Here is a 72,089-nt window from a genome sequence, read left to right on the forward strand (position 1 = left end):
AATCCTTTCCCTCACCTCCCTGAAACTTCAGACTTGTGTCGAATTCAGTGTTGCTGTGTGGTTCTGATGTTTCAAGATTGCTTGTTACACTGCAGCAGCAGACTGATATACTCCAGTGTTAGCTCACTGATCTATAATTCAGCCAACATGGGTTTCTGTCTTGCATGCACAAACTAAATTCCACACTGTCCAGAGGGGCGTCTGGGTGCTTCCTACAGTATAATAACAAAGTTGTGATTTGAGTGGCCAAAATAATCCTGTTTGAGTGCAAAATAAGATATGTTTATCCAGTTGTGCATTCATTTAAGTTGCAGTATATTCAGGCTGGGTGGACGATTTAGTTTTCAATAGCAAGAGGGAGGACCTGAGTTTGAATCCACAGCAACTGAGTAAAAAGCAGGGCATGATGGCAAGCACCTGTCATCTTAGTGCAGGCAGCAAGAAGGGACAGAGACAGGAGAATATCAGAAGCTCTTGCACTTGCACATGCTCTCTCTCTCCTTCTCTCTCTCTCTCTCCTTCTCTCTCTCTCTCTCTCTCTCTCTCTCTCTCACACACACACACACACACACACACACATGCACGCATGAGTGCGTGCACACACACACCATATCCAACATTGTTAGGATTTAAACAGACAGAGATAGAAAACCATAATAACAATTCATCTGAAAACTGTAGCTGAGAATCTAGAACCTTTATGGAGAAATTCGTAAGAATCAAGAAAAACGTCTCAGAGCCAAAACTCAATGGAAAGGGCCGGGGAGATTGCTCAGTGGGTAGGAGCATTTGTGCTGCAAACATGAGGAACTTAGTTCAAATCCCCAGCACTCATACAAAAAGATGGGAATTTCTGCACATGCGTCTCACTCCTAAATTAGGCGGGGAGGGTGATGGCAGCAAACAAGTTTTCTGGCCAGGGAACTTTCAGTTCAGTGAGACTGAGAATGATAGAGGAGAAAATGCAATGTCTGCCCCTGTGCACATGCATGTACACACCCCTATACTCATATGTACATATACACATATAACACATCCGCATACATACATACATATAAACTTCAGTATATACAACACCCCTGAGAGAACTTTGCTAATTATTGTAGACATGTCAAATTATTCTCAGCTCCTCCATAGGGTAAGGCAAACGACAACACAAAGGGTACCAAGTCTGCAGAAACAGTTCTCCCTACAAGCTGTACAAATTCTTACCCTGGAGGTAGTTGAGCAATGGGTATGGGGTACTCATGGGAACAACTGAATTGTAGGCTGACCTTTGCATGTCAACCATATATTGGGCTGGCTGGGGAAGCAGGACCAAACCACTCCATAGTTTCCACCTTCTCTGGTAGTGCTTTGCAAAATGACAGTGTGCAGGCAAGAAGACTTCGTTTCTTGTCTTAAATTCAGCTGGCTCTGAATTTGAGGCTGGTAATGCCTTGTTTAATGCATATTCCAGCGTGGCAGCCAATCTGCTTTCATAAATAAGCCAAAATAATAGATTTCTAAAAATACCTCATGAGCTCAATTGCTTTCAGCCTGTTGGAGAAAGGCAGTGTTTCCTATAGAAAGTTGAGTGAGCTGAGTATTTTCAAAACCCTGTCCTCAGCTGCTCTCATCAGTGTGCTGGCAGCCATCTGTGTTGTTCTGCTGCTTCCTTCCTGTTTTGTCCAAGGAAGATGGAAATAAATGGTCAGGACACACCACAATCCACGAAGTTAGAAAGAAACGTAATAGAGACATAGATCTTTGGAAGAAGCTATGACACACAAGTGTTTCTCTTATTTATGCAGCCCATAGGTGTCTTTGCAGACATTATGTGCATGAAGGAATTTTTGTGCAGTCAGTGGAGAAGAGAGTCAGTATTTCTTTTCAACACCAGCAGTGAACACAATGAAACATTTCACAGGAAGGAACTAAGAGTATCTTGTAAAGCGACAGGCCTGGGCTGGGTGTGTGCAGTGAGGTTCAGGACAGACTGGGCTTCGTAGCCAGATTCTGTGTTAAAAACAGGAGAGATGGCTCAATGGTTAAGATACTTGCTGCTCTTGTATTGGACCTGGGTTTGATTCCCAACACTTACATGGCCATGGTTGCTCACAACTGTCTGTAATTCCAGTTCCAGGGTACTCAACAGCCTCTTATGGCCTCCTCTGGTACTACAGACACACAGTGCACATACATACATGCACAGGCAAAACACCAATATGCAGTATACAAACTCCATATATATCTGGCCTGTATTCCTGAAAACGTCTATGCCATTGATGGTGAAAAAAAAAAAACCATGAAAGTTAAATGCTACGTAAACCAAGATGTCATGAGCAGAAATTCTATAAAGAGTTTTGGGAAATGTTATTAGGGAATCTGATGAAAGCTGACTATGAAGTGTATATCAGACAGTATGTCAGTACGAAGTTTCTTCAACCTGATTACTGTGGCATTATTAGGCAATACAACTTGGATTATTTAGGGATAAAGGATATGATGTCAACGATATACTTTGTATGTGTGATGCAGATGTATGTGCAGGAGGACATGTATATGTGTGTGCACTCACACATGTGAGTGTAGGCACACAGAAGGCCAGAAGTTGTGGTCACATGTCTTCCTTTAGTGCTCTACACCTTAAAGTTTTGAGACAGAATCTCCTGGATTTGGCTGTGTTGGCATGCCTGCAAGTTCCCTGGGGCACATTCCAGTCCCCATTGTGTCCACCTGCCCCCTGAGCAGGAGCTGTACAACACTGAAAATGTGGGAAGGTTATGTATGAAACCTTTAAGAGTTGGGACTTCACTGGTGGGAGTGGGTCAATGGGGATAGATCTTCAGGCTTGTTAGCCCGACTCTGTCCTTTGTCTACTCTGTTTCTTGACTGTACAGTCTGACTAGCCAGCCTCCTGTTTCTGCCACCATGCCTTGTCCGGATGGATAGTATCTCCTCAATTTGTGATCCATAATGAACCTTTCTCAAGTTGCTTTTGTCACAGCAATGAGACATTAACTAGTGTGCCCATCATTTCACTACTCACCTCATCTTCTTTTTAATATTTTAACCTTGAGGAAAAATAATCTTATCAGAGTTTAAAAGAAAAAACATCACAGATCTCAGCCATTACCCAGAGGAGGAGAATGGGGGAAGCAAAAACAAACAAACAACTGTCTTCAAATCAGCTACAGGATGGCAAATAGCTACGTGGCCCGGAGGGAGAGAAGAGTAAGAAACTGGAAGTACCACAAAAGGCATATTTAGGTTCCAGCTGCCATTTGAAATAGAGACAGAGGAAAGAGAAAGCTATAACTCTTTGAGTCAGGTTGGTAGATCCAGCTGAACCTCACAGATGCTTCCTTTGTAGAGGCTGCTCTATGGGATGGTAATTTTTGGAAGGAAAAGTACAGTATCACATTAAGAGATAATTATTCCACCCATCTCTTTAGCACAACTTTTGGTCAGCATGCCTTTCTAAGGATGGCCCCTTAGCCAGGTCATGGACCTGTCCAACTGGATAAACTTTTTTGTACTTATATTTTTTAACATTTTTTATTTAAATAATATTTTTTCATTTTTATGTACCAGTTTCCCCTCTCTCCTCTCCTCCTGTACCTTCTCTTTTCCCATCTATCCCTCTCCCCATCCTCTCCTCTTCCATCTCCATTTAGAAAGAGGTAGGCCTCCTATGGGCTTACACAAAGCAAGGCACATCAAGTTGAGGCAGGACTAAGCTCCTCGCCTTACATCAAGGCAGGGCCTGGTAATCCTGCATGGGGAGCAGGTTACCAAAAGCTGGCTAAGCACCAGGGAGAGATCCTGCTCCTACTGTTAGAAGCCTTACAAAGAGACCAAGCTACACAACTGTCACATACATGGAGAGGCCCAGGTTGGTCCCATGCAGGCTCCCTGACTGTTGGTCCAGTGTCCATGAGCTCTTGTGAGCCCAGGTTTACTCTCTTTATGGGTTTCCCCATCATAACCCCCTGGCTCATACTATTTTTCTCCCTTTTTCCTGCAAGTCTCTCAGAGCTCAGTGCAGTGCTTGTCTGTGGATCTCTGCCTCTGCTTCCATCAGTTATTGGATAGAGCATCTCTGATGGCAATTAGAGAAGTCAACAATCTGCTTACAGCAGATGGCCAGTTCAGGCACTCTCTCTACTATTGTTAGGATTTTTAGTTTGGGATATCCTTGTGGGTTTCTGGGAGTTTCCCTGGCCCCAGCTTTCTCCATAACCCCAAAATGCCCCCTATCAAGACATCTCTTTTGTTACTCTCCCTCTCCATCCTGCCTCTAACCTGCCTTCCACACCCAACCCACCAAACCTACTCCCTCTAGTTCCCATCCCTCTACCACCCAAACCCCCAACCCTAGTTAATCTAGGAGATCTTTTCTACTTCCCCTTTCTAGGGAAATCCATGTATCCCTCTTTGGGCCCTCTTTGTTGTCTAAGGTTCTCTGGGGCTATGGATTGTAGGTTGGTTATTCTATACTTTAGTCCTAATAACCACCTATGAGTGAGTACATACCATGCTTGTCTTTCTGGGTCTGGGTTACTTCACTCAGGATAATTTTTTTTTCTAGTTCCATTCATTTGCCTGCAAATTCCATGAGGTCATTTTTTTATATAGCTGAGTAGTACTCTATTTTATAAATGTGCCACATTTTCCTTATCCATCTAGGTTATCCAAAAAACATCTAGGTTGTTTCCAGGTTCTGGCTATTATGAATAATGCTGCTATGAACATAGTTGAGCAAGTGTTCTTGTGATATGATTGCTCATCCTTTGGATATAAGCCCAAAATTGGTATAGCTGGCCCTTGAGGTAGATGGATTCCCATTTTTCTAAGGAATCACCATACCAATTTCCAAAGTGGCTATACAAATTTGCACTCCCACCAGCAGTGGAGGAGTGTTCACCTTAATTCATATCCTCTCCAATATAAGCTGTCATCAGTGTTTTTGATTTTGACAGGTGTAAGATAGTATTTCAGAGTCATTTTGAGTTGTATTTTCCTAATGACTAAGAATGTTGATCAATTCTTTAAGTGTCTTTCAGCCATTTGAGACACCTTTGTTGAGAATTCTCTGTTAGATCTGAAACCCATTTTTTTTTAATTAAGGGAGGAAACAACGGCATGCCTCTATGATAGACAGATGTCATTCTTTACTATGACATTTTCCCCCTCAAAAAATTTAACCCTAAAATCATTTAGGAAATGTGCTGAAATTGGAAAACTAGAAATCCAGTCCCAAAGGTTTTCACAAGGAGTGTCTAGGCTGGAGTACTAGGTCTCATTCTCACACGTAGCCTTTAGGTGAGGGTGCTTATTGAGGAGGAGGAGGAGATAAAAAAACCACAGTTTCCTTCTACCATTTTTGATCAGAGAACTAAGGGCATTTCTGGATACTCACTTCATTTTAACCATTAAATTATTGAAGGAAAAGTTATAAGAAACAAGTTTTTTCTTATAGTCATTTTAAAGTTGATTCAAAAGTATGATTCAAAAGTAGTCATTGCATTGTGAACTTCTGCTGTATGCTAGGTTTGAAATCAAATCTTGAATGTAATATATATATATTCCCCAAGTTTGGTGGATTGAATAAAAATAGCCACAATAGACTCATATATTTGAATGTTTGGTTCACAGTTAGTAGACTATTTGGGAAGGATTAGGAGGTATGGCCTTGTTGGAGAAGGTTTGTCACTGGGTGCCAGCTTGGAAGTGTTAAAAGCCCTTGCTACATTCAGCCTTGATGTACTTGATATACTGCTCCAGCGCCATGCCTACCTGTCTGCAACCATGAGTATCCCTATGATGATCATGGACTAACCCTCTTAAACTGAAAGCTAGCCCCCAATTAAATGTTTTATTTTATAAGATGCCTTGGTCATAGTGTCTCTGCATAGCAATTGAACAGCAACTAAGACACCAAAGAAAAACATAGAAAAAACAATGTGTGAGGCTTACTTGATAATGAAAATAAGCTAGACATTGGTTTATATAAAAGCATGGCAATAAAAACACAAACCAGTGAACCTGGGGAAGAGCTGGTGCTTTGAAGTGCTAATTGTACAACATGCTTAACCAATCATTAACACTGAGCACTTGGAATATACTACTGGCATTTGAATTCATCTGTGTATTTTGGAAAAAGTAAAACTGAAGCTTATGGCATTGTAGAATGGAAAGCCACTGTTTCAGAGTGTAGTACGTGGAGAAGCCTGGAAGACATACCACCTGATTCTAACTCATTCACCCTTTCTTCTTGCCAATATGCAAAATTTGCTTGAAAACATACATAACTTTGTGAATTTATATGAATCTATTTTCTATTAGTCTACTGTCTCACAAGTTATGGCAATCTTATTTTGGAACTTATATTACATTATTCGTGTACTTATGTTATATATTCCTGTGTGTGTGTGTGTTAATGCCCATACATGGACATGTTTACGGCATATTGAGGCCAGATGTCAGCATAGGTTGTCTCCCTTAATCCTTCTCCGTCTTGTTTTTGTGATATAGTCTCTCATTCAATGTAGAGCTCATCATTTTGGCTTAACCGGCTCCAGCAAGTCCCCCAAATTCTCCGCTCTCCACTCCCTTAGCAGACTACATATGTACATCACAATACCCAGATTTTACATGGGTTCTGGGGCTCTAACCTCAGAGCTTTATGTGTTTAGAACACGTAGTTTACCTCCTAAGTTGCCTCCCATGCCAGTATTATGCCTTTTAGACCATGTTTTATTTTCAGCTTTGGCACAGGATACCCTTAGGGCTGGAGAATGATCACGGTGCATTTTTGTGCATTATAGAAGGTACAGGAGTAACCTTGGTCCTTCTCCTTCCAGATGCATAGCATTGTGCCTCCCTAAGTTTTTATCCTGTTTGTAATGACCAAAACCACTTTCAGATTTTGAGTAATACACCCGAGAGTCTTAAACATTGTCATCATCTGCTGCTAGATGATCTTATACCAAACACTGTAGACTATTGATGGTCCTCAGTACTTCAGGAGGGAGCTGCAGGCTTGCAAACGGAAAGGTTAATTATTATTGATTATTATTATTTGAACCATAGGTTCAAAGTTTTTGTCTTTTCTTCTGATTTGTTATTCCTTGGCTTCATAATTCCCAATTTTCCTTCCATTCTTGAAAAGGGAGGACTCACTTTTCAGATTTGTATTTGACATAAGGTAGGCAGGTTGACAAATACATGGAATAATATAGTCAGAATTCAACCAGCTTCCCTTGGGGGCTGTTGGTCATTAAAAGAACATGTTTTAGGATGGGGAAATGGCTCAGCTGGTAAAGTGATTGTCATGCAAATATGAGGACCAGATTGAGTTCCATCCCCTTAAACCATGTAAAAACATCCTGGTTTGCCAGTGTGTACTTGTAATCCCAGTGCTGGGGATAGGCAGATATCTGAAACTCACTGGGCAGCTGGCCTAGCCTTCTTGCCATGTTTCAGGCCACTAAGAGAACCAAGGTGGATGGCATTAGAGAAACAATATCCAAGGTTAACCTGGGGCACCCCCCCTCCAGAGAGAGGGAGGAAAGGAGTGAGGGAGAGAGGGAGGGAAAGAGAGGGAGAGAAAGAGGGAGGGAGAAAGGGAGGGAGGGAGAAGGAGAGAGAAAGGGATAAAAGGAGAGGGAGAGAAAGAGGGAGAGGGAGGAAGGGAGGGAGGGAGGGAGGGAGGGAGGGAGGGAGAGAGAGAGAGAGAGAGAGAGAGAGAGAGAGAGAGAGAGAGAGAGAGAGAGAGATACTTTTGTGCTTTGGAGAAGGTGTATGGTATTGGTCTTTTCATCTTGTCTGTCTTTTGCTAAGAAATCTTGAATTTTAGTACTCTTTTGCCCTGAAAAATTTTGAGAACATCAATGCCTCCTTTGTGGGGTTGTTGTGAAAAATCAAATGATTTCTTATTTGTCTGATATCTAAGGTATGCTATAGAAGTATTTGTTCCATTAAAAATATTTTAAATAATTGATAGCAAACAAATGAAATGTAATATGAACAAATCCCAGGTCTGTTACTGAGTTGACAAAACAGTATATACAGGGGAATTAGTTTAATAAAAGAGTCTTGGAATCCTAACAGACCTATTCTGTGCTGGCAAGCCCATTATTGTTTCTTTTTTTTTTTTCTTGTACTACTAGATTTGTGAAATCAAGGGTCGTCTTAGTTAGGATTTCTATTGCTGCGGTGAGACACCATGACCTCAGCAACTCTTATAAAGGAAAACATTTAATTGAGACTAACTTGCAGTTTCAGAGGTTTAGTCTATTATCGTCATGGTGGGACATGGTGGAATGCAGGCAGATATGGTGGTGCTGGAGAAGGAACTGAGAGTTCCATCTGAATTCACAGGTCTCAAGAAGAGACAGTGAGTGGTCAGGCTTGAGCTTCTGAGGCCTCAAAACCCACCCCTTAGTGACACACTTCCTCCAATAAAGCGACACATATTCCAAGACCTCCTAATAGTGGCACTCCCTTTGGGCCTCTGGGGCCATTTTCATTCAAACTACCACATTGGGTTAAATTTTGAAGTTAGCACTACCCCGAGGAGGAATGTTAAGAAAAAGGACATTGTTAGAAGGAACTTGAGCATCATGTTGTTATGAGAAGAACTACTTTGAAGAATGTTTGTCAGGACTGGCCACGTTATAATCCTAGTAATCTAGACACTGATACAGCAGTGTTGTGAGATTATTCAGTCTAGCCTAGGTTATATATGAAGACCCCATGTTGAAAAATACCAAAGAGAAAGAAAAGAAAGAAAGTTGTAGGGTATGGGGAAACAGAAGAGAAAGGATAGATAAGAGAGAGGGGGAATACTTATGAGGGCTGGCCAATGTTGTCTACCGATGGAAGAGTTCACATTGGTATAGAGTTTGGACAAGGCACAAGATGGATTATTTTCACAAACATTACAAGAGTACATCTCTGCATTCAATATAGGGACACACAAACACACAGAGGGCAGTGTGTGTGTGTGTGTGTGTGTGTGTGTGTGTGTGTGTGTGTATTTTAAAGTCAGAGGTTGTTTTGAGCTTTCCATCTAAAAAAATATTCCCAGTAAGTACTGAGGCTTGCAAAGATCCCTACAGGTCTGAGATTTCTATAAGTAGTAACATGGTTAAGGCTTAAGAGACAGATGTTCGCATTCAAAGATCCATGAATGAATGTATTTTACAGAAGGATATGCAGTCTAGAAGCAAAGCACATCTCTCAAGACAATGTGCTCTGCTTTTCCAGGTGTTCTCATTGACCGGGGTGCTACTGACTTTTATAATCACTTGATACAATCTAGAGTTATTGCAGAAGAGGGAACCTCAATTGAGGAAATTCTCTAGCAAGATGGCTTATGGGTAAGTCTGGAGTGTGATTTTTATTGATAATTGATATAACAGGTCCCAGATTGCTGGGCTGGTGGTCCTGGAGGCAATAAGAAAGTAGGCTGAGCAAGTTCTGAAGAACAATCCAGTAAGAAGAACCCCTCCATGACCTCTGCATCAGCTCCTTCCTCCAGGTACCTGTTTTAAGTTCTTGTTCTGATTTCTTGGATGATGCGCTGTTTTGTGGAAGTGTAAGATGAACCCCCCCTCCAGGTTATCTTTGGTCATGTGTTATCATAGCACTAGAAACCCCAAGCAATAGGAAAAGTCTGAGAGTCTAGAGATTCCTGCTTTTACTGGGATTTTGGACAGGAAATCTTTCTTATCTCCCTTTAGGAAGATTTAGATGTCTCTAGTGACATATCACATCCTGAAGGGAATGTATAGTGGAACAAAGCTAGCTAATTTTATGAGCTAGGAAACAAGAAGAGGAAAAGACTGAACTCTCCAAGTCAAGTGACCTAACTCTTAAAAGTCCCAACACCTGTCAATATCACCAGCCAGGGAGCCAAGCTTTTAACATATGAACTTCGGTGGGGGAATTCAACATTCAAATTATACTATTTATGACATAGTAAAATGGTCTAAAAACAATAATGTGCTTATTAATGATATACCATACCATAGAAGTCCATACTTCCCCATCCACAGCATTCTTTCTTTTATTTTTTTATTGAGCTATACATTTTCTCCACTCCTTCCCTCCCTTCCCTCTCCTCTTCTACCCTTTCCCGTGACCCCCACACTCCCAATTTACTCAAGAGATCTTTTCTTTTTCTCCTTCCTATGTAGATCCATGTATGTCTCTCTTAGGGTCCTCTTTGTTGTTTAGGTTCTCTGGGGTTGTGGACTGTAGGTTGGTTTTTCTTTGCTTTATGTCTACATTCTTAATTTCTTCTACATTTACTACACGGTAATTATTCTGTATCTGAGGATGGTTTCCTTCATTCTGAGTGTAGCTATTCTGTATGCATTTTCCTCATTACAGTTGATAATATATCTTACTTAATATCCTTATTGTTTCTTAAATCTACTCATTTTTCCAAGATAGGTTTATTTTAGTACATTGGGCTCGTTTTTTAGTGCTATATAACAAATGGTCTCAAGTAGGGTTAGGGAGATGACTCAGATCTTGTTACTCAAGCATGAGGACTTAAGTTTGTTTACCTAGAGTTTATGTAAATGCCAAATAGGCATAGAATTCACTCTTTAATCATAGGATTTTAGTTGCAGAGGCAAGGGATTTCTGAAGTAATCTGGCCAGCTAGACTAGACAAATCTAAAAGCTTTGGATTAAACAAGAAACCCTGACTCAATATACAAGATGGAGAATGATAAAGAAGATATCTGGTCAACCTCTAGCCTCCACACATACATGCACACATGTGTATATGTTACCTGTACACACGTGTGTTCATGTACACCATACACATACACACACATACACACAAACCCTGCATATGTTTGTTACAATTTCCTACTGGCAGATACTCACCCACTTTTACTAAGATGTGGTTTTTAGATTCTGTAGTTTTAGGTCAGAGTCAGAAACATCTGTAATTATAGCAAGTAGTCAAAAACTGCCATCATTTGCGTAAACAGCCCTTGTTGCAATTAGCAAGAGGATGTTAATGGAAATGGGAACAAACTGTCAATGTTGATCCCAAAGCCTTTATATTGGGCAAAAAAAAAAAAAAGCCAATAATTGCACTGATGGCACCAGTCTAGTAGGAAAATAACAATCCTTCCATCAAAGCTCTGTTTTGACTGCCGAGTGGTACTCGTCCTGGTTGGTCCTTCTGTATGTTAAAGCAGTCGGACTGGACCCCCACTATTTCTTGCTTATCTTTACAGCTCATGCATCACTTTTATGAACTTTCAGTTCTTACCATGACCTCCAACCTTTCTATCTAGTGAGAAGGACCTCATTTATTTCTCAAACATCTTACACATGCCTGCCTTTTCTAGAGCAGTAAACATGTAAAAACACTGTATATATTTCTAAATAATATAAAATAAAAAAGCAAATAATCTAAAAGCTTTATGTTAAGTTGTTAAATATATCCACTTATTTGTGTGTGTGTTTAATAGGCATGTGTTTGTGGATGTGTATACATGAGGCCTTAAGTGTGCATGTGTCCAAACAGGAGTAGATATTAGATATACTCTTCAATTGCTCTCTATCTTCTTTTTGAGACAGTCATACTGCTCCCGGGGCTCATCTACTCAGCTAAAGGGGCTGGCTAGTGAGCTCCATGAATTCAACCTCCCCCAGGATTCTGCCCCCTCCCCCCTGTGCTGAGGTTGCAGATGCACACTGCTGCACCAGCATTTTCTGTGGTTACTCAAGCTTGTGCAACAGGCAACTTACCAATTAAGCCATCTTCCTAGCCTCTTAAATATATTTAATGGACCAGCTAGCACTTCATAATTTCCTCTTTTCACTTCTTTTTATTTTCATTTTCATTCCTCTTTCTTGCATACTGGGTAAGAATCTTTGTGTATTTCTGATGGAAAATTCTGTCGTAAAATATGTCAAATATGATAACAGAATTCTTGGGATGTAGTTCAGCAGTAGAGCACTTCGCATATAAGAGGACCTGGGTTTCGTCCTCTTTGTCAAAACAACACTAAATGGACTTAGCAGGCTGTATTTATATATACATCCGTGTATATGTTTGGATATATACATATACATGTATATGTATTAAATTACTAAATTTATTTAGAAACCAAACAGAAGTGTATTTATTCAAGAAACATTTTTGCATATCTTTTTTTCCAAATTCCACAAAGAAGGTTAGACATTTTCTATTAATTTTTTTTGTTATACATATGTTTGTATATGTGTAACCTCTTAGCTGCTGAAGCTCATTTTAGTTTCTCTGAATTCTGTATTATTAAACAAGAAGTCAACTTAGCTTTCTCTTTGTATGTGAGTCCTCTTCCTCTGCTGAACACCCGGGGATCTCCATACATCACTGTCTCAAGGTCAGCAGAACTATAAGGGCTTCCATCTTGAAGCTGGTAGGAGGGAAATCCCCTCTGTGCCTTTCCTGTTTGGAACATCTGTTTCTTGTTTCTGTAGCACTCGATGAGACACAGTCTAAGAAGATGTCAGGAGGCAGAAAAGATAACAACAATAAAAATGTCCTGAATGACATTGAGTTGTATTTATTGCTCTATGGTGCATGGCTGAAGGGAGCAAGAAAAGTCCAGTCCAAAGGGGGCATCATGGGACACAGTTGCTGTTTGACTGTGACAGTCCTCAGAGACCCAGCAAAGGAATCCAAGCTATGGGATGTTCCCTAATGGGTGAAGCACTTTATTTATGCAAACATGAGCCCCAGTCAATTGGCCCTTGGGACAATAGTCAGCTAAATATAAATGCCTGGACCCAAATTCATGCTTTGGACAGCAGAAGCAGAGCTGGTACAGCTTGCGATTTTAAAAAGGTCTCACTACTGATCTGGGGATCCAGCTCAGTTGGTAAAGTGCTTGCTATATAACCCAAGGACATGAGTTTCATTCCCAAAACCCATGTAAAACAACCAGGCATGAAGTGATATAGGGATATGCTTATTCTTTTAGTGCTGAGGAGTTGCAGACAGTTGGATTCTGGGGCTTACTGTCCAGTCAAACTGGACCGATGGGCTAGTTCAAGTAGGGGACCCTATCTCAAAAATCAAGCACCTGAGGCATGTCAACTAAGGTTGACTATTGTGATTCCATGTACACATATACATGTACACACACACACACACACAAACTGAGTATGAATTAACTGAACTATCACAAATCAAAATACCCACAGACAATAGGCATATTGTATTGAAATACCCGCAGACAACAAACACATTCTATTTAGTCAGTTTGGGACATTTAACCAAAGCAGGCACAAATTTATAAATGGTAGCCAAAGACAGGGGGCACACTTTAGGTGCACCAGAAAGCATAGTATTGCAGATGGAAAATAGTGTACAGAAATGGCGAACCATAGAACATCTCAATTTTCTGGTGTTGGTGAGATTTCGTTTTCAAAATTCACAAGCTCTTTGCTCTAGACCAGCAGTTGTGACCCCTTTGGAGAATAATGACCCTTTCACAGAAGCCACATATCATATATTCTGCATATAAAATATTTACATTCCAATTCATAGCAGTAGCAAATTTACAGTTATGAAGTAGCAATGAATCATTTTATGGTTGGGGGTCCCCACAACATGAGAAACTGTATTAAAGGGTCACAGCATTAGGAAGGTTGAGAACCACTGCTCTAGACTTCAATATGTACAGATTATGGTTAACCTTCCAATGTTTGTATAGCAGGGACATTGTCTTTATCATCTCAGTCCACCTTGTTGGTAGGGCACTCATACTTCACCAATTGGTTCTACAGCTACTTAATTCTATGGATGTGACTGCAGCCACAGTAGTGAAAAAAAAATGTAGCTTCTCTTAATAGCCTTTACCTCATCCTTCTTGTCCCTTGAGAAGGATGAGAGATGGGCCATAAATAAATAAACACCAATTTCCTCTTGGCCTTTGCTTATGCAGTATGGACACAGTGCTGATTTCATGCCAAATGGACATTTTAGCTAATGAACATAAGTTTTTATTCAAAAAGAACTTCTCTCTTGGGAATACTCGTGATAAAGGAAGTGGATCTGCCTTCATTCTTCATAAATCTACTTGCTAGAAGATGGTGTCACTGCTGGCTGCAGCTTGAGTCCATTTTGTCAAATAGGTTTCCACTTGCCTCTTGATTTTCAAGGCTTTTATGACAATTTAACTCTTCTTGTGATCAGGGTTAGATTAATTTTTGGAAGTAAAAGCAAATTCATTTCAGTTTCTGTGCAAGGTGTTTTATTTTTCTTTTGGATGTCTTTCTCGTTTCTTCTTAAATGGCATCTCTGTCTTCAGAGCTGGTTTGGTATATGGACAGGGTGTAGATTTTGGCAGTTTCTGGGCTGGCTATTTCTTTAAAGTTATGAGATATAGCTCCATCATAGAGCTATTTGGCATGACTGTCTCTGCTTCTCCTTCCCTTCACTTCCTAAGCCTTATCTAGTAGTGTAATAAGCAGATTGCAGTTTTACATTAGAGTTGGGCTCTAAAATAATATACTTTACACAAATTGTTTTCTAGAATTTCATAGACCTTAATACTTTTTTATATTGACAATGTTAAGCTTTATAAATAGCTAATTTATGTATAAGTCTTCAATACTTTGAATATTTAATGTGCATATTTACATATGGATGCCCAACTTTACCTTTCAGGTTATACGTAGGTATCAATACACGGGTGTGCTCCTGAGGGGCACTCTTTCTGTGAATAATCTCTGTTGATCTCAAAGTAATTTATGTTAGAAAATGTTTTTCATTAATTCCAAGATTAAGGAGTACAAGCTAGGATTGAGGATTAGCTTGCTCCACCCTCTGCTTCTGCAAACACTTCCTCAGGCAATCTAAGGCACTTGCTCACAATGTTGGGCTCTGCACTCTTATCACTGCAAATTCTGAGCATTATGGTATACAGTGTACAGGGATTCTTCAGCTAAGTGACTGCTCATTGTCAACAATACTGTTCATTTTCTTTACTATATTATTATTTGTTTAACATTAAAGATGTTATGCTTAATCATGTATATTCTTCAAATAAAATGATAATCTTCATTGAGACATCTTCAAATATGAGTATCTTGTGCTTGACTATATTCAATCTTAGCACCTTTCCTTTTCCCCCCTCTTGCTGATGCCCTTCCTCTTCCCAAATTGTCTCCTATTTCTAAATTGTCCCCTTTCCTAGTTTCATGTCACACACACACACACACACACACACACACACACACACACACACCTAGATATTCCATATATAAGAGAAATTCCAATATTTCTCTTCACAAGTCTTTCTTACTTTGCTTGACATGATGGTCTCTAGGTCTATCCCTTGTCACAAAATAACATAATTTTGTTCTTTAAAAATGTCTGCTTGCATTTGTGCATGAACATGCAGAGGCCAGAAGCTATGGAAGCCAGGTGCCTACTTTAGTTGCTCTTCACCTTTGTTTTTTTGAGAATTTTTAATAACGTGTATGGGTATTTTGTTTGTATGATTGTGTACCACATACAGTGTCCACAGGGGACAGAAAAGGATGTAGAACCCTCTGGAACTTTGTGTGTATGTGTGTATTTGGGAAGAAGAGGGGTACCAGTAAAACGGGGTCAGAAAAGGGTGCTGAGGGAAAAAATAGTCAAGCACATGATACTCATATTGGAAGATGTCACAATGAATTCCATCATTTTATAAGGTGAATATTAACCCTGATCCATCTCTTTATCCCCCCACCCCTATTTTTCTGAGATGGGGTGTCTTGCTGAATCAAAAACTTTATGGGCTATCCTGGGTGGTCAAAAAGCCATCCCCCCCGCTGAATCTCCCAGCCTTTACTTCCCAGCCTGGCTTTTTACATGGATGCTGGGGATCCAAAGCTCAGACCCTTATGTTTGCAGAGCAAGAATTCTGCCCACTGTCACCCATGAACCATTTCTTCAGACCAATTTTGCTTTTTAATTAATGGCTAAACAATGCTCTGTTGTGAACATTTACCACTCATTCTTCATCCATTTACTTGCTGATGAACAGCTAGACTGATTCTCAATCTTGGCTATTGAGAGAATATAGCAATTCACATGGATGTATGAAGATATGTATGTTTTAGCCAGGAGTTGTATAAATGGGTCCTCCGTGGTTCTATTTTAGGCTTTTGAAGACCGTCTGTACTGATATTCACTGTGCCCACAATAATTTATATCCTGTGAGCAGTGTATAAAGACTTCTTTCCCCCAGAATACTCAGCAGCAATTGTTTCTTTTCTTAGTGATGGCTATCCTGACTAGGAAGAAATGGGATCTCCACCTTTGATTGCCATTTCCCAGATGGATAGTAAATAATTCTCACATATTTTAAATGACAAAACAATATTTCTTTATTGCTTATTTTCTCTATCTTCTCCTCTTGAGTTTTGTTTTCAGAGAATTCTGATCCATTTCTTGGAATAAATGCACCCAGTGTTATTTATGTTCCTCCTTATTTACAGAGCAAATCAAGGAGTACAAAGGCTTTTAGAAGGAACTTTCCTCATCTCTCAGCTGACCTGTCTATGTCCATCCCTAAGCTGACACATAGTTCTCTTCAATAGCCATGGGTGGAAAGACTAGAGATGGACACCAAGATGATTCTAAGCATTCACCTAAACCCTTCTGTCCTTGTATGTAGTAATAAGGGCGGCGGGGCTGCGTCCCCAGCACCCCGGCTGCCTGGCTAGCTCATGCCCGAACTAACAACACATAAACTGTATTCATTTAATCACTGCTTGGCCCATTTCTATCTAGCCTCTTCTAGGCTAATTCTCACATATTAATTTAGCCCATTTCTAATCATCTGTGTAGCACCCCTAGGTGCGCTTACCGGGAAGATTCTAGCCTACGTCCATCCTGGGTCAGAGCTTCATTGCGTGCGTCTGCCTGGGAGCTGGGAGCATGGCATCTCTCTGAGGCGTCTGCTCCCGAGAGGAGAGCCGTGGAGTCTGAGCTCACTTCCTCTTCCTCCCAGCGTTCTGTTCTGTTTACTCCTCCCACCTATCTTCTAACCAATGAGGGCCAAGCAGTTTCTTTTTATTTAACCAATGACCTTCCTCCATCATTTCCCCTTTTTTGGTTTAAACAAACAAACAAACAAACAAACAAAAAAAGGCTTTAACTTTAACATAGCAAAATTACATATAACGAAACAGTTATCAAGTAAAAGTTACAATAATCTTTATCATAACTAAGGAAAACTATAACTATAACTAACTATTCTTAACTACATCAAAGACTCCAGAAAGATACAATACTACCTAAGCAAACAAGAAAAAAGCAACTTTTAAAACTCTAGAAATGACAGAGACATCTCGCTGCCTGGACAGTCACCCAAAGTTCCTCTGTACCGTTGGGGCATCCATCTTCAGCCTTCAGGCCCATGGTATCCAGCAGACATTTCCATAAAGCAGGAAAATTCAAAGTCAGTTCAGTCACTATCTGTTGTGTCCTGCAGAATGTCTCGCAGACTCTTTCATGAATCAGGAACCCCGAAAGATCATTTCATTTTAGGCAAGTTCAGTAGTCCTCTCTCTGTGGGTTCTCTGTGTCCAGTTTATGCAATAGTCCAGGCAAGAGCAGTTTCTTGCCCAAATGGCTATCAAACTCCATAAGGTTCCTCTTCGATACCCATCTTCCTCTTGAAGTACATTGGTGCTGCCAGGAGCAGAGTGTCTCATTGTCATGAAAAGTCCTAAGTTATTAAAACATTTAAAATGCCATATTCTATAATCTTTGAAAAATATGAAGAATGCCTATCTAAAATATATCTACGCACATCTAGAAAATATTTACTAACATTACTACAAACTTGACTATTACTTATGATTATCCATTAACAACCTATATTTCTTAATTATACAGTACATATTTAAATGAACTACACAATCACAATACCTTAATCAATATCAGAAATACATATACATATAACAAAATTGACCTTAAATCTCTATCAATAAAGCAAAATCTATACTAATGCAAATTATTCATATCTATATCATATCCCCCTTTAAATGTAAAAGAACATTTATAAACCATATTTGGGAATATGGGTGCAGTTTTTTCTCTCCAAACTGCTTCCTGCTGAATGGCGGCGTCGTTAATTAGGTCTTTCATGGTATAACCTGTGTACTAGTTTCATCTCAGTTGGCAGTTGAGCAAAGCAATTTTCTGAAAATGTTCACTGCAACCCTTCAGGAGGGCGTGGTCCATCATACCAAATTGGAATAGAAGAAATGAACAGGGTCTCATCCTCTGTGAAAACAAAATAAGAAACTCCTTTCTAAAGCATCATGTCCTTAGATCCAAATTTCAAAGTCAAGGCATCAAAATATCTATGTTGGATTAGTTCAGCAGCATTTATAAATATCTTTTAGCAGCTGTTGCTCTTTCCTCAGCATTCAAATAATTCAAAGAGAGCATAATAGCATACAGTATCAAAATTCTCTGTGTATTTTCCAGCTTTGTGCAGCTTTGTTTTAACCTCTATTTTGTTTATTTTTACTTTTAACTCTTTGCTTTTTGAGACAGGTTCTCTGTATCTTTGACCTAGAATAACTCTGTAGACCAGGCTGTCTCAGAGATTCACCTGTCTCTGCCTCCCAGGCATTGGGATTAAAGGTGTATGCTACTACACCTTGAACTCACAGAGATCTGTTTGTCCCTGCCTTCTAGGCACTGGGATTAAAGGCGTGTGCTACCACACCTTGAAGTCACAGAGGTCAATCTCCCTCTGCCTCCCAAGTGTTGGGATTAAAGGTGTGTACTACCACACCCAACAACTCTCTTTCATTTTTTACTTTTAAGAACTTTTAACTTTTAGCTTGCATATATTTTTAACACACTGTAAACCATTTAGAAATTTTCTTTGTCTTTGAATCTCTCTTTTTCTGACCACATGAGTCTTTAATTTACCAACCAATCTCAGTAGGACTAAAGCCGTGGCTTTGCCAGCTAGATCCAGTCCATTCCTTAGCTTTCCAGCCTCATGGCTGAGGTACTGGCTGTAGCCATGTTTACTGCCACAACTCTATGGCATTTCAAGGTTCCTGCCAGCAAGCGAGCTTCAGCAGCCTGTGCTTGCAAACCGCACGAACCGCCTGCGTAAAAGAGTCAGAGTTTGCCCTGGCAGGACAGCCCAGAAAGCCGGCATTTTTAAATGGCGCAGCTTTTTTCCTGCTACGGCTGAAAACCGAAAAGCATGTGTTCAGCTTTTCGTCAACACCGTTTAAGTGTTTTGTGGCAGGACCTCTTAATGTGCTGCAGGGTTTTGCAGCTAAAGCTGAGTCAGGAAGCCTCTCTTAGATGAGAGCTCTTGCTTGCCTCTAGCAAGCAGAGTAGACCCGAGAGAGTGCTGCTACCAAGAAACCATGCACAAAGCTGTCATTTTGTTCTAGAATTACTTCCCAAGCTGTCTCAGGTTTTTTGTGGAAGCAGTTGTCCATGTGGGCGCCATTTGTAGGGATAAGAGCAGCAGGGCTGCGTTCCCAGCACCCCAGCCGCCTGGCTAGCTTATGCCCCGAAATAATTACACGGATACTGTATTCTTTTAATCACTGCTTGGCCCATTTCTATCTAGCCTCTTCTAGGCTAATTCTCACATATTAATTTAGCCCATTTCTAATCATCTGTGTAGCGCCCCTAGGTGCGCTTACCGGGAAGATTCTAGCCTACATCCATCCTGGGTCAGAGCTTCATTGCGTGCGTCTGCCTGGGAGCTGGGAGCATGGCATCTCTCTGAGGCGTCTGCTCCCGAGAGGAGAGCCGTGGAGTCTGAGCTCACTTCCTCTTCCTCCCAGTGTTCTGTTCTGTTTACTCCTCCCACCTATCTTCTAACCAATGAGGGCCAAGCAGTTTCTTTTTATTTAACCAATGACCTTCCTCCATCACTTGTAATTGCAAGAAAAGATGTCTTTAAGTCCTGTATAAGGGTGGGCTTCAACATTCTGCCTTTTCAGCAGGTACTTTGCTATTAAGGCAGGCTAACCTGGGAGAGAATAAAATGAAAATTTATGGATGGAATAGGAAGGGAGACTTTTCTATGAAGTTACTTCGCTAGTTTATGGTATATATAATCTTTCCAAGTAGGACAGGACCTTAGACTCTTAATGAAGCTAGATATATTTAAATAACTTCAAACATAAACTGAAATAAAAGTTGGCCAAGAACTACTTATAGCACCTGATGATGTTCACAAGTTGGCCTCACCCACTCATCTGAAAAACTCTTATAGAACACACACACACACACACACACACACACACACACACACACACACACAGAGAGAGAGAGAGAGAGAGAGAGAGAGAGAGAGAGAGAGAGAGAGAGATCCCAGAAACATTGTCTCCAAGAGCATTTTTAGGAGGACAAGAAAGTAGATGTATTGAAATCTTGAATCCCTGATTCGTTTAGGTGTCTGAGATAGGCTAGTCTTAGTTGTCAAGTTGCCACATGCTGGAAAGAAAGAACTTTAGTTGAAGACTTATCTCCATCAGATTGACCTATGGATTGGTCTTTGTGCATTTTCTTGATTGCTAATTCATGCAGGAAGGCTCAGTTGACTGTCGGTAGTAGCATTCCCAGGCAGGTGGTCCTGAGTTGTATGAGAAATGAAGCTGAATGTGAGGAAGCTAGGAAGCAGCTTTCCTCCATTTTTCCTGCCTCGCTCCTGCTTGAGTACTTGCCCTGAATTCTCTCAATGATAAGCTGTAACCTGTAAGATGAAAACAATCAAGCAAACAAATCCTTTCTTCCCCGAGTCGGTTTGGTAATGCATTTTGTCATAGCAACAGCCAGAAAACTAGGACAGCTGCTTTGAGCAGAGATTGTGTCCACGTTTCTCAAAACAAGGTACCAGAAGACTAAGTCAGAAAGGATGTATGTGCATTGCACAGACACATGCATACACATGCATACCACACGCATGCATGCATGCACGCACACACACACACACACACACACTAAAAAGGAAAGGGAAAATTACACGTTTTGTTTGCTAAGTGGCTGGCCCCTACTTTACAGGACACTCAGGTTTAGGAACCTTTAGATTGGAATGTAATACTGGAGCTGGTCAGCAGGAGATGACTGCGGTCTCAAGCCTGTGGATGAATGAAGAGGAGAGGAGAGATAAAGGGAAAGAGACTGATACTGATTTTTTAAAAATTGTTGTGAAAACTGCTAAAATGCCCAGTAAACTGTTACCAAAAGGTAATACTAATCTTGTCTGGGTGTGTGTGGCTTCATCATCAATACATTCTCACTTAATATTTAAGTAGCTGAATATAAATTCAATTTAAACACATGGTCCTGTGAAAGATCAATGATTTTTATCAACAAAAGAGCTCTTGTGAACATCAGCTATAAAAAACGAATTAATATAATCATATTCCAAATTATTTGGTCTTGTGTTGGTCTACTGCTTTCTCAGTTTTTTAGCTCAGTACCACAGGTGATGTGCTGAAATGTTGGAGTTTAAAGAGAGTGGATCAAATGATGGATTATGTAAACAACAACAGACACATGGTGGTAGAATCTCATCTATGCCCCTTGAACAGCAAGTGGGAAAACCCACAACTCGACGTTGGCCAGACTTAAAACACCTTTGCCAAGGGATATTGCTTGATCTCTTCCTCTCTTTTGAAAGTAACTTCCTATTTTAGATAAGATTTTTAATGATGAGAGTTTTATGTTGTGGTGGCACTTCCATATATATTCCTCTTTACATTTTGCTTTTATTTATGTTTATGTGTCCGTGTGCTGTGTATGCCTAGTGCCTCCAGAGTCTGGAAGATGGCATCAGGTTTCATGGAAATGGTGTTACAAACCATTGTGAGTTGCCATGTCAGGTCTTCTGCAAGGCACTACTTGCTTTTTGCTGCTGATCTATCTTTCCAGCCCCAGATATATTTATTTTTAATTATGTGTGTGTGTGAGCATGTGTGCATGCTTACATGTATGCATGTGAGTACATGTGAATAGAGTGCTCATTGGAGGCCAGAAGAAGGCACAGGATCCTTTGGAACTAGAGTTAGAAGTATTTTCAAGCCATGTTATATAGGTGCTAGGAACCAAATTTTAACTTCAGTCTGTGTTATTAGCTTAATGGAGACTGTGATTATTCCCTTTTCTATTATGACACCCTTTATTTGTATATAACAACATAGTCACATAAATGTCATCTCACCCAAGGATGATAAGGGGGAATGTATGAAAGGAATCTCATGTTGGGTAAGGGCCTTCAAAAGGTAGAATCAGTTTCTCATTGATTCCAAATGTCTGGAAATAAGTTCACTGCTTAAAAAATGGCCCTCGTTTTCTTCAGCCAAACATGTAGTAAATCTAGAGCAAATAACTTAAAGACACTAGACAAGGCAAACTTTATGTCCCTAAATAGGGCTGGTAACGTCAGGTCTCTGAATGAGCAGTGATATTTGGTGGAATGGATGAATAGTGCGTACAATACTGTGAAATAGTAGATAGAATTCCAACGGTACATTACTGAGATAAGTTTACATATGTGAAAAATGCAATGGGACCTGTCATATTGCATGGAAAAGGGCCCCAAATGGGAATACTTAGTTACACACACACACACACACACGCACACACACACACACACACACACACACACACACACACACACACATGCACACACTGTCAAAAAAGGACTAGTAAAATGAAATGAAAGCAATGTGTAAGGGTTTTGGGAAAATGGTACAGAAGATGAGAACATTTTTGTGTGCAAGCATGAGGACCTGAAATCAAATCCCCAGGATCTCTGCAAGAAGCTGAATATGGTCACATTCCATATTGTAATCTCAGTGTTAAAGGGACTAGGGATTGGGGTGAGGTGGAGACAAGAATATCAATGGGATGTGGTGGTTGCCATCCTAGTTCCAGTATCAGTGGAGAGAACTTGTGTCAAGGAAACAGACAAAAAATGAGCAGGACTCCAGATATTTTCCTTTAAACACACAATGCTTAAAAAGCAAATGTACAACTAGAAGCATATTTGTAAACATCTATACAGAAATATGAATATTGAGAGAAAAGAAAAAGTTTTTCTTCCAGGTGAAGAAAATGGAGAGACAAAGATTGGAGTCAGGAGTGGTCTGAACAGAAAAAAAAAATCACAAAACATTGCCTTAGAAAATTATGTAGAGATCTTCTTTTGGATACTACAATATAATAAAAGCAAGATTAGAAAATAAAGGAGAAGAAAGAAGGACTTATGGAGTTGTACAAGCTATCTATCAGCTAGTAACAAGAACTCCCATTTAAGAGCTTTATATCAGGTCTGTGTATATCAACAATCTAAAGATAACTTCTGATGTAGTTCGTGATAATGAACTTGTTATAAAAAACAAACAAACACAAACAGCTATTGTCATCTGCTGGCTTGACTGTGGAAAGCTATTCTTCTAAAGCTCCTGCACATGGGTGCTGGCAAAATCATGCTCTGGCAGGCTTATTGTGTTGAGCTGTTTGCTGGTTCTTGTCCAAAAGACCTTCCTCTGTTCCTTACCATTGGGCTTTCTTGAAAAGGAAGTTTGCAGCCGGAGAAGCAGAGTCTTCAGGGTGAGCAAGTGAGATAGATGTTAGAGATAAATCGAGATGAGAGGGATAGGCAGAGAGCGGGGACAATATAAATTTATTTTGTAAAGGATTTACTGAAATATAGTTAAACCACATACTATTCTATTTACTAGTTTTTAGTGTGTGTGTACAGAGTCATACACCCACCACTACAGTCATTTTAAAACACCTTTGTCATCCTCAAAGAAGCACAGTATTTTTTAGCTGTCACCCAAGCCCCCGTTCCTGCTAATCCTCTATTCCATCCCTGGCAAACACTAGTCCATGTTTCACGCCTGGAGATGCACACAGACCTACAACGTGCTCGTAGAAGTGGCAGCTGACCACTCTCACAAATTTTTATTGCACAAAAGTGAACTGTTGGATGAGTGTGGTGGTGCATACCTGTAATTCTAATACTTGGGAGGCAGAAGAAGGAGACTCATGGGTTTGAAGATGGCTTGGGGTATAAAGAAAGATTCCAGTCTCAATGAAAAACAAAACAAAAAAAGCAGTTATTTTTCTTTTTTTTTTTATATTTACTTCAGGTTTTTATTGTAAGAGAAAGCTACCATACTAGATACGATGCCAGCAATAAGCAGTCCATGCTATAAGCAACCCATTCTATAGGAAGAATCTCATGTAGTATTCTGAATTATGTTCCAAGTATTTTTTTTCAGACTGTAATAAGCAAGGTTTAATCAGCATAATACAAACATGTTTGGAACTCATCTTCATCCCCGTTACAACAAGGTAGAGAGGAGTTGTATCTCCTCTGTGGAGTAATCTTTTAAAGGCATAACTACAAAGAGAATCTTTGAAGATGCTTTGGCACGGGTCCAAGGACTTTTGCTCCCTCCCATCTGTTAAGTCAGATTTTCCTTGTTTTTAGAGCAAGGCCACTGTTCCTGAGTTAGTCCATCTTTATCAGCCTGTACCAGGTGGCTGGCTGGGCTGAGCTAAGTGACCTTGTGCTCGCAATCTCCCTGGTGGGAGAGGGGAAGGCCACTATCTTCCTGGGAAAATATTCTGCTAGGAAATTTCTTCTTGCCCCTTTGAGAATAAGGGGTGAGGGTCCCACAAAGGGTACATGTGTGAAGGTGCATGTTAGTGTGGACGCAGGTATATGTGTACGTGTGCTATGTGTGCATGTGGAGTCCCCAAGTTGACACTGGGAGTCTTCCTTGGTTGTTCTCCACCATGTCAGAGTTTCTTAGTTGAACACATAATTCACTGATATGACGTCTCTCTAACAAGCTTCCTCTTTGATCTCCTGTCTCTGCCCTTTAAACACTGGAATTATGAGTGAATCGTCATGCTCACCTAACATTTATGTGGGTTCTGGGGAACCAAATTCCTGTTTTCACACTTGTAAAGCAAGTCTTCTCTCTACTGAGCCGTTTCCCCATACCTTCCTATTTATTTTCAACTTTAATGCCTTTCGTTATTGTTTTACAGCTGTTAGTGAATATTTTTTTTTATTGTGAAAAGAAGAAAAAAAAACATAAACAAAAAACAAGTTTCCACCTCCTCCCAGCCTCCCATTTCCCTTCCCCTCCTCCCACCCTTCTCCCCCTCCTCCCACCCTTCTCCCCCTCCTCCCACCCTTCTCCCCCTCCCCCCACTCCTCTCCCCCTCCCTCTCCAGTCCACAGAGCAGTCCAGGTTCCCTGCCCTGTGGTAAGTCCTAGGTCCTCCCCCCTCCGTCCATATCTAGGAAGGTGAACATCCAAACTGGCTAGGCTCCCACAAAGCCAGCACATTAAGTAGGATCAAAACCCCCTGCCATTGTCCTTGGTGTCTCATCAGCCCTCATTGTTCGCCATGTTCAGAGAGTCCGGTTTTATCCCATGCTTTTTCGGTCACAGTCCAGCTGGCCTTGGTGAGCTCCCCGTAGATCAGCTCCTCTGTCTCAGTGGGTGGATGCACGCCTCGTGGTCCCGAATTCTTTGCTCATGTTCTCCCTCCTTCTGCTCCTCCTTGGGACCTTGGGAGCTCAGTCCAGTGCTCCTGTGTGGGTCTCTGTCTCTATCTCTATCCATCACCAGATGAAGATTCTATGATGATATGCAAGATATTCGTCAGTATTGCTCTAGGATAGGGTCATTTCAGGTTCCCAATCCTCAGCTGCCCAAGGAACTAACTGGGAACCTCATCTTGGGCACTAGGGAGCCCCTCTAGGGTCAAGTCGCTTGCCCACCCTAAAGTGGCTCCCTTAACTAAGAAATGTGGTTCCGTGCTCCCCTATCCACCTTTCCTTTATCCCAATTCTCCCGTTTCCCAGGTCCCCCCTCCTTCCCTTCTACCTTTTCTCTCCCCATCTCCCCTTACCCCCATCCCACCCCCCCCCCAAGATCCCATTTTCACCCCGGAAATTTGGTCTACTTCCCTTAGCGAAGAGGACAACTATATGTTTTTCCTTCGGTTCACCTTCTTCCTTAGCTTCTTTAGGATCACCTATTGTAGACTCCGTGGTCCTTATTTATGGCTAGAAACCAATTATGAGTGAGTACATCCCATATTCATCTTTTTGGGTCTGGGACACCTCACTCAGGATAGTGTTTTCTATTTCCATCCATTTGCATGCAAAATTCGAGAAGTCATTGTTTTTTACCGCAGCGTAGTACTCTAGCGTGTATATATTCCATACTTTCTTCATCCATTCTTCCATTGAAGGGCATCTAGGTTGTTTCCAGGTTCTGGCTATTACAAATAATACTGCTATGAACATAGTTGAACAAATGCTTTTGTCATTTGATAGAGCATCTCTTGGGTATATTCCCAAGAGTGGTATTGCTGGGTCCAGGGGTAAGTTGATCCCGAATTTCCTGAGAAACCGAAACACTGACTTCCACAGTGGTTGCACAAGATTGCATTCCCACCAGCAATGGATGAGGGTACCCGTTCTTCCACAGCCTCTCCAGCAAAGGTTATCCTTGGTGTTTTTGAGTTTAGCCATTCTGACAGGTGTAAGATGATATCTCAAAGTTGTTTTGATTTGCATTTCCCTGATTGCTATGGAAGTTGAGCACGACCTTAAGTGTCTTTTGGCCATTTGAACTTCTTCTGTTGAGAATTCTCTGTTCAGTTCAGTGCCCCATTTTTTAATTGGGTTAATTAGCATTTTAAAGTCTAGTTTCTTGAGTTCTCTATATATTTTGGAGATCAGACCTTTGTCTGTTGCGGGGTTGGTGAAGATCTTCTCCCAGTCAGTAGGTTGCCTTTGTGTCTTAGTGACAGTGTCCTTTGCTTTACAGAAGCTTCTCAGTTTAAGTAGGTCCCATTTATTCAATGTTGCCCTTAATGTCTGTGCTTCTGGGGTTATACATAGGAAGCGATCTCCTGTGCCCATCTGTTGTAGGGTATTTCCCACTTTCTCTTCTATCAGGTTCAGTGTGTTCGGACTGATATTGAGGTCTTTAATCCATTTGGACTTGAGTTTTGTGCACGGTGAGAGATATGGGTCTATTTTCATTCTTCTACAGGTTGACATCCAGTTGTGCCAGCACCATTTGTTGAAGATGCTTTCTTTCTTCCATTGCATACTTTTAGCTCCTTTATCGAAAATGAGGTGTTCATAGGTTTGTGGGATAAAATCCGGGTCTTCTATACGATTCCATTGGTCGACTTCTCTGTTTTTATGCCAGTACCACACTGTTTTCATTACTGTAGCTCTGTAATAGAGTTTGAAGTCAGGGATGGTAATGCCTCCAGAAGATCCTTTATTGTATAGGATTGTTTTGGCTATCCTGGGTTTTTTGTTTTTCCATATAAAGTTGATTATTGTCTTCTCCAGATCTGTGAAGAATTTTGATGGGATCTTGATGGGGATTGCATTGAATCTATAAATTGCCTTTGGTAGAATTGCCATTTTTACTATGTTGATCCTTCCAATCCAAGAGCAAGGGAGGTCCATCCATTTTTTGGTATCCTCTTCAATTTCTTTCTTCAATGCCTTAAAGTTCTTGTCAAATAGATCTTTCACTTCCTTGGTTAGATTTACCCCAAGATATTTTATGCTGTTTGTGGCTATCGTGAATGGTGAAGCTTCTCTGATTTCCCTCTCTGCTTCCCTATCCTTTGTGTATAAGAGGGCGACTGATTTTTTGGAGTTGATCTTGTATCCTGCCACATTACTAAAGCTGTTTATCAGCTGTATAAGTTCTTTGGTGGAGTTTTGGGGGTCGCTTATGTACACTATCATATCATCTGCAAATAACGAAAGTTTAACTTCTTCCTTTCCAATTCGAATCCCCTTGATCCCATTATGTTGTCTTATTGCTATTGCTAGAACTTCAAGCACTATATTGAAGAGGTATGGTGAGAGTGGACAGCCTTGCCGTGTTCCTGAGTTAAGCGGGATGGCTTTGAGTTTCTCTCCGTTTAATTTGATGTTAGCTGTCGGCTTGCTGTATATAGCTTTTATTATATTTAGGTATGACCCTTGTATCCCTAATCTCTCCAAGACTTTTAACATAAATGGATGTTGAATTTTGTCAAATGCTTTTTCAGCATCTAATGAAATGATCATATGGTTTTTTTCTTTCAGTTTATTTATATGCTGGATTACATTGATAGATTTTCGTATGTTGAACCAGCCCTGCATCTGAGGAATGAAGCCTACTTGATCATAATGGATAATTTTTCGGATGTGTTCTTGGATTCGATTTGCCAGTATTTTGTTGAGGATTTTTGCGTCGATATTCATGAGTGAGATTGGCCTGTAGTTCTCTTTCCTGGTTGAGTCTTTGAGTGGTTTTGGTATCAGAGTAATTGTGGCTTCATAAAAGGAATTTGGTAATGACCCTTCTGATTCTATATTGTGGAATACATTAAGGAGTATAGGTATTAGGTCTTCTTGGAAGTTCTGGTAGAATTCTGCATTGAAACCATCTGGTCCTGGGCTTTTTTTGGTAGGGAGGTTTTTGATAACAGCTTCTAATTCTTCGCGACTTACAGGTCTGTTTAGATTGTTCAACTGGTCCTGGTTTAGTTTTGGTAAATGGTATTTATCTAAAAAAGTGTCCATTTCTTTTACATTTTCCAGTTTTGTGGCATATAGGCTTTTGTAGTAAGAACTAATGACTCTCTGAATTTCCTCTGTGTCTGTGGTTATGTCCCCCTTTTCATTTCTGATCTTATTAATTTGCGTGTTCTCTCTCTTTCGTTTGATTAGTTTGGATAGGGGTTTATCTATCTTGTTGATTTTCTCCAGGAACCAGCTTTTTGTTTCATTGATTCTTTGGATTGTTTTCTGTGTTTCTATTTTGTTGATTTCAGCCCTCATTTTGATTATTTCCAGTCTTCTACTCCTCCTAGGTGAGTCTGCTTCTTTTTTTTCTAGAGCTTTCAAGTGGGCTGTTAAGTCTCCAATATGTGCTTTCTCTGTTTTCTTTAGGTGGGCACTTAGTGCTATGAACTTTCCTCTCAGGACTGCTTTCATAGTGTCCCATAAGTTCGAGTATGTTGTTTCTTTATTTTCGTTGAATTCAAGGAAGACTTTAATTTCTTTCTTTATTTCTTCCTTAATCCAGGTATGGTTCAGTAGATGACTGTTCAGTTTCCATGAGTTTGTAGGCTTTCTGGGGGTAGCATTGTTGTTGAATTCTAACTTTAATCCATGGTGATCTGATAAGACACAGGTGGTTACTAATATTTTTTTGTAACTGTGTAAGTTCGCTTTGTTACCAAGTATGTGGTCAATTTTCGAGAAGGTTCCATGAGCTGCAGAGAAGAAGGTATATTCTTTCCTCTTTGGGTGGAATAATCTATAGATGTCTGTTAAGTCCATTTGCTTCATTACCTCCATTAATTCTCTAATTTCTCTGTTAGGTTTCTGTCTGATTGACCTGTCCATTGGTGAGAGAGGAGTGTTGAAGTCTCCTACTATTAGTGTGTGCGGTTTGATGGCTGCCTTGAGTTTTAGTAATGTTTCTTTTACGTACGTGGGTGCTTTTATATTAGGGGCATAGATATTCAGGATTGAGACTTCTTCCTGATGAATTGTTCCTGTTATGAGTATAAAATGTCCCTCTCCATCTCTTCTGATTGATTTAAGTTTGAAGTCAACTTTGTTAGAAATTAGTATGGCCACACCTGCTTGTTTCTTAGGTCCATTTGCTTGATAAGCCTTTTCCCAGCCCTTTACTCTGAGTAGGTGCCTGTCTTTGTGGTTGAGGTGTGTTTCTTGTAGACAGCAGAATGTTGGATCCTGTTTTCTTATCCAATCTCTTAGCCTTTGCCTTTTTATAGGTGAGTTGAGCCCATTGATATTAAGTGATATTAATGACCAGTGGTTGTTAACTCCGGTCACTTTTTAAGTAGTAGGGTTTGTGTGTTTTCCTTCTTTGATTTGCGCTGGTGAAGAGTCTCTAGATGTCTGAGTTATTGTGGTCATTGTTGGACTCCTTGGTTAGTGATTTTCCTTCTATTATTTTCTGTAAGGCTGGATTTGTGGCTACGTATTGTTTAAATTTGTTTTTATCCTGGAAAATTTTGTTTTCTCCATTTATAGTGAATGAAAGTTTGGCTGGATATAGTAGTCTGGGCTTGCATCCGTGGTCTCTTAATTTTTGGAGAACATCTATCCAGGACCTTCTGGCTTTCATGGTTTCCACAGAGAAGTCAGGTGTAAGTCTGATAGGTTTACCTTTATAAGTAACTTGGCCTTTTTCCTTTGCGGCTCTTAATATTCTTTCTTTATTCTGTATATTTTGTGTTTTGATTATTATATGGCGAGGGGATGTTTTCTTTTGATCCAGCCTATTTGGTGTTCTGTATGCTTCTTGAACCTTCATAGGTACATCTGTCTTCAGGTTGGGAAAGTTTTCTTCTATAATTTTATTAAGTATATTTTCTGTACCGTTGAGCTGCACTTCTTCTCCTTCTTCTACTCCAATTATTCTTAGGTTTGGTCTTTTTATTGTGTCCCATATTTCCTGAATGTTTTGTGATGAGAGTTTGTTGGACTTGCTGTTTTCTTTGATCAGAGTGTTTATTTTCTCTATGTTATCCTCAGAATCTGAGATTCTTTCTTCTATCTCTTGTATTCTGCTGGTTATACTTGATTCTGTAGTCTCTATTCGTTTACCTAGATTTTCCATGTCCAGTCGGCCCTCTGTTTGTGTTTTCTTCTTTGCCTCCATTTCAGTTTTCAAGTCATGAACTGTTTCCTTTATCTGCTTGATTGTTTTTCCTTGGTTTCCTAGGGTATCATTCACTGATTTACTCAATTCCTCGAACTTTCTATTATACTTCTCATCCATTTCTATAAGGGCGTTTTTTATATGCTGTTTAAGGGTGTCAATCACTTTCATGAAGTCAGTTTTTTCTACTTCTTCTTGATTAAGGTGTTCATGTCCTCCTGTTGTGGGGTCACTGGCTTCTGGTGGTTTCGTGTTGTTTTTCAGATTGTTGGGAGAATTCCTGCATTGGCGTCTGCCCATCTCTTCCTCCCAATACTCCCCTTTGGATCTTCTTTTATAGGATCAGGTCTTCTTGCCCACTGATGTACCTTCCCAGTGATGTCACTCCCCAGAGATGTTTCTCCACAATGATGTTTCACTCGGTGCCCAGAACGAAACTCCACGCTGCTTGGTTAGCTCGCGAACAAAGGGCCCACCCTGCTCGCTGCGGGCAGGCTATGGGAACAAAGGAGCTACCGGCCACCCCTTTGTCCTCCTGGTTCGGGTTCTGTCCCAGCACCCTAGCAGGCTGGGCAGGGAGGCGCTATGCCCCAAAGGAGGGAGGGAGACAGGGGGTGTGGGGATCTGGATGTAAGCTGAGTGGGATAGGAAGAGAGAGGCGGTTTGGGCAGTATAGCCCCTGTAGGATGGCCAGGAAGTGTGGGCGGGCTGAGGTATGATCCCAGCTGCCGCAGCACTCACTCACCACAATGATGTTTCACTCGGTGCCCAGATCGAAACTCTGCGCTGCTTGGTTAGCTCGCGAACAAAGGGCCCACCCTGCTCGCTGCAGGCAGACTATGGGAACAAAGGAGCTACCGGCCACTCCTTTGTCCTCCCGGTTCAGATTCGGTCCCAGCGCCCTAGCAGGCTGGGCAGGGAGGCCAAAAAGCAGTTATTTTTCTTGACATTCCATATACAACCAGAGAGTTTCAGCCTGAGGCAGCAGGTCCTTGAGACCCACTATGGAATCAGTTTGTCTCGCGAGTGAACCATGAATGTGTTGGAGCACTGTGAACACAGGGAAGACCTCTCATTACAAAGTTGATGGAGTATGAAAAGTCAGAGGAAAAACCTCCTTAAAGAACCAAGCTTGCCTTGGAGATCTTGAATTTGAAATGTGTACATGTGGGCAGAATGACTTTGGAAGAGGAAAGGGTTCAATGAACTTCATTCTCTGTTGCTCTTAGCACTATCTTGTGGGTCAGGCAAACTGTATGATGTGCAGGAAAGGAGTGCTCTTCGATGGCCATCCACCTCATCTGACCTCTCCCTGGTTGACTAGACTAGCACTGAAGTGAGCTCCAATCTGAGGACAGGACACAACATGCTCTGATTCTGGTCTTTGAAACACAGACACTACATTAATTAACATCACCTAAGACCGTGAAGATGTAGTTTTTCCTTGGTGTTTTCACAATCTTGGTACCATGAGATTGTCTAGAAAGCTATTGATCAGTCTTAGATACCCAGCTCCCATAACACCTCAAAGACACTCTCCATACCAAACATTTACTTACTGTCCTCATAGTTTTTTTTTCTGCTAGTTTTTCTTCCTCCTTTTCTTTCTTCTGTTCTACTTCTACCTCCTTCTATTCTTTTCTTCTTCGTTCCTCCCCTTCCCCTACCTTCTTCATCCTCCCTTCTTTCTCCTTTTTTCATTCTCTCCCTCCTTCTCTTGCTTGTCCTCTTTCTCCTTCACTTTCTCCTCATTTTTCCTCCTAAAAAACCCAACTTGGTGAGTCAATGAGTTTTATTGGTGTTAGTTATAGGAGTATTGGTGATATGTTACTTAAAAGGAGCAGAAATGGTTCAAAGATAGCTGCATAACCAAAACCCACCTCAACATGGGTGACAACTTATAAAAGCTGAGAACCTGAGGCTCAGTTCACAACTTGTAGGAAGTTTGACAGGTTGGAGAATAGCTCATCCAAGGAGGTCTATTGTTTGGTTCTCTGTCTGGGGTAAAAAGATATTTATTCACCTCTGCCCAAGAACAGAGACACATTTCTACATTTTGATCATTTTTATTCTTCCTTCTCTTCCTGGTCTTCCTCTCTCTTTATTTTTCATTCTTCCTTTCCCCTTCTCCATCTCTTCTTCCTTCCTGTTCTCTTTCTCCCTCCTGTTCTCCCCTTTCTTTCTTTATTCCCTTTCTTCTCCTCTCCATTCCCCCTCCCTCTTATTCTTTGTTCTTCTCCTTCTTATTCCTCCTGTCCTTTTTATCCTTTCCTCCCATCTCCTTTCTTTCTCTCTAGGGTGACTGAGACACAATTTACTTCAGCTTATTACAGCACTATTTGTTCTGAACTGACAGGCTCCTCCTAGCTTTTTTGTACCTTTCTTTAAAAATGGAGCTCATTATGGAGCTCTCTCTTCAGTCACAGTGGGTGTTTTACCCTTTCTTTTTATGGAGATCAAGATCATAGCGCCAAAGCAAAGGCCTCTTTAAAGGCCATCATGCTGGGCTTTCCTTGAAGTCTGAACATCTGCCATACTGTCTGACAGGTTTTCCTTTGGCTACAATTTTGTGGTAGCTCTAGATGCTTAGCTAGGGAGTGGCAGCAAACTGATCTAGGGCCTGAGTAGTCAGAACTAGTAGCATCTTATCTCTCTTCATACCCATTCTGCTTGACAAAACTAGAGTGGGGCACATTGGGAAGGGAAAGAAAGAATTCATTCACTTAATCAGAAGATACATTATCTATGGGCAATTTTAAGGTGTTGTAAAAGGCACTACAACAGAGACAAGTGGGATAGATATAGACAGATAGATAGATCGATAGATCGATCGATCGATAGATAGATAGATAGATAGATAGATAGATAGATAGATAGATAGATAGATAGATAGGCATGCAGGCATGCAGGCATGCAGGCAGGCAGGCAGGTCTCCGTCATAATAGCAGCTTTCCTTGATTGTTAGGTTTCTGTTCTTGAAAAAAAATCAAAGATCTTTTGAAAAGGTCACATGAAGATGCCAACTGAGAGCCTAAAATACATCACAAATGTTGTGTTGATAATGCAAACATCCTCTGCAAATTCAGCACTAAAGGTTACAAGGCCTTCTGGAAAAATGTTAAGCAGGAAGACTCATGGTACACATACTTGCAAGATGTAGGTGTTCTCTCTGGTATAGAGGTGGATTACAGTGCTCCTCTCTCTGATCTTCCTTTCTTCTTTGTTTTTCCTCTTCCTCTGACTTCTTTTTTCTTGTCCCCTTTTCTTTATCTCTGTTTCTATACTCCTCCATGTCCTCCATATACTTCTCCATCCCTTCCTCATCCCCCTCTCAATCCTCTTTCCTTATATATGAAAATGAAAGGAAATCTGTTCTTTCTTGAAATAAAGCCATTTATTTTTTCACTCTCCCACCAATTCCTTCCCTCACTCCTTTACTCCTCTCTTCTCTTCTTTTCTCTTCTCTTCTATCTTCCCTTCCCTTCCTTTTCCTTCTCTTTTCTTTGCCTCTCTCCTCTCCTCCCATTCCTTTCCCCTTCCATTTTCTTCCTTTTCCTCTTTCCTCTCTTATTTCCATTTGGATGGAATAACTGATGATCCTTCAGGGATTCTTTTTCCAAGTGAAAGCATTAGGAAGACATGCACAGATTCCAACAAGGCTTTTCTCACCTCAACAATCTTATCTTTCTTCTGATTCCTGCTCATCCAGGTGGTGTTGCCGAAAGTAATCTAAAATGGATATCTTGTGTCTACCAAGGAAATTAAAGGGCCCCAGTCACACGTCTTTGTTTTGCATTTTGATATTGTGGCTAAAGAATAAAATGGATATAGACAGATGTCCAGTGATGGCCAAGCATGCCTTATCTACTCATCCTCTGCACACTGACTACTTGTGAGTTTCTGCATTAATAGTGTCCACTGCACAAAGAAACTTCTGTGATAATGAGGTCCGAGAACTGCATTAACCTAAGCGCAGAGAGATTCAAATTAAGAGTTTGATACTATGTCAATTTTGTAGAAAAAAATGGTAGCAGATTTATCACTGGGGCCTATGAGATAACCAGCAATGGTTCTTGGTCAGATATATAGTACCAGATAGGTGTCTCCTCCTGTGAAGTAGGCTTTAAGTACAATCAGAAATACGTTAGTTACTCCCATAGCATTTGTGGCACTATTGCATCAATGAACACATTTTACTACATTGATCATTATTGTGGCTTGCAGGATTTAGAGTTGGGTAATACTATAGATAACTCCCCAACATCTTTTCTGCTTCCAATGGCCTACAGTTTGATTCTAAATGACCCTAGACATTCCTACCTCTTGGCATGCAAAGCCCATCTAATTCATCTTTTTAAATTTAATTTATTTATTTTTAGTTATTTATTAAAAATTTCCACCTCCTCCCCTTCTCCCATTTCCCTCCCCCTCCCTCTCCAGTCCAAAGAGCAGTCAGGGTGCCCTGCCCTGTGGGAAGTTCAAGGTCCTCCCCCCTCCATCCAGGTCTAGGAAGGTATGCATCCAAACAGACTAGGTTCCCAAAAAGCCAGTACATGCGCAGTAGAATCAAAACCCGGTGTCATTATCATTGGCTTCTCAGCCCGCTCTCATTGTCAGCTACATTCAGAGAGTCCGATTTGATCACATGCTCCATCAGTCCCAGTCCAGCTGGCCTTGGTGAGCTCCCATTAGATCAGTCCCACTGTCTCCGTAGATGGATGCACCGCTCGCTATCCTGACTTCCTTGCTCATGTTCTTCCTCCTTCTGCTCTTCATCTGGGCCTTGGGAGCTCAGTCTGTGCTCCAATGCGGGTCTCTGTCTCTATCTTCATCCATTGCCAGATGAAGGTTCTATAGTGATATTTGATATCAGTGTGATAGTGGGTCTATTTAAATTGTTCACCTGGTCTTGATTTAATTTTGGTATGTGGTACTTATCTTTAAAAAGTCCATTTCTTTCACATTTTCCAATTTTGTGGCATACAGCCTTTTGTAGTAAGATCTAATGATTCTCTGAATTTCCTCTGTGTCTGTGGTTGTCCCGCTTTTCATTTCTGATCTTGTTAATTTGTGTCTTCTCTCTCTGCTGTTTGATTAGTTTGGATAGGGGTTTGTCAATCTTGTTGATTTTCTCCAAGAACCAGCTTTTTAAAAAAAGTAAACAAACTATCTTTTTTTTATTTTACATACCAATCCCAGTTCCCACTCCCTCCACTCCTTCAATTCCTTCCACATTCCCTCAACCCATCCCCATCCATTCCTCAGAGAGGGTAAGGTACATTTTGGGGGGAATGTCCAGGGCCCTCCCTACTATATCTAGGCTGAGCAAGGTATCCATGTAAAGAGAATGGGCACAAGCAGTAGGGATAAATTCTGGTGCCACTGCCAGTGACCCTGTAGTCTGCTCCAGCCATACAACTGTCACCCACAGTCAGAGGGTCTAGTTTGGTCCTATGCTGGTTCCTTCCCTGTCCAGCTGGAGTTGGTGAGCTCCCATTAGCTCAGGTAAACTGTTTCAGTGGGTTCCCCCATCATGGTCTTGACCTCTTTGCTCATATTCTCACTCCTCCCACTCTTCAACTGCTCTTTGGGAGGTCAGCCCAGTGCTACACGGCAGGTCTCTGCCTCTGTTTCCATCAGTTGCTGGATGAAGGTTCTATGGTGACATTTAAGATATGCGTCAATCTGACTATAGGGCAAGGCCAATTCCAGCACCCTCTCCTCTATCGTTTAGGGTCTTATCTGGGGTCATCCTTGTGGATTCCTGGGAATTTCTCTAATGAAAAATTTTTTGCTAACCTTATAATGGCCCCCTCAATCAAAATATCTATTTCCTTGCTCTTATCTCTGTCCTTCCTCCATCTTGACTATCCTGTCCTATTCCCCCAAGTTCTCCCCACTCCCTTTCTACATTCCTTTTCTCCTTCCCTCCTCCCTTCTCCCCCCCCCCCCCGCTCCATGCACCCAATTTTGTTAGGTTATATTTTTTCTCCATTCCAGGTGAATCTATGTATGTTTTACTTAGGGTTCAGCTTTAATTTAACTTAATTTAATTTAATTTAACTTCTATAGGGTCATGGACTATAGACTTGTTATCCTTTGCTTTACAGCTAGTATCCACTTATGAGTAAGTACATACCATGTTCATGTTTCTCAGTCTGGGTTACCTCACTCGTGATGTTTTTTTTCTAGTTCCATCCATTTGCATGCAGAATTCAAGATATCATTGCTTTTTCCACTGAGTAGTACTTCAATGTGTAAATGTCCCACCTTTTCTTTATCCGTTCTTCTTGAGGGGTATCTAGGTTTTTTCCAGATTCTGGCTATTGCAAACAATGCTGCTATGAACCTAGTTGAACAAATATCTTGTAGTATGATTGAGAATCCTTTGGGTATATTCCCAAGAGTGGTATGCTGGGTCCTGAGGTAGATTGATTCCCAATTTTCTGAGAAACTGCCATACTGATTTCCAGAGTGATTGTACAAATTGTACAAGTTTGCATTCCCACCAGCAATGGAGGAATATTACCCTTACCTCACATTCTCTCCAGCATAAACTATCATTGGTGTTTTTGATCTAACCCATTCTGACTGGCATAAAATGGTATCTCAGAGTCGTTCTGATTTGTATTTCCCTGATGGCTAAGGATATTGAACATTTCTTTAAGTGTCTTTTGGCCATTGAGATTCTTCGATTGGAAATTCTCTCTTTAGTTCTGTACCACATTTTTAATTGGATTATTTGGAATTTTGATGTCTAATTTTTTAAGTTCTTCATATAATTTGGAGATCAGTCCTCTGTCTAATGTGGGGTTGGTGAAGATTCAGTAGGCCGCCTTTTTGTCTTACATAGTGTGTCCTGTTCTTTGCTTTACAGAAGCTTCTCAATTTCAGGAAGTCCCATTTATTATTTGTTGCTCTCAGTGTCTGTGTTACTTGGGTTATACATAGGAAGTAGTCTTCTGTGCCAATGCATTGAAGGCAACTTCCCACTTTCTCTTTATCAGGTTCAATATAAATGCGATCGGATTTATATTGAGGTCTTTAATCCATTTGGACTTGAGCTTTGTGCATGGTGATAGATATGGATCTATTCGAATTCTTCTACAAGTTAACATCCAGTTATGCCAACACCATTTGTTGGAGATGCTTTCTTTTTCTATTGTTTGATTTTTAGCTTATTTTTCAAAATCAGGTGTTAATAGGTGAATATCCAGGTCTTCAATTTGATTCCATTTATCAACCTATCTGTTTTTATGTCAATATCAAACTGTTTTCATTACTGTAACTCTGTAATAGAGTTTGATATCAGAGATGGTAATTCCTCCAGAAGTTCATTTATTATACAGGATTGTTTTGGCTATCCTGGCTTTTCTTCCACATGAAGTTGATTATTGTTATTTCAAGGTCTGTGAAAATTGTGTTGGGATTCCCAGAGATGCAGGTATGGTTCGATATACAAAATTCTATCAATACAATCCACTCATATAAGTAAACTGAGAGAAAAAAACCATATGATCATCTCAATTGATGCTGAAAAAATATTCAACAACACCCCTTCATGATAAAGGTCTTGGAGAAATCAGGGATACAATGAACATGTTCAAACATAATAAAAACAAGTCAACAGTCACAATCAAATTAAATGGAGAGAAACTCAAAGCAATTCCACTAAAATCAGGAACAAGACAAGGCTGTCCACTCTGTTCATATCTATTCAATATAGTTCTTGAAGTTCTGGCTAGATAAATAAGACAATGAAAGGAGATCAGGGAGTCAAATTGGAAAAGAAGAAGTCAAACTTTTACTATTTGCAGATGATATGATAGTATACATAAGAGACTCCAAAAACTCTACCAGGGAACTCCTACAGCTGATAAATACAATACCTTCAGTAATATGGCTGAATACAAGATCAACTAAAAAATAATTAGTAGCCTTCCTATATACAAGTGATAAAGAAGCTGAGAATGAAATCAGAGAAACATCACCCTTCACAATAGCCACAAATAACATAAAATATCTTGGGGTAACACTAACCAAAGAAGTGAAAGATCTGTTCAACAAGAACTTTAAGTCTTTGAAGAAAGAAACTGAAGAAGATACCAGAAAGTAGAAAGATCTCTCATGCTCTTGGACGGGTAGTATCAATATATTGAAAATGTCAATCCTACCAAAAGCAATCTATAGATTCAATACAATCCCCATCAAAAGTCCATGTAATTCTTAGCTTTTAGTATGCATACAGTCTCTGGATTCAATGGAATGTCTTTCCACAGGTTGTTTCCCTTTGAAGTAATCAAAAGGGAGGTTGTTCTGGTTAGTCTGACACTATTAAGTGAACTGTTAAGAGTCCTGTCTGAAGTCAGAGAGTCTCAAAATATTTGAGGGCTACAGAATTAGCTGTGGGTGAAGGAACCAACAACCATCCCTGCAAATGATCTGCTACAGACACCCAATCATCTATCGTAACTGTAGCACTATTCACAATAGTCAAGTTGTGCATTCAGACTAGTCGATCCAGTGTCTATCAACAAATGAATGGCTAAAGGCATTAACACACACACACACACACACACACACACACACACACACACACACACACAATGGACTTTTGTATAGCCATAAAAAAGAATGAAACTCTGTCAGAAAAATTGGATGGAACTGAGATTGTCATGCTAACCATGAAATAAGGCAGACACAGAAATACAAGTATCATGTGTTTTTCCCTATGTGAAATGTGAATAAAGGAAAAGATGTGCAAGGAAAAGAAGCAATTAGGGAAAAAGGGGATCAATGAATGTAGGGGTATAACATGGAGGAATGAGGCATAAATATCAGCATATTAAAATAGAAATGATGTGTATCCAGATGGGAGGTTGGGAGGGCAAGTGGGGAGAAACTGGGAGGAGTAGAGGGAGGGGAAATTGGAATCAGGCTATATATGTGAGAAAAAAAATCAATTTCCAATTAAAGGAAAAAAGTCTCACAGTGAACCCCATTGTTTTTCTTGACTAATACACATAAAGCACTGGGAATACAAATAGAGACATAGCTGTAGCCATTTTATGATTTTCTCTTTTTCCCTCTCATAGGCATAGATACATTCATGGAAAACAAGGATACCGTGAGGTTGCAGCCATGATGAGGAAGAAGGGGTCCTCTAGGAAAAGAGCACTGGTCCCCAACTGTAATGATACTTCACTTTTTTTAAATAAGTAAAGCTTGTGTCAAGACCAAAATGAAAAACAGCCACACTAGTAAGCCATACAGGACAGGCAGCGGTGGTACACACCTTTAATCCCAGCAGCCACACTAATTATCTATAGAGGCAGGTAGTGGTAGTGAACGCCTTTAAGCCCAGCACTAGAGAGGAATATAAGGTGGGATGAGACAGGGACTCACTCTCTTCAGTCTGAAGATTTCATAGAGGTAAGAGCTCTCTAGTGGCTTGGCTGCTTTGCTTTTCTGATCTTCAGGTTGAACCCCAATATCTATCTCTGGGTTTTTATTATTTGTGCTACATTTGGTGCTCAATGTTTGGGGTATGAAGTCACAAAAAATCCATTTGCCTGTGGCTTTTTAGTCACCTGCACAAGCCAGAGCTGTACATGGGGTACCTACCTGAGCTGCCCATGAGGATCCAGCCCCACCCGGCTAGGCTTTCTTTTCTTTTTTCCCCATTCTTCTGAGCATGTTTGGGATTTTCCTGTTGTAGCCTCTCTGAAACAGTCTCTAGCTGCCACCCAAACTCTAGAAGCACATGGGGTTCAAATGCCACAGGATTCACCTGCCCTAGAATATCTCTGTGATGTGTTTTATTAGGCTTTTCTAAAGCCTGTACCTTAGCACTCAGGTTAACCAACTCTTTTAGTGATAAGACAAAAAAGATAAAGCTGATAATGTTTACAATTGATGTTAAATAGATCCCATCTAAGTTAGATACCCTCTCATTTAATCATTCCATTTTCAAAGTGGCTACTGGCTGGTTCTGCCTTCAGGCAGCCCGCTGCCACATGTACTTCTCCCCAACAATCCCCGGTGTGTTTTTCAGACCTCTCCCTCCCTCCCTTTCTCCCTCCCTCCCTTTCTCCTTCCCTCCTTCCCTCCCTCCCTCTTTCCCTCCCTCCCTTCTTCCCTCCCTTCCCTCCCTTTCCTCCCTTCCCTCTTCTCTCTTCTCTCTCTCTCTCTCTCTCTCTCTCTCTCTCTCTCTCTCTCTCTCTCTCTCTCTCTCTCCCTCTCTCTCTCTCTCCACCATGGATTGCAGATTCTCCCTGAACCCCCTTCTTGGGCTGCTGCCAAACTTGGTAGCTACTTTGAAATCCAGTCAGGCTTTTAGTATTCTATGCAGCAGCAATTACGCTCACATCTTCATCAACATTGTTGGTAGATTTGATAAGACAATTGGGAATTCTTAAAGGGAGGAATTAGTTAAAAGAGAGGTTCTTTCCCACATTAAAAGAGTAGGAAAAACTATTACAATGGAAGGATTTGGATCTCAGTATGATAATATACACCTTCATCAATTTTGGGGATCAAACCTAAAATCCCATGCATTCATGGCCTCTTTAAAGTATCTCAGTTAGCCTTAAACTCATCCTGTTGGCCAGGCTGGCCTTGAATTTGCACTTCTTCATCAGCCTCCTGAGTATCTGGGATTACAGGCCTGTGTCACTAGACTTGGCTTAAATGTGGATTCTTGAACATGTAAATTTAAATTTGATACTTTAGGTAAAAGACCAGTGTAGTAGCAGTGAAAACAGGATTTGCTTAATAGAAATGCTGCCTGGACCTGTGTTAATGATCAGCAATTCCTAGATACTTTCTTTGTGGGCACTCAGGATTTGAAATAATGTTCTCATGCTTGTACAGCAAGAGCTTTTTACCCATGGAAGCATCCCTCCAGCCCTATTACGTCCTTTGGAAGAAATGAATATTTCTGAATGTGGTCTATAGACCTACTCTATACAGGTGCCTGTGCTGACAACCTCGAGATCTGGAGGTCTCAATGGCCCCCACCATTCTGGCTCTTCCTTTCTCTGTAAGTCTCCAATGCTGAGGATGGAACTCAGGGCATTGCACATTCTAGGCAAGCACTCTGAGCTCCAGCTCTGTTCCTCCTTTTGAATGCTCTAAGTTTTCTTTAACACCAAACTTTGTTGGTCTCCTTTGTGGTGTGTTCTCTATTTTGTGTAGTGTGATAATTGGGATTATATATTTAATTGCTTCATTCAAAAATGTTTAAGAGTTTAGATGTTAAGTTTTGCCTTTCAACTCAACTTAGTACTCCAAACTTTTGAAGTTTAGAAGGCAAAAAAACCCCACATTCTTGGGATAATGAGTAGCAAATTGTTTAGCAGTGGTTTGGTTTGGTTTTTTTTTTTTTTTGCTATTGGCTAATAAGTGAAGACACTGATCTATGGTGTAATGGCTATTCTCAGTGTCAACTTGACTACACCTGGAACTAATTAAACCCAAGTGACTGGGTACACCTGTGAGGGATTTTTCTTTTACTTTTTTATTAAATTTATTCATTTATTTTATATTGTGACTGGTTTCCCCTCCGTTTTCTCCTCTTATTCTTTCTTCCCCACTACCCCCTGCTTCTGTTCAGAAAGGGGCAGGCTTCACAGGGTTATCAACAAAGCATGACATATCAAGTTGAGGTAGAACTAAGTTTCTCCCCTTGTATTAAGACTAAGCAAGGTAACCCAATATGAGGACTAGGTTCCTCAAAGACAGCCAAAGTATTTAGGTCCTGCTCCCACTGTTAGGAGTCCCACAAATAGACCAAGCTACACAACTGTCACACATATGTAAGGGGCCTAGATTGGTCACATGCAGGCTCCCTAGCTATGAGTTCAGAGTCTATGAGCTTCTACGAGCCCAGGTTAGACATTTTTTTTCTGTGGGTTCCCTTGTGATGATCTTGACCCTCCAGTCTGTACAATCCTCCCTCCTGTTTTTCAACAAAATTCCTGGAGCTCGGTCTAATGCTTGTCTGTGGGCCTCTGCATCTGTTTCCATCAATTACTGGATGAATGCTCTCTGATTATAATTGGGGTAGCCACCAATATGATCGCAAGAGATAGCCAGTTCAGGTTATAAATCCACTGTTACTAACTAAGAGTCTTAATTGGTGTCATCCTTGTACATTTGTGGGAGTTGGGGGATTTTTGTTAAATCTTTTGAAGGGGGGAAGATCACTTTTAATCCAGATCTTTTGAGATGGGAAGATCTACCTGTAATATCAGTCACACCTTCTGCTGGCAGCCGATATAAAGGACACGGAAGGAGGAAGCTTGCTCTCTCTTTATCTGTTTGCTTGTCATTCTCTCTGACAAGTTCACTCCTTCTTTGCCATTAGAGACGACTTCTTTAGGATTCTGGAATATACTGAAGACCAGCTGAGACATCCAGCTTCATGGATTGAAAACTACTGAATTCTAGGGTTTTCTATTGGTAGAAATTCATTTTTGGACTAGCTGGTCCACAGCCTGTAATTCACTCTAATAAATAATCTCTCTCTCTCCCTCCTTCCCTCCCCCTCTCTCTTTCTCTCTCTCTCCCTCTTTCTATATTCATTCTACCAGTTCTGTTCCTCTAGAGAAGTTTAATGCAAATGGGTTAGCAGTATGCCATTAGGAGTCATTTTATTGCTATGTTTCTTTGGCAGAATAATGGTATAGGTTACTCCTAGGCATGTGACCTATCTAGTCTCAGGTTCTTGACCACTTTAACAGTGTCAGGTATGTGTTCAGTCTTGTGGAGTGGGTCATAAATCCAATCAGAAAGTTGTTGATTACTCCTATAGCATTCGTGCAGCAGTATTTTCACACCTGTCTTCTTATACTGAAGAGCCTAGATGATCATGTAATTGAGAAGACTGGAAACATTAGGGGATATGACATCCTAAAAATATCTTCCCAATTATTTTTACAATGATTCAGTAGCTATCCCTATTACAGATTATGGGAGACATCTGAAAATGGCAACAAGTGACAAGGTTGCCACAAAAATGACATAAGCAAGTTCAGCTTTATTCATTCTTTTCGAATATTTTATTCAGTCTGTTAAAATTGTAGGAAGAGAAGGAGTAGACTACCTGTTGGTAAACATTGCTGTTTGATTAAAAACAACGGTCCTCTGTGTTAGCCAGCTTCTTTCTGTTGCCATGACAATATAGCTGATAATATCAACTTAAACAACAAAATGTTTATTTTATCTCATTGTTTCAGTCCATGGTCACTTGACTCCACTTTTTTCTGCTCCATGAGGGAGCAGAACACTATGGTAGAAACATGTTGTAAAGCAAAGCTGCTCATTTCCTGGTGACCAAAAGGCAGAAAGAAGAAATAAGGACCTAGGGACAATATAAAGTACAAAGGACACACCCCAAAGACCTATTCCATTTAACAAGGCTCTGTCGCCCACATTTCATTTTTTAAAAGTTATTGAGAGATTTATTTATTTATTTTTGTTTTTACTTGTACTTTTTCTTTTTTATTCTTTTCTCATACATTACATCCCGACAGCTGTTTTCCTTCCCTCCACTCATCCCAGTCCCTCCCTGTACCTCTTCTCTCTCCCAGATCTACTCTTCCTCCTTTTCCTTTAAAATAAAAAGAGCTGACGTCCCAGGAATATCCACCCAGAGTGGCATAACAAGTTGCAATAAGATTAGACACAAACCCTCATATCAAGGACAGTTAAGGCGACGTAGTAGGAGGTAAAGGGTGCCAAGTCAGGTAGAAGTGTCAGAGATGCAACCTGCTCTCACTGTTGAGAGTCCCATAAAAACACCAAGCTACACAACCATAATGTATATGCAGAAGACCTAGTGCAGACACATACAGGGTTCGTGTTTGTTGCTTGAGTCTTTGTAAGCCCCTATGAGCCCAGGTTTGTTGATTCAGTGAGCTATATTTGCCAGTCTGGTTTACAAGAGCTAGTTCCAGACAGGCTGCAAAACTACAGCAAAACCCTCTCTCAAAAAACAAAAACACGCCTTTAATCCCAGCACTTGGGAGGCAGAGGCAAGGGGATCTCTGTGAGTTCGAGACCAATCTGGTCTATAATAGCTAGTTCCAGGACAGGCTCCAAAACCACAGAGAAACCCTGTCTCGAAAAACCAAAAAAAAAAAAAAAAAAGAGCTGTGGTATCCTTGACCCCTCTGGATCTTACAATCCTTCCTTCCCATTTTCTACAGGGTTTCCCTGCCTCTGCATAGTGTTTGGCTGTGGATCTCTGTATCTGCTCCTATCAGTTTCTGGATGACACCCCTCTGATGACAATGAGCTAGGCACCAATCTATGAGTAATATCATTAAGAATCATTTCATTGACTCTTTTTTTTTTTTTTTTGTTAGTTGTGTTTGGTTCTATCATGGGTCTGGTTCCTGGCCATCCAGGAAATGTCAGACATTGGCTCCTTCTTGTGTTATGGGCCTCAAGTTGGGCCAGTCATTGGTTGGCCACTCCCAGAAATTCTGTGTCATTGCACCAGCACATCTTGCAGGCAGGTCGAATTGTGGGTCATAGATTTTGTGCCTGGGTTGACATCCTGGCCACAAGTCCCATTGCTGGGAGCATTGCCAGTTCAGGCTTTGTGTCCTCAGTTGCTAGGAGACTTCGTGGGTGTCACTCTCATAGATCACAGGGAATTTCTACTGCACTAGATTTCTACATTGCACCCCTAAACGCCCCCAGATTTCAGTCATTTCTCCCAGTACTCTCTTCCTCCATCCTCAAACCCTCCTCTTCCCATCCCCACCTGCTCCCAGTCCACATGCAACATCTCTTCTATTTCCCCTTTCTAGCATCCACCCTTGAGTCTTCTTGTTACTTAGCTTTTCTAGGTCTGCAGGTTGTGGTATGATTGTCCTTTACTGTACAACTAATATCTAGTTATGAGTGAGTACATACCATGTTTGTGTTTTTGGGTCTGGGTTACTTCACTGGGGATGATTTTTTTTTTTAGTTTCAACCATTTGCCTTCAAATTTCATGATGTCATTGTTTTTTACATTTGAGTAATACTCCATTGTATAAATGAACCATGTTTTCTTTGTCCATTCTTGGGTTGAGGAACATCTAGGTTGTTTCCAGTTTCTGGCAATTATGAATAAAGCTGAAATGAACATAGTTGAGCAAGTATCCTTGTGGAGCAACCTTTAGGTATATACTCAAGAGTGGTATATCTGGGTCTTGAGGTAGATTGATTTCCAACTTCCTGAGTATTTGCCATATTGATTTTTATAGTGACTGTACAAGTTTGCACTCCGACGAACAATGGAGGAGTGTTCCCCTTGCTTTATATCCTCACCAGTATGAGCTGTTACTTGCATTTTGATCTTAGCCATTTTGACAGGTGTAAGATAAAGTCTCAGAGTCATTTTGAATTACATTATCCTGGTGGCTAAGGATGTTGGACAATTCTTTAAGTGATTCTTGGCCATTAAAGATTCCTGTATTGAAAACTCTCTGTTTAGATCTGTACCTGATTTATAATAGGATTATTTGGCTTATTAATGTCTAGTTTCTTGAGTTCTTTATGTATTTTGGAAAATAAATCTTTTCCTATTCTGTAGGTTGTTGTTTTGTCCTATTGGTGACTTTCTTTGCCTTATGGAAGCTTTATGGTTTCATGAAGTCACATTTATTAATTGTATATCTCAGTGTCTGCTACTGGTGCTATATTCAGAAAGTTGTCTCCTGTGCCAATATGTTCAAGGCTATTCCCTACTTTCTGTTCTATCATGTTTAGTATATCCTTTGAGTTCTTTGATCCACTTGGACTTGATATATAAGGATCAATTTTCATTCTTCTATATGCTGACATCTAGTTAGACCAACACCATTTGTTGAAGATGCTTTCTTTTTTCCCATTGTGTACTTCAGGTTTTCATAGATATATGGATTTACCTCTGGGTCTTGGATTCGATTCCGTTTTTTCATCTGTCTTTTTTTATGCCAATACCATGCATTTTATTATGATAACTTTGTAGTACAACTTGAAATCAGGGATGATGACTCCTCCAGAAGTTCTTTTATTGTACAGGACTGTTCCAGCTATCCAGGTTGTTGTAATATGAGCGGCGGGCTACTTTCCCGGCACCCGGCCGCCTGCACAGCTAGCTTTACCCGAAATAATTACACGGACACTGTATTCTTTTAAACACTGCTTGGCCCATTTCTATCTAGCCTCTTCTAGGCTAACTCTCGCACCTGGACTAGCCCATTTCTAATAATCTGCTGTAGCCCATGAGTTGGCTTACCAGGGAGATTCTAGCCTACGTCCATCCTGGGTCGGAGCTTCATCGCATTTGTCTCAGAGAGCAGAGCTATCACATCTGCTCCAGAGAGCAGAGCTGTCGAGTCTGAGCTCACTTCCTCTTCCTCCCAGCATTCTGTTCTGTTTACTCCTCCCACCTATGTTTTAACCTATGAGGGCAAAGCAGTTTCTTTATTACTTAACCAATGAAATCAACAGATTGATATATGACACTCCCACATCACCAGGTTTTCATTTTGTTTTTCCTATGAAATTGAGTATTTTCCTTTCATGGTCTGTAAACAATTGTGTTGGAATTCGAATAGGGATTGCATTGAATCTCTAGGTCGCTTTTGGTAAGATGGCCAATTTTACTATGTTACTTCTACCAATCCATGGAGCAATTTCATCTTCTGGTATCTTCTTCAATTTCTTTCTTTAAAGACTTGAAGTTTTTGTCATATAAGTATTTCACTTGCTTGATTAGTGTTACCTCAGGGTATTTTTTATTGTGAGGGGTGTTGTTTCCCTGATTTCAGTCAATTTATCATTTATGTATAAGAGAGGTACTGATTTTTTTTGAGTTAAAGTTTCTGAGTTAATCTTTTTTTTTTTTCAGTTATCCAGTCATTTCACTAAAAGTGTTTATCAGCTGTAGGAGTTTCCTGGTAGAATTTTGGGGATTGCTTATCTATACTATCAAATCATCTGCAAATAATGATACTTTGACTTCTTTTTTTACAATTTGTATCCCCTTGATATCCTTCAGTTGTCTTATTACTTCAGCTAGAACTTCAATTACCTTGACTAGATATGGAGAGAGTGGACAGTCTTGTCTTTTTTCTGATTTTAGCTTAATTGCTTTGAGTTTCTCTCCATTTAATTTGATATTGTCTATTGGCTTTCTGTAAACTGTCATTATTATATTTAGCTGTGTTCTTTGTATCTGTCATCTCTTTAAGACTTTTATCATGAATGGGTGTTCAATTTTGTTGAAGGCTTTTTCAGCATCTAATTTAGCTGATCCTATGTTTTTTTTTCTTTCAGTTTGTTTATATGGTAGATTACATTGACTGATTTTCATATGTTGAACCATCCCTGCATCTTTGGGATGAAGCCTACTTGATCTTGGTGGATTAATCTTCTTGATGTGTTCTTGGATTCATTAGTGGTGTCAGTCTTCATGAATTAATCATCTCCCATAGTCCCTATCTCTGAATACTGCTTGTGTTGAACAGGAATCCTGGGGCACACTGCAAGTCCAAACCATGACGTTTTCCAATTTTGCTTCAAGGTTGTAAAGAATATACATGTATTTCTGGTTTTCCAATAGAATTCAACTCTTCTATGTTGCTTCAAAAGGAAGTTTTCATGGATATCAAAAACTCTTTTTGAGAAAAGCAAATGGATTTTTTTCATTCCCAATGAATCTTTAATCATAGCATAGTTGTTATTACAGCTGTGTGGATATCCCCAAGGGATTTATATCCTCATTCAGCATTTATCATTCCAGAATTAAACAGCACAGATTTAGGGCACTGATAGTTTGTAAGAGTTAGGGATCTCTGGAGTTGTGGTATTTTTGAAGGTATCTTATAGGAAAGGGAAGAGAGTTGGATAGGTTAGGAAATGGAGAAAGCATTGAGCTGGAATAATAAAGATTCTCTCAATTACTTCTGCTACTCATCTAATAAATAAGTAGGACTTGACTGTAGCATAGGACAGCCATGGTGGGAGGGTTAGTGATAATATCTCTAATTCTCTTATGTGACAGCTTGCTATATTAAAGTGTGCAATCCAGGAAGGCAATTGAGAGTCAGCTAGCTGTAGAGAAGTAACAGGCTTATCACTGAAATACAGAGGTATCATCCCATTTGGCTGGAGAGAGAATACTGCCAGAAGCAGGTCATGAGGCCAGCCTGCCCTCAAGAGGAAGGAGGTATGTAGGGTTGAAATACTACAAACCAGAGGTGATATGGAGCCAGATTAGAATTCCAGGCATCTTGGACTCAAGAACAAAGGTTATTTAATTTCCTTTAGCTACTTATGTAAGATAGTAAGGTACATTTTATAATGTTTTGTCACTTTCTGAACATATTCCAACACACTATCTCTTTATTACAAGTGTCAATCATGATTCACAGTCACAGAACCTAATGATAACTAGAAGTACATCTTTTGGTGGGTACCAAGGGTTGACTCCTGTAGCCTTACTGTGATTCTTTGCTCTCTCTTATACTATTTTCTGTATGATTAAAAAAGACACACACAGGCTGTTCTGTATGTATATGACCCTATGTCTAGAGTATATGGTCCCTTGACTGGTTGGTGGCACAATGTCTCTGATATTATCTAGTGTTCACTCAACTAGAAATGAAAATTGGTGAGCAAGTTTGCAAATGCAAGCTCAAAACTGGGAAAAATAATAAAGACTGGAAGAATCTACTTCAGAGAGAAACATTTCCAAGAAATTGCTATTTATACCTTGTCACCTTTCCAAAGCATATTCCAAGACTTTGTTTCAAATCACTTTCCTATCTTGTTTTGTGTGGCCTTGATATGTGAATTTTTCTCTGTGAGTATCGGACCACATCTAAAATGCAGCACCAGACCTGCCAACCAGATGTTCCGGCACCAGTGTCTTTGGTAAACCACTGTCTTGCATTCTTAATATGGGCATTCATATTTGTAGTGCTACTCTGGTTTTCTTTTCTGTATGTCTGACAGCAGCTCCACAACAGAATGGACGCACACTCCTGACCTTAGTGAAGCTAGCTGGTGTCCTTGGCAGACAAAACTCTATGGAGCCCATCATGAATTTCCAACTTGGAGATGGAAAAGAGATGTGCGCTGTCATACCAGAAAATATCTAGAACCAAAATGTCAATAGAACCAGCTCTATTCATCATTTAAAGGACAGAAACAGAAAGAGTGCTGGGGAGCTGATCAGTTGATTAATTTCAAAACCACAACAAGCAAAGTATATTGCTCCTGAAGAATGACATCCAAGGTTGATCCCTCTGACCGTCACATGTGTGTACACTCATACATCCACACAACACACATTCACGCGACTTATACACACACACACACACACACACACACACACACACACACACACACACGGAAAGATTTAAATACAAGTCCTGGGTTATTAGTACCAAAAAAACTGACATGAAGATGGAAATAATTCCCCAGGCCATCTGTTTGTTTAGACAGATTTCTGACTTGTCTCTGAATTTTTCCAATCTAATTTTCCAGATGCAAATAAGTCATGTCTTCCTGTGCCAGCATGACAAGCACAGAATTCATCCCCAGCTTTGTCTGGGACTCACTAGCAACATAACTGCTCCTTGAAAACTGTCAGATGGACTCATCATTTTGATGGGTCACCCCTAACATGAACTACTGTAAGTGTGCCACTCAGATAGGAGACATCAGCCTCATACCAACAGAATAAAAGCCAAAAGGAGACTCCAGATGCCAGCCTTGTGTATTGTTTTTTAGGATCTATGCATGATGTTGGGTTTTTGAGACAAGGTCTCTCACTGGCCTGGACTAGGTACACAGACTAGCCCCAGGAGTTCTGTCTCCATCTCCCTAGAGCTGGGACCATCTTCTCATGCCACAATGCCCAGCTGTTTTAATGTGGCTCCTGGGCATCAAATTCAGATCTTTTTTTTTGCTTGTTAAGGACGTGAGAAGCAAGCATTTTTACCAGCTTACCTTTCTCCTTAGCATAGAAAATTACTTTCTTTGTTGTAGTAATTGCCATTATAGAATACATGTATCACTAACTGCTTTTCAATTCGAACACAATGTATAATTTTTCTTTTCCATCCTCTTTTCTTTTCTGGCACCCATTTTTTTGATTAGCAATATAATCTTTGACTGTTTCCCTGTGTATTTTTCTTTTCTTTTTGTGTATGTGGGAAGTTAATGTGTATGTATATGTGTGGGGGAGGTTGGCATGCACATGTGCCTGTGGGTGAGCATGAATGCATGGACCTCTGTGGGTAGAGGTCAGAACTCAATGTCAGAGTTCTTCTTTGAGTGCTCTCAATTATTATTTTTGTATGTTTATCTGTGGGGGTGTGTATACATCCATATTTGCATTATGTGGGCACATGTGTGTGCATGCAGGTTGTGTGTACATGTCACTTGTCCATTTGAGGACAGTGGTTGACCGAGGTGACTTCCTCAATAACTTCCCATTTTAATTTTTGAGACAGGGTCTCGCACTGAACTTGGAACTCATTGGTTTGGTTGTTCTGGTTGACCAAGAAATCCCAGGGATCTTTTTGCCTCTGTCACACCAGTGCTGGGATTACATTATGTGTATCTATGTGCCCTACTTTTATGTAGGTACTGTGAATTTGAACTCAGGTCCTCATTCTTGCATTACAAGTGCTTTACTTGATAGTTAATTCAGACCCTGTAGTTGGGTGACAACATAGTAAAGGCTGTACATTTCCTTAGATTTCCTCATCAGTTTCCCGATTCTCCTCTGTTTTCATATTATATCATGAATGTCAAAAGCCTTTAGTGAACATGCTTTCTGGTATCCATTTCAATAACTGTATTTGAAATGTCCCAGAAGCAGCTTGGGAATATGTATGATTGAGTATGCAGTCTTGTGTATGATTAAGAAGCTAGTTGTGACTCTTGCACAGATAGATACACGATGCTGTTTGATATTACATGGTTGTTCATATGACTTACCTGCTAGGTGGTTTAATTTGCTGTCATGAAAATATTTCAGTATGTTTTGTAAGTTTATATTGAATAAAATCATATTTGTTGAAGAACCTGACAACATATGGGAAAGCTTCCTGGTGGCTGGAGTCTGGTATGCTAAATCAACCTTTTCAAGTTCTTTACTGATAGCATTTCTGAACATTGAAAATACTAGAAAAAAATTAAAGGAAGAAAACAAAACCAAAGTAAATATTTAAGTAACTCTCCCCTCAAACCACAATAGTTCTTACTCCCCCCTTTTTTTTCATGATATGCCAATAAAGTCATATTCATCTCTCCTGTCCTGGAAGGCCAGCCCATCATCAGATTTTCTATCCATTTTTTAATCATAGCGAGGAAACACAATCTGCTGAGTCTGTTTCCTGCAGATAAATGACAGACAGAAATGGCTGACCTTTTCATAGAGATAGCAGGGGCTTGTGCCAAGAACCTGCAATTAGCAGGAATCACAGATGCCATAGACACTTTGGTGGGTCACAGGAAAAGGCAATTTAGAAATAGAAATAGGCCAAGGGGAGACAACTATGTCTAAAGTGGTTTTTGGAAAATAATGAATGAAGGTAAAGATACTCTGTGAATAGCTATGCTATAGTTTTGGAATTTTCAAGGAAACAACTAAGATACAAGAAAAACCTAGCTGGGTATGTTCAGTGTATCAGAAGACATCACATTCATAGTTCTCAACTTGTGTGATGCTTTTCCTTTTTGGGTGTGTGTATTTATGAGTGTCTGTGCAGGTGTGCATGCATGCATTCGTGTGTGTGTGTGTGTGTGTGTGTGTGTGTGTGTGCTCTTATGTGTGTGCTTATGTGTAGACTGTAGGTTTCATTCCTCATATAGTATTCACCTTGCTTTTTGAGACAGGGTCTCTCAGTGGCCCTGACTTTGTTGATTAGGTAAAACTGGCTAGCCAATGAGCCACAGATACCTGTCTGTCTTCCCCTCTTCAATGCTTCAAGTACAAGTACTGACTATAAAACTTAGCTTTTTTACATGTGTCCTGGGGATCAATTTCAGGTCCTCATGCAAGATTTTCACCAACTGAACCATCTCCCTGACCTACCAGAGTAAACTATCAGGTTTGGGGGGGTTGGCTTATCTTCTATGGGTTTTCAGAATAATGTAAATAGATTTTTAGGATCTGAAGAAATCTCAGAGCTGACCCAGAAGGCAATCATTGTTTTAATAGTGTTTTAAAAATGAAGAATGAGAGCTCAGGATATGGCTCCATGGTAGAGTACTAGTCTAGCATGTACAAAGTCTCAAGTTCAATTCCCAGCCCTACCAAAAACATAACAAAATGTTCATTATGGGTTGTCCAGATGGCCCTGTGGGTAAAGATGCCTGCAAAAACTGGTAATCCAAGTTCAATTTCTGGGACCCACATGGTAGTCAGAAGGAGAGAACCAATTCCCACAAGTTATCCTCTGATTTCACATACTGTGCCATGTACATGCAATAGGTAAATGTAATAAAAAGGTGAAAATGAAGAAAAAAGCAAATATCTTACTTAGCTTAGAGGCCATCAATCTATTAGACTGACATTTTTATGGGTCAAAACAACTCCATTATCAGCAGTTTACATATGCAGTTTAATTTAAATGTTTAGTGAATAAAGGAGGAGTGGTACATGATGTGGAATATGTTATGATTGTCACATCTGAAAGATCTTTGCAACCTTAAAATATTTACCTCAATTGACTCATAACATGAATATTTTAATGATGGGTTAACTGAAAACATAGAAGACTCCTGTATTAATTCATTTTCAGTTGCTAGAGCAAAATTTTAAAGACTGGGTGCTTTATAAAGAAAAGAGGCTTTAAAGGCTGGAGAGATGGTTCCTCTCTTCCAGAGGATCTAGACTCAATTGCCACTACCCCTATAGCACCTTACAACCATCTATAACCCCAGTTCTAGTGAATTCTGTGCCTTATTATGCTTACATGCATACTAGACACAGAAGTGGTACACAGATATACATCTAAGTAAAACACCTATGCACATAAACATAAAGAAAAGGGGCTTAAAGTAACTTTCAGTTTTAGAATTTTCAAGAGTTTGAAACTCTTACAGATACACCCAAATGTTTGTCTCTGAGGTGACTCTAGATATTGTCAAGTGACAATCCATCCTGACCATACCAGCATCTCTTCAGTGTCTAAATCTCATTGGCTGCATTCAAACATGTCTTATGGTAGCATGGTGGGAACACACTGGAGGGTGGGCAATGACATGCAGGGGCCTGGCTAAGTATTTTTATAACAACAATTTATTATTTAGAAAAGGAATAAAAGGTTAATGTGGTAGTACAGATCTGTTACTCTAACTACTCAGAAAGGTAAGGCTGGAGGATGGCAAAATCAAGGCCAGTGTGGACTACAGAGTGAGTTAAAGTCTAGCCTGGGATTCACAATAAGAACCAGCTAACATATGTGTGAATTAGCCCTGGTAATGTGGGGGTGGGGAAGAGAAAGAAGTAACAAAAGATAGTTAAGGGCCTCCCAATGGTCAACTACTCCCAGCTTTCTCAAGGTGCCAAGTTCTATCTTTAGCATACCTGCCTCACAAATGGTTAAGGTAGCAGAAGTTTGCCTGGCATGGTAGTGTACACTGAGACAGGAGGATTGTGACTTCAAGTCTAGCTTGTAGTAGAGAGCAAGACTCCAACATTCAGAAACAAAAAGAAAGCTGGAATATACCTCAGTTGTAGAGTATTTGCCTTGTATGTGTGAGACTTGGGGTTTAACCCTAGTATTGAAGAGTGTGGGAGAAAGAGAGAGAGAGAGAGAGAGAGAGAGAGAGAGAGAGAGAGAGAGAGAGAGAGAGGAGAGAGAGAGAGAGAGAGAGAGAGAAGGAAGAAGAAGAAGTAGAGAAAGAGAGTAAGAGAGAGAGTGAGAGAGAGGAAGAATGAGGAGGGGAGGCAGGAGACCACTATATAGAAAGAATACAATGATATGAAAACAAATCTAAAAACTTTCCAGAAATGAGAAACATAGAAATATAGTAATGGAGAATCTGTCGATGGAGGCATGATATAATGGCTTATCACTAACCTTATTGTTATTTAAATAGTTTGGAATTAGTATATAAGGTGTTAGATACCCCTGACATTTTGAACAAAGTATTTGTTAACAATTTCCTTTACTCCCTCCTATACCTTGCTGTCTCTCATACCCATTGTAAATCTTTTCATTCTTCTTTCATGTCAATATGTCCTGGGGCCTTCCTATCCTTCCTCATCACTCCTTAATACTCTTAGTCCCCTTTTTGAGGTTTTTGAGCTTCATAACACTTATATGTGTAGTATTTAGGATTTACCCACTATGCTTCTTATATGTATACACTTATACATTATAGGCTATGATCAACCTTTGAGAGAGAACATGTGTGAGGGAGAACTTAGGGCTTGATAATAGGGAGATTAGTCATTAATAGAGTGAATACTTGTGAGATATTATAGACAATTTATATTGTTATAGATTCTTGTATATCGATACAAATTCAAATTATATTTGTTATATTGAATATGTTCCTATTTCTGTTTATAATATTCTACACCAATGCAAAGTTATTATGTCATATTGTATGCATGCATGTTTCTACCTCTGCTTAAGATATTTTGTGTATTGATACAATTTTAGGATATATTTATCATATAGCACTATAATTTCTACCTTTGATCAAGATACTTATACGTTGTTTACATTTTGAGCTCATTATCATCATTTGCTGCACAGTTGTTTAAAGATTGTCTAATAATCTAATATAAAGCCTTTTTCTTTAAGCTATATAGGTATTAAAAATTATAGGTCAATAGTTGATATGGGATGCCCTTCTGTATATGTGTTGCTTTTATTGGTTAATGAGTAAAGAAGCCCCTTTGGCCAATGACAGGGAAGAATAGAGTTAGGCAGGAAAACTAAACTGAATGCTGGGAGAAAGAAGACAAAGTCAGTGGCATGTCATGTAACTGCTGGAGGAGAAAGATGCTCATGCACCATTATTGGTAAACCATGAGACCTGTGGTAAAATGTAAAATAATAGAAATGTGTTAATTTAAGATGTAAGAGATAGCTAGAAATATGTATAAGCTAATAGGCCAAGCAGTGTTTTAATTAATACAGCTTCTGTGTGATTATTTCGGGTCTGGATAGCTGGGAATAAATGTACAGTCTCTGACAACAGATTGGCACACCAATGTGGGGCTAACTACATCCATGAAAAGCCTGTGACAGTTTGGAAAGGAATTCTAGACACAAAAGAACAGAGTTAGGTATGGGTTCTTGCTAGCTGCAATTTTTTTGGATGGGTTCTGTTTGCTGGCAGGAGCAGAGGTGCCACAGCTCCTTTAAGAAAGGGGTTACTGACTCAACATAAGAACTGGTGGCTTCCTAGTTCATGTTGGCAGCACAAATGGCTCTTTCAGGAGGCTGAGCACTTGAATGGAGTTTGTGGGCATTGTGATGCAAGTGACTTGGTGACAGCATGGGCCAATTGCTTACCAAAATTGAGGTGGTGAGCACAGTTTTCTTCTGGCAGTCCCAGAGGTCACTGTGAATTACCTCTGCCATGTTAAAAGGCTGATAGAGGTGGAGACAGTATCCTTGGCCACAGTGACCACACTGCTTACCATTTAAAATGCTCTTTGTCAAAAAAGGATTTTATATTCACAATAGGACAGATTTAGACATAAATGACCTCTAAACGAGACACAGTGTGTTTAAAAAATGTATATAGGCTCAGGAGAGAGAGGAAAAAGAGTATAGACAGTTATAATGTAAAAGAGTACAGATATTCAAGGATTAAAGGAGTAACGATAAAATAAATATTAAAACATGTAGAAAAAGTAATAGAGTAAGAAAATAAGCCACATAACAATGGAAAATATACAGAGAGTCTGGATTATGTATATTATTGTGTTTTCTTTAAACTTTTTGACTCTGAATAAGCTATGTACAGAGAGATATTTCATTGTACAGGCTGCTAAGCTAAACCAACATATATATTTCAAAGGTATCTTGACTTCAAAATTTGGATCTAAGGATATTTTGCTTTGGAAAAGAGGTTCTGCTTTTGTTCCCACAGAGGATGAGAACCTGAGGATTCTATCCAGGCTAATGTGGTTTGATGAGCCCATACACCCTGAACTATCTCCACAAACCCCAAAATTACTTTGCCCAACAAAAAGCAGGAAGCAGTTTGGAGAGAACTATGCCCCAATTCCCAGATATTGTTTACAAATGTTTATTTACATTTAAAGAGGGATATACTATAGAGATGAATACTTTGCATTGGTATAGATCTTGGTCTGTTGATTCAAATTTAGGGTCAATTTTGTTATATGTATATTTTTGCTTTTGATTAAGGTATTGTGTTTGTGCAGCTCAATTAAAAATGTAATGTATAATTAAGAAATACAGGTTAATAGGTAGGCCATTTATGTTAGCCAAGTTTGTCGTCATGGTAGTTAGGTTTTCTAGATGTACAGAGATATATTTCAGATGGATAGTTATTCTTCAAACCTTTCAAAGACTAACAGAATATGGCATTTAAATTGTTTCAAGAACTTAAAACTTTTCATGACAATGAGACACATCTGTTCCTGGAAGCAACAATTCAAGAGGAAGATGGGCATTGAAGAAGCTCCTTATGTAGTTTGCTAGCCATTTGGGTAAGAAAGTGTTCATGCCTGGAATGCTTATGCTATATGAACTGGACTTGCAGGACCCACAGAAAAATGACTGCTGAATTTGCCCTAAAGGTAAGATTGTTCTTTGGGGTTCCTGGTTCATGAATGAGTCTGCCAGACAGTCTGCAGGACACAGAAGAAAGTGCCTGACAAACTGCCAATATAGGTGAGACTATCTTTGAAATTTCCTCCTCCATGGAAAAGTCTGTTGGATACTATAGGCCTGTAGGCTGAAGATGGGTGCCCAAATATTACAGAAGAACTTTGGGTGACTATCCAGTCAGCAAAATTTCTCTGTCAATTCTAGAGTTTTGAAAGTTGCGTACAATGAATGCACTTCCTGTTTACATGGGTAATATTATGTCTTTCTGGAGTCTTTGATGGAGTTAAAGAATAGATAGTTTTGTTTTTGTTTTGTCTAATTTTACTATGTTAAAGTTTAATCCTTCTTTTTTAAGTAGACGGAAAATGGGAGGTGATGTGAGAAGGCCTTCTGTATGTGTATTGCTTTTATTGGTTAATGAATAAAGGAGTTGTTTGGACCTCTGCCAGGACAGACTAGAGCTAGGCAGAAAAGCTAAACTGAATGCTGGGAGAAAGAAGGTGGAGTCAGTGAGATGCCATGTAGCCACCGTAGGAGAAACATGCCATTGTGCTGGTACTGGTAAACCATGAGCTCTGTCGTAAAATATAGAATAATAGAAATGGATTAATTTAAGAGGTAATTGCTAGATAGAAATATGCATAAGTTAATAAGCCAAGCAGTCTTTTAATTAATACAGTTTCTGTGTGATTATTTTGGTCTGGGCAGCTGGGTATGAACGAATGGCCTCAGCCAACAAATAGCCACCCATGTTTTTCATACTTATAGTTAGGCTAATCAGGTTCTTTAGATAGATAGAGATTGTATTCTGCATAGATAGATAATATTTAACCACTTCAAAAAGCTGTAGACTATGGCATTTAAAAAACATAGGGTTCTGTTGATATGATTGATCCTGGCAGCACTGATCTATTTCCAAGAGAATGTTGGGCACTGAAGTCACTCAACTTGGAGCTTGTTTTCTTCTTGTTAAAACTGGCTTTTGGGCAAGGAACTACCCCTGTCTTAACCACTGACAAAATTCACAGTGTCTGAACTGGACAAGCAGGATACAAGAAAAAAAGACTGCTTAACCTTGCCAAGACAGGGTAAGACGGTTTTAAAAACCTTTCTGCCTCTGAAAATGGTCTGTCAGGTATTCGATGGGGTTGATTACTAGATAGTCATGGTTACTGTCCTCTCATGACTTAGCCAACTCATTTCTAATGCAAGACTTAGACTCTTTAGAATAAGATAATTATTGAAACACTTAGCATATGTGTTTTGCTTAATATTGTTTATGCTGGTTGTAATTCTAAATTTTATACTTGATATCTGTTTCTAGTGTTATAATTTTGTATTGCATTTGGAATTCTTTTTTTAGACAAAAGGGGGAGGCACTGGGGAAACTCCTTTATCCAATGGCCTTTGAGATGCTGGCCTACTTTGGGCATAGCCCTGGGTACTATAAAAACAGATGTAGAAATATTCGCAACTTCTTGGCTGGTAGATTCAGTTCCTATTCCTCGCTTGTGCAGAGGACCATTGATCTATGAATCTACTCCTAAATAAAGAACCCTTTATTATACTCCATTCTGAGCTAGTCTGGGACTACTTTATTGTAATTACCAACATCAGAACATATATTTTTGTCTGAATTTGGATCACTTTGCTTGGTGCATTTTCCATATCTATCAGTTCTGCAAATTTCATGATTTTATTTTTTATAACTGAGTAAACTCTCATTATGTATATTTACTATATTTTCATTATCCAGTCATGTGTTGATGGAGATTTAGGGAATGCTCATAAGTCCTCAGGTAGTGTAGATCTGTGGAACACAGATATGCTCAACTGTGCAGCCACTGTTTCCAGTGCTCTGAGATAATAGAAATATAAGACCTTGCTAAAGGAAGTGAATTGAACCCATTACCTATATGTTCCAATTAGACTTTGTATTTACTTCACAAAATATAAATTAAATATTGATCCTATGGTGTGAGTTTCAGGGGAGTGTGTGTCCCATGTGTAGTAAAAGTTTCACATAAATTAAGGGAGATGAAAGGTGAAAGATCTCACCAAAGCAAGATCAAAGATCAATAGCCATAGGTTTGGTTGTTGAAAAGAAATCCTGAATACAGAGTTGTACTCCCATAGAACAACTTTATTAGAATCAATAACTTTGCTCATCACTAACAATCACGTGACATTTTATCTAAGCAAGAGTACTACTGTGTAAACTAAATCTTCCATGCTTTCTATTATAGTTCTTCATGTTTTTATTTCTAAGTTTCTCATGTTTGGCTAAAATACAGCATAACTTCCTGACACTACAGCCTATGCACTAGGTATTTCAAAGAACTATTTCACCAGTGGGCATTGTCCAGTGTTTAACCCAGTGTTTGCCTAGTGAGCTGTAGAAGTTGTAGCACATAGTGAGTGTGTATGGGGTTATTGCTGAAGCTGTATTTATAAGTATGAGTATACATTTCTGCTGGAAGGAAGTTTCTGGTGATTCTCATCATCTGGATTCCCACCAAAAAGTCTTCCTGGTAAAAGAACAGAAGTGACGATCTCCTGAGGACTCTTGTCATTTCCAGTGATGCATCTGTCATTCCATGCAAGAAGGTGCTCGAGGAGAAACTGACAGTTGACTGTACTTACAAGTCATGGAAAAATATGTTACTCTATAGCCTGGGGAGATGGCTCAGTTAATAAATAGCTTGCTATGCAAGCACAATTGTCTAAGTTTGTTTACAAACTTCCATGTAAGAGACCAGAAGTGGTGGCACATTCTCATCCTACTGTTGGGCACAGAGACAGGAGCCTCCTGGGGACTTGCTGGCCAGGCAGTTTAGCCTATTTAGCATCCTCCAGTCCAATGACAAACTCTGTTTCAAAAAATAAGATGGAGGGCATCTGGGGAATGATACCTGAAGTTGAACTCTGACCTGCACATGTATATGCACACAGATGTGTACACATGTACACACACTTGTGCATACATGTACACTCCTGACACAATAAATAACTTAATAACTAACTAAGGAAGAAAAGAATAAGAGACTTAAAACTACAGAAATTCACCAGTCTGTCAAACTAGGCAAAGCATGCATATTAGCAACTTTTTGTGTCACTCTGACCAAAGTATCTTACAGAAGCAACATAAGGGAAGAATTTATTTTAGTTCATGGTTTTGATGGCTACCCGAGCTTGGACAGAACATTATGGCAGCAGATACATGTAGTACAAGAGGGCTGTTCACTTCGTGATAGACCAGGAAGCATGACAGGATATGAATGACCAAAGATAATTTGAACCCAAGAACATGGTCACACTGACCTACTTCCCCTAGCTTGGTCCCACCTAGTAAATTTCCAGAACTTCCTCAAATGTCACTACCAGCTGGAGTCTAAACATTCAAATTATGAGTCTAGGTGGGGCATTTCTTAGTCAAACTACAACAATAAGGTAACACAGCTGAAGATATATATACATCTAGATCAAATGGAGGCTACTATTTCTTTCAGGTCAACTTGCCTGAAAGAACTATCAGGTCATGAGTGCCGAAAACCACTCACATACAGTTTTGTGCTTTGAATGTGAGATAAGCCCAGAGACTCCTGTGTTTCAAAGCTTGGTCCAACCTGGTAGTGTTGTTAGAATAAACTGAAGAATCTTCAGGAGGTAGGGCCTCCCTGGAGGAAGGAGGTCACTGAAGACAAACCTTAAGACTTCGTAGCCCAGCTGTACTTCCTCTTCACTTTCTGCCTCTGTACCATTGATGTGACATGACCTATGCTCCAGCTGCTATGCTTCCCTGCCAGATACAATATCTTTCCCATCCTGATGAAATGGTCCTCTCAAACTGTAAGCCAGAATGAACCCTTTCTCCCTTAGGTTGCCTTTATCAGGATATTTATCACTACAACAGGAAAGGAAACCAATACATATAGCATGCTGCTATTTTAGGATGAGTACTCATCTCTAAGTATCATGACAAGAGAAAACTTCCTCTTGTTGGGCCCCTCTCTTCTCCTTATGAAACAACACAGAATGCAGAATCGCCAGCCCCTTCCTTGGCCAGTGACACAACTCAGACCCTTGTTAGCAGGGTAGGTAATCAAGAGAGCTTATTCAGTCTCTCCCACAACAACCAGGCAAAAGGAGTATCCTCCCAGAGAATTGATGAGGACAGACCACAGTCATTGTACCAACATGAGATATATTGCAAAGATTTCATTTTATTATGTTTAATTATGTGTATGTTTGTTTGTGTGTAGCTAGGCACATATGAGTGCAGTGCCTGTGGAGGCCAAAAGAGGGTGTCAGGTCCCGGGGAGTTGAAGTTACAGGTAGGTGTGAGCTTCCTAATGTGGGTTTTGTATACTGACCTTAGGTCCTTTGCAAAAGCAGCAAATGCTCTTAACTACTAAGCCATCTCTCCACCCCCATGAGATATTCATTTAGTCATCTTTAAAAGAAGTTGTATGCATCTATAAAAATCAAGACAAATTGACTTCTAAGTCACTTTGTGGCCATGACACCTGAGTGTGCTAAGGGTTTTTGAATAACTGGCTATGCAAACCACAGTGCTTCCAGCCCTCACCGCATCTGTGGCTTTTCAGATCTTTCTTTCTTTCACATTCCTGAGGATCACCTGCATGTCAGGTTGACACACTGGTGGGATGGTTCTTAAAGTCTGCAGACTCGATGTGACACCCCACTGGTGTTGAGACTAACTGTGACAGCTTACATAAATAGAAAACAAACAAAAGACAAAGTGAAAGATGAATTTGCTAAATAGTAAAGAGTGGGGGAGTGCTTCACCAAACTCAGAGATTTGTCTCCTGGATAGCAGAGGTATCTCTGCTTTTTGGTAACCCACTTCCTTGGTGTTCTCATCAACATATTTGAAAAGTGTTTTGATCTATGACTTAATTTGTTACTATAAAAACATCATGAAAATGCTTCCTTTTTGGAACAGGATACTGGGGTAAACGGAATGTGTGTTTCTGGGCCTTTATCACTCATATTTGGCTTTTGAATAAATTATCTCATAGGCCCCTTTAGATGAGAGCTTTGTTTTTCCCATGGATGCTTCCTATCTTTTTAAATACTCTATCAGCAAACCATGGCTGTGCAGATACTGCAAGCCAGGAATTAGTCTGTTTATGTGACTACTCAATAGATTTTTAGCAATACAGGGGAAGCCTTAGATAAATGTCTCTCTGTGGTGCCCCATAGAGCAGACAAACCCTTTAAGCTTACGCGACTCATTATACACTCACAATACACTGGAAAGAATATATGAAGAGAGGAAATTATGAAGTCAGCTTTTGCAAACAAACTGCATTGTCTAGAAGAATTTTAAAAGGATGACCACAGCATTGTGTTTGCCAGTAATAGAGTTCAACATCTATCTACTAGAGAAAGAAATCTTCTCTAGTTTAGCCATTCTTTGTTGTGGCTTAATGTCAGGTTTCCTCTTTTGTATGAGCAAAACATTGACTTTGTTTAAGAGTTCAGCCCTTCCTACTTAGTGGGCAGAATTTCTGTATGTTTACTTTAGGGGACAAGAGGAGGTAAGGAAGGGGATGACAGTGACAGGATGGCTGCTGATGTTACAAATATAATATTTTTAGGTATAAATATTAAGGACTAGGGTGTGAGTAGTGAGATTTTCTTCCACATTTGTTTATTTTCAGTCAAGGGAGAACACTGATTTTTTTTTAAGACCTACATTCTAGTTTTATTGACACAATCCACAATTTTGCCTCAATTCCCACTAGATGCAATTGTGACATTTACATATCTTACTTAAAGAAAAATCAAGGGAGAAGTAATAGACTTTTTTTTTTTTTAGTGTTACATTCCCTCATTGACTTAAAAAATCATCTTTGGTGGGTAGAATAAGAGTTTGGCAATCTGTGGAGCCTGTGAGTATGCTACCTTGTATTGTAGGTGGGGTTATTCTAAAGATGTTTTTCAAAATTAGCTTGCCTTAGTCGTACAAACTAGTATATTTCATGATGACATTTTCATAAGTGTACATTGAGTACATTCATCTAGTTACCCTCTCGTTTGTTTGTCTATATGTGTATATATGGGCACATGGGCATGTCTATGAGCTGGTGACCTACTCTATCACTTTGTGCCTCATTCCTTTCAGTCAGTCTTTCATTGAATTGGAGTCAGGCTGTAAGCCAGGAAGCACAAGTGATCCCTACTGTTTCTGCTTAGATTCCAGGCTCATGTGTGGACATTGTTGGCTTTTTATGTGGATGCTGGGTCCTCATGCTTACACAACAAGTGCTTTATTCAGCCATTTTCCCAGTCCTGTCCCCCATGACTGTCTCTTCCCTTTTCAGTTCCTCCTGTAATTTCATGTCTTTTTCTTTCCATATTCCAAAGTTGAAAGAAATATGATACTTGTCTGAGTTTGCCACTCAACGCTCAACATGATATTCTCTACCTCCAGCTATTTTCCTACAAATTACAGAATTTAGTTCTTTGTGCCTGAATATGACTTCTCAACATATGTGTACATACTTTCCTTACCAATTTGTCTACTGCTGGTAGCCAGCCTGTATTCATATCTTGGCTATTACTATGAATATAGCAGCTATAACCATGGTATGCAGGTGTCTCTGTAGTGTGCTGACTTAAAGTCTTCATGGCACACACCTAAGAGTGATACTACATCATTATGTGGGTGTTCTCATTTTATTTTTACCTTTTGAGGATCACCAATACTGATTTCCACAGTGTAACTGGAATCTCTTGAGATCCAGAAATTACTCTGAATCATCTGAGTGGACTGGTATATGAAGTCCTTCTGTATATGTCTTCCTTTTATTCGTTAATGAATAAAAAATCTGTCTTGGGCCTGGCAGGGCAGAATAGAGGTAGTCAGGGAAAACTAAACTGAATACTTGGAGAAAGAAGGTGGAGTCATGAGATGCCATGTAGCTGCCACAGGAACAAATGAGCCAGAACCTTGCCAGTAAGCCACAGACACGTAGCAATACACAGATTAATAGAAATAGGTTAAATTACAGTTTTTGTGTGGTTATTTTAAGGTTCAGCAGCCAGGAAACAAACAAGTGGCCTCATACAGCAGTGGACCCTGCGTGCTTTCAGAATTTGGTTATTTATTTATTCCTTGTGTGTATGCACATGCATACATGTGAGTGCATTTTATATGAAGTGTATATGCATGGGGAGGCCAGAAGACAACCTCTGTAGTAGGAGTGTGGCCGCATCCCGCCACCTGGCTAGCTTAGCCCCCAAAATAACCACACAGAAATTGTATTAATTAAATCACTGCCTGGCCCATTATTTCTAGCCTCTTATTGGCTAACTCTTACATATCAGTTTACCCATCTCCATTAATGTGTATCGCCACTTGACTGTGGCTTACCAGCATGAGTCTAACCAGCGTCCATCTCAGGCAGGAGGACCATGGCATCTGCCCATCTCTGCTTTCTTCCTCCCAGAATTCTGTTCTGTCTTCCCTGCCTACCTGAGTTCCATCCTATCAACTAGGCAAAGGCAGTTTCTTTAATAACCAATGAAAGCAACACAAATACAAAAGGGCCTCCTATACCAAACCTCACATGTTGTTTCTCATACGTTTCCCCCCCTCTTCCCCCTCTTCTCTCTCTCCTCTCCTCTCCTCTCCTCTCCTCTCCTCTCCTCTCCTCTCCTCTCCTCTCCTCTCCTCTCCTCTCCTCTCCTCTCCTCTCCTCTCCTCTCCTCTCCTCTCCTCTCCTCTCCTCTCCTCTCCTCTCCTCTCCTCTCCTCTCCTCTCCTCTCCTCTCCTCTCCTCTCCTCTCCCTCCCTCTCTCTCTCTCTCTCTCTCTCTCTCTCTCTCTCTCTCTCTCTCTCTCATACAAGGATTTTTGAAGCCCAGGTTGGCTGAAATTTGAAATGACCTTGAACTTCTGATACTCCTGCCTCTACCTTATGAGTCCTTGGTTTACTGTTGTGTACCACCATGTCGGGTTATATGGTGCTGAGTGTAGAGCCTACGACTTTATTCATACTGGATAGAAACTTTACTAGCTGAACCATATATCTAGCCCCCACCTTATTTGGAGACAGAGTCTCTAAGTGGCTAGAAACTTGCTAAATATACTAGTCTGGTTGGTCAGAGAGCCAAGGAATCCGCTTGTCTCTGCCTCTGTGGTGCTGTGATTACAAGTAAATAGTTGCTGTGAGCTCATGTTTGCAACAACCATATCATGTCTGAAAAAATGATGCTTTTCAGTATTTTTCCCTGACCTCTTGTTCTTAGGATCTTTCTGCTTCCTCTTCTACAATGATCCCTGAACATTGCAGGGAGACCATGTGATATCCATGTTCCATTTAGGGCTGAGCAGAAGATTGTTGCTTTTTGCAAATGAGACATTTCCCTTAGTGTTCTGTTCTGTCTGTCTGTCTACCTATCTACTATCTGTCTGTCTCAGGGTTTTATTGCTGCAAAGACACACCATGACCATGACATCTCCTATAAAGGAAAACATTTAATTGGGTCTGGCTTACAATTTGGAGGTTTAGTCCATTATCAGCTTGGCAGCACCCATGTAGACATGGTGCTAGAGAGGAGAGTCCTACATCTTGATCTGCAGGCAGTAGGAAGTAAACTAAGACATACTTCCTCAACAATGCCACACCTACTCTGACAAGAACACACCTCCTAATAGTGCTACTTCATGTGCATATATGGGGTCCAATTACATTCAAACCATCTATCTATCTATCTATCTATCTATCTATCTATCTATCTATCTATCCATCATCTATCTATCTACCTCTCTCTATATATCCATCCACCCACTCACCTACTCACCCATTTATCATTATTTATTATCATCTGTCTATCCAACTAGCACCAATCTATACAGCTATCATATATTTTATCTATATAATCTATGTTGCATCAATCTTTACATCTATCATCCATGTATGGGTAAATGTATTATCTATCTATCTATCTATCTATCTATCTATCTATCTATCTGTCTATCATCTATCTACCTATCTATCACCTATTAGCCCCCTAATCATTTATCTGTCTATCATCAATATCTTTCCCTTATCTATTCTTCTCTCCCTTGTCTTCTCATCTCTTGGCTCTTTTTACTTTCTTCTCTCTCATCTCCTCCTTTCACATCTCCCTCTCTCTCCTTTTTCTTTTCTCCTTTTCTCTCTCCTCTCTTTCTCTTTCTCCCCATTGGAGTTTGGCAGGTGTTAGTTTAAACCTTTCACTTAAATGTAGCTTTTACTACTGTGACACGCATTCCACTGTTGATGTGGGAGTGTCATATATCAATCCGTTGATTTCATTGGTTAAGCAATAAAGAAATTGCTTGGCCCTCATAGGTTAAAACATAGGTGGGAGGAGTAAACAGAACAGAATGCTGGGAGGAAGAGGAAGTGAGCTCAGACTCAACAGCTCTGCTCTCTGGAGAGACACCATGCTCCCCTCTCCCGGGAAGACGTGATAGCTCTGCTCTCTGAGGCAGATGCATGAAGCTCAGACCCAGGATGGACGTAGGCTAGAATCTTTCCCAGTAAGACTGATGCCACACAGATTATTAGAGATGGGCTAAATTAATATGTGAGAATTAGCCTAGAAGAGACTAGATAGAAATGGGCCAAGCAGTGTTTAAATGAATACAGTTTGTGTGTTGTTATTTAGGGGCATAAGCTAGTCAGGCGGCCGGGGTGCTGGGGACGCAGCCCCACCGCTTCTATTACAACACACTGTGAACCCTTCAGTATGTTGCCCTGCTTGAAATAATGCCAGTGTTTTCTTACTTTCTGCTCCCACTGTATAGATTCTTAATAGCCTCCGGAAAATGCTGTAATTCTTCTTGACTGTACTTAGTGGACTATGTTGTAGACATTGGTTCCATCTATTCCCTCTCATCCTGTCTTTTTTACTTTCTGAGATAGGAATTATGCTGTTTTGTTTCTCTCCACAAAGCCCAACTGAGTGGAGATTGGAATCCTTTGCAGGAGCAAAGCTATCTACAGTGCTGCTCCACTGCTGCCTGCTCATCCAGGTGTCCTGGAGGAAGGCTTAACTCAGTCTTTGTTATTTAATTGTTCTGCTTTGTAGCAGTCCTGGGCACCAAACCAGTTACCTTGTACAAGCAAAGCAAGCAGATCTGGCCCAAGCTATGGCCCAACCTTCGGTGTTTACTTTAAAGGACTTTGTCTTAGGGACATCAGGATAGAATGATGCAAGGCTCACACCTGACCAGTGTTAGTGCAATACAGCTCTCCTGTGCATAAAGAAAATGAACTGGTTTCCCCAACTTTGTCAGGCTTTCTTTTTCCTTTCCTCTCCTTTCTTTTCATTTCTGTGTGCATTTTTGTGTGTTTGGGTGTGTGCAGGTACACATGTGTACATATATATGAAGGTCAGCAACCACCCTTATGTATGGTTTTCTAGGCACTCTCCCATTTTACTTTTTGAGATAGAGTCTCACCCCTAGTTCTGGAAGTCCGCAAATATTCTAGTCTAGCTGGCTAGTAAGTTCCAGAGATTCATCTGTGTCCACCTCCCTAACACTGGGATTATAAGTAGGCACCATTATGTCTGGGCTTTTAAAAAGGTGGGTGCCGGGGATGGAACTCAGGTCTTTGTATGTTAAGGCAAACACTTGATTAACTGAGATGTCTCCTGGCCTTTCCAGGGTCCCTGGATGGTTATAAAAAGCTGCCCATGCTGTGGCAATGCTCTGTGTAGGCTTCATTCAGAAGGGACATTGCACATGCCCATTGGTGCTCTTTGCTTCGTGTCTAGGAACTGTCAGCTGTTTTGATCAAGATAGTGGTGATCGTTGATGACTTTTGGAAGTATATTCTAGACTGTGACCTCTCATACAACTTTATTATGTTCATATTTCATTATGGAGTGATTCAGTGGGAATCTGGGCTCTGGGACAACCGAGATACGACTTCCATTTAGGATTTTAATGAGCTTACATGGGATTTATGAGCATGGCACTAAAAAGTTCATCCATAAACCATGTGTAGTTGAACTTTACAAAGGGCCACACATAGCTGGCTGTATCCTATGCCACATTGACATACATCCTCTTTGGTGGTTTTCATTATGCTGTTAGGAACTGATAATGAAAGGGCAAAACCGGAGCAAGAGAAGCCCTGCAGACTATTGCAGACCCCACACTTGCAGGCAAAGGGCGTGACTGCTGTGGTTTCAAGCTCACTATGAATCAAATAAAATATTATGCATGGCTTCTTTGAGGCTGGAATGATCTTGTGATTCTAAGGATTAAGTTAATGCCTGGCCTTCCATGGCTCTATTCCATATCCTCCCACCCCATCCCTTGTATCACACTGTGGATTAAGTTGTGTCTGTTTCCCAGTGTGTATGTCAATGTCCCAACTCCCCAACACTTCAATATGCCACTTTATTTGAAAGTAGTTTTTTTCAGAGGCAGCCAAGTTAAATGAGGTCATTTGTGTGGGTCTTTATTCAGTGTGAATCATGCCCTTATAAAAAGGGGACCCCAGAGAGACAGACAGATACAGAAAAAAGAGGGTGCATATAGATAGAACACAGGGGCAATTTTGAAGCTAGAGATAGGCTCAGAATAGAGCTTTTGCACACAACCCTGTGGACTAACTAACTCTGAGGGTTGAGGATTTATCTCAGTGGTAGAGTACTGGTATACCAAGGGCAAGGCCCTAAATTCCCATGCCCATCTCTGAGAGAAAAGACTGAAAGAAGAACAAAAAAAGGAAAAAGAAGGGTATAAATCTAGTTTCCAGAATCATCAGGTGAGAATTTTACAAGACTAATACATTGTAGTTTCTCTCATCTCTGTGGACAGTTGGTTTTAGTGTGGAGTGCTTTAGTTAGGGTTTCTATTACTGCAATGAAACGCCATAACCACAAACCAAGCTGGGGAGGAAAGGGTTTATTTTAATCAGAGTTACTTATCACTGTTCATCATCAAAAGCAGTGAGGGCGGGAACTCAAATATGGCAGAATCCTGGAGGCAGGAGCTGATGCAGAAGCTGGCTTGATTCTCATGGCTTGTTCAGCCTGCTTTCTTATAGAACTCAGGACCACCAGCCCAGGGATGGCTCCTCATGCAATGGCCTGGGCCCTTCCCCATCAATCACTAATTAAGAAAATTCCTTACAGGCTTGTCTTCAGCAAGATCTTGTAAAGGCATTTTCGTAATTGAGGGCTCCCTTTCTCCTGCGATTTAGGTTGTGTTAAGTTGACATAAAACTACCCAGCACAGAGTGCCTATGATGATTCACCCCCTGACTGGTGATATGCATACATTTAGACAGCTGAGTAGTGCATGTGTTGGAGAGCAGACAGGTAAAGGCTATGTTTGTTGTTTCTGTATCTCTGCATGTTAGGTTGTATCCAAACATAGCACTACAAAACACAGTCCACTTAGTTTATAATGATTAGTGTTTGTGACACATATATTTGTTTTCTCTCTATTCCTGTGGGTCTGGGTCAGTTTATGTAGGTCCCCTCGCTCTGTGCCCCACAGTCTGCCATCAAAGCCTTCAGTAGCAGAATCTCCATGCCTAACTGAAGGAGGCTGTATATCTCAGCTTGTTCAAGTGACTGGTGGCAAGATCATGTTCCCTTTGCCTAACTTCTGCTTTGTTCTAGATCAGCAGCTAAGCCTCCATTTCTTCAAAGCCTTTTCTCATTCCTTCTCTTTTTTTGAAAAGATTTTCAAATTTTACTGCGACTTACTTACAGTGTGCATTGTTATGTAGGAATTTTTCCAGGGATTCCTGAGAACTCTCGAAAGTGTTAGATTGATGGCATTCACACGTTCTGAACATAAAGTGCCTCTTTTCAAACATTTCTTCTGCCAAATTCTCTTTTTCCCTTCTTTGAGTACTGTGAGAAATCCAGATAGTAAACATTGTCAACCTTATCTTTTTGTGTGTGTGTACGTGATGTGCATCTGTATTCAAGTGTGCATGTTTATGTGTACACAAGTGCACATGCACTTGGCAGGCAGAGGTTAATGTTAGGAGGTGTTTTCAGTCTCTATCTTATTTTTTTTAAGACAGAGACTCTCTTAAACTGGGCTTTCCCCCACTTGCCCTCTGTCACTCTATTCCTTTGATGCTGTACTGCATTGCAAGCAACACCAGCCTTACTTTCTTGTTCCCCAGTTCCTTCTTCGGATGTATTGGAATCTGTTACTAAATAAATTTATCTACTGCATTTAACTTTGTGATTATTTTCCACTTATCTCTGGTCAAATTCAACTCCAGTAGGTTATTTTATAGTACATTATTATCGTTTATGAATTTTAACATAATAAGTTTGTTTTACATTCAGTGTCTGTTAATTTCAATATATGAAAGTTTTGCAGGTCTGCTGTTTCTGTCTTTTGCTGATTTTCTTGTATGCTTACTGATTTGCTTTTGCTGGTGAAATATGCTTTTTCTGGGAAAAGTATTTTGAGTCTCTAAGGCTTGAGGGGGTGTGGATTCCACAGAAAGGAATCAGCCTTGCTCTGCCAGACACCAGATGGTATTGCTGCACAAAATGCGTATAGCCTTTCTGCAATAAGTATGGAAATTGAGAGTGACATTTGAAAGATTTTGTAGTAAATTGGCTTTGCCATAGCACCAATGTGCAATGTTTATCTTTTCATACCATTTTTAAGGAATTAATTTTTATTGTGTTTTACCAAAGTTCGAAAGTTTCTGTGGATTGAAAATGAAACAGACAGCCTAGCTCCTCGGCACAGGTAATTTTAGATGCATAGCTTCTGAGCTAAATTGATGGTTTAACATATTTTAGGATTCCCAAATGCTTTGAATTTTGAGTATAAATACATTTGAGTACCAATTTATATTACAACTTCTCAATATATATTCTTTCATTATTTTTTTTAAAACGTTGTGTATGAGTGTAGTATATGTGTATAGTGTGTGCATGTGTGTCTGTTTCTGTGTGTGTGGAGACCATAGGCATTCATTAGGTGTCCAGCTTGATCACTCTCCAGCTTGTTCCCTTGAGACAAACTCTCTCACTTAACCTGAAGCTTACTCCCTTTCTGGATAGGCTTATAGCCAACAACCCTTTTTCCACCCCTACAGTGTTTGGGTTTAGAGATGTCCCAGAAATTTGATGACTCAAACCCAGGTCTTCATGCTTGTGCAGCAAGCTCCCTTGCCTATTGGGCCATGCCTTCAGCCTCTTTCCTAATTTCTAAATGCCTATAGAAGTATTGTAGTAGTTTCTTCATAGCACATGAGATGATTTTGCCTGCAACCTGCTCTGAGGGCTGATGGAGGAAGGTCATTGGCTAATAAAGGAACTGCCTTGGCCCATTTTATTGGTTAGAGGATAGGTGGGAGGAGTAAACAGAACAGAACGCTGGGAGGAAGAGGAAGTGAGCTCAGTCTCGACAGCTCTCCTCTCGGGAGCAGACGCCTGAGAGAGACGCCATGCCCCGCTCCCGGGATGAAGCTCCGACCCAAGATGGACATA

The sequence above is a fragment of the Microtus oregoni genome, unplaced genomic scaffold, assembly GCF_018167655.1.
Source record: "Microtus oregoni isolate MIOR12 unplaced genomic scaffold, Mior012 000074F_001, whole genome shotgun sequence".
Classification (NCBI taxonomy): Eukaryota; Metazoa; Chordata; class Mammalia; order Rodentia; family Cricetidae; genus Microtus; species Microtus oregoni.